Source organism: Varroa jacobsoni, unplaced genomic scaffold (genome assembly GCF_002532875.2).
Source record: "Varroa jacobsoni isolate VJ856 unplaced genomic scaffold, vjacob_1.0 scaffold_753, whole genome shotgun sequence".
NCBI lineage: Eukaryota > Metazoa > Arthropoda > Arachnida > Mesostigmata > Varroidae > Varroa > Varroa jacobsoni.
In genome coordinates this window covers 122,253-194,341 of record NW_019213655.1, presented here as the reverse complement: position 1 = coordinate 194,341, position 72,089 = coordinate 122,253, and the positions used below count along the sequence as shown (strand labels likewise).

At 38.1% G+C, this 72,089-nt stretch overlaps 3 protein-coding genes and 2 long non-coding RNA genes across 6 annotated transcripts in view; 3 read left to right on the top strand and 2 right to left on the bottom strand.

The window, feature by feature from the left end:
- Window positions 1-1,816: 1,816 nt before the first annotated feature.
- On the top strand, window positions 1,817-7,257 carry LOC111263295 (REST corepressor 2). 2 transcript variants are annotated; one of them, XM_022838243.2, is made up of 8 exons: window positions 1,817-2,119; window positions 3,396-3,570; window positions 3,930-4,047; window positions 4,217-4,400; window positions 4,810-4,895; window positions 5,154-5,438; window positions 5,696-5,928; window positions 6,308-7,257. In XM_022838243.2, exons 1-8 carry the CDS (start codon window positions 2,062-2,064, stop codon window positions 6,546-6,548), a joined length of 1,380 nt encoding a protein of 459 aa, XP_022693978.1. In that variant the 5' UTR covers window positions 1,817-2,061; the 3' UTR covers window positions 6,549-7,257. The 2 variants fall into 2 exon arrangements, with proteins under 2 accessions (XP_022693978.1, XP_022693979.1); XM_022838244.2 differs by lacking the exon at window positions 1,817-2,119 and having other exon boundaries at window positions 3,410-3,496.
- Window positions 7,258-23,140: 15,883 nt separating this feature from the next.
- On the bottom strand, window positions 23,141-26,686 carry LOC111263291 (uncharacterized). The gene is made up of 3 exons (XR_002682147.2): window positions 26,237-26,686; window positions 25,614-25,717; window positions 23,141-23,896 (listed from the first exon to the last, which is right to left on the bottom strand). It is a non-coding gene; the product is annotated as an uncharacterized LOC111263291 (long non-coding RNA).
- Window positions 26,687-35,209: 8,523 nt separating this feature from the next.
- On the bottom strand, window positions 35,210-43,803 carry LOC111263296 (uncharacterized). Its single transcript, XR_002682149.2, has 3 exons — window positions 43,228-43,803; window positions 38,096-38,228; window positions 35,210-37,780 (listed from the first exon to the last, which is right to left on the bottom strand). It is a non-coding gene; the product is annotated as an uncharacterized LOC111263296 (long non-coding RNA).
- Window positions 43,804-49,103: 5,300 nt separating this feature from the next.
- LOC111263292 (L-asparaginase) lies at window positions 49,104-55,072 on the top strand. Its single transcript, XM_022838241.2, has 5 exons — window positions 49,104-50,568; window positions 50,999-51,274; window positions 51,391-51,518; window positions 52,512-53,015; window positions 53,172-55,072. The coding sequence occupies exons 1-5, from the start codon at window positions 50,049-50,051 to the stop codon at window positions 54,060-54,062; spliced, it is 2,319 nt and encodes a 772-aa protein (XP_022693976.1). The 5' UTR covers window positions 49,104-50,048; the 3' UTR covers window positions 54,063-55,072.
- Window positions 55,073-70,316: 15,244 nt separating this feature from the next.
- LOC111263293 (uncharacterized) overlaps window positions 70,317-72,089 on the top strand; it is a 5,149-nt gene continuing 3,376 nt past the window's right edge. Inside the window, exons 1-2 of the mRNA XM_022838242.2 lie at window positions 70,317-70,738; window positions 71,763-71,884. Of these exons, the coding sequence (XP_022693977.2) occupies window positions 70,376-70,738; window positions 71,763-71,884 (485 nt within the window). The 5' untranslated portion in view covers window positions 70,317-70,375. The remainder of the gene's footprint in view (window positions 70,739-71,762; window positions 71,885-72,089) is intronic.

The following is a 72,089-nucleotide window of genomic DNA, read 5'->3' as shown; positions in this document are numbered from 1 at the left end:
AGGTTGTTGCATCACAGCAATGAACGAAAACCAAAAATCGACCCAGATATTTTTGCTTTTCTTTTTCCTTCCAAAATGATGTGTGCCGGCTTAATCGTAGTTAGGTTAATTGAACTACAAAACTTTTTTCTGTTTGTATGATATCGTAGTGGGAATTATCCAATTATGTCCGATATTTAGGTCGACTGAGAATACGAGTTCATTTTTCCAGCAGATATATTGCATGTGCTTGCCAAAATCAAGCGAAGATACATATTTATCATTACCTTCTGTTTAAATTTCGTATGACACGAAAAGTGGCATACGTTAACTTTTTGAAGAATTCGGACTCCTATCCATAAGGAAAATCAGAAGTAGTCTTGAGATCAGAAATTAACCACTCGAACAGATTTGGAACCACCGGCAGACAAAATTATGTGCCTTCTTACCCTTCCTACAAAGAAGTTGAAAATTGATTATTTAACCATCTTGCATAATTGCCTATAAATTTTATATGTATGGAGCGACAGACACTGCGATTATTACAGCATTAGTCAGTACTACAGATACGTAAACTAGCGTTTTGAAATCAACAAGATGATCTAAAAAAAGATAACAATTACCAACAACTGTATTCAAAGTTCAAGTATAAGAAGCTTCTGTTAGTGCTTACATTTTTTATAATTTTATACTTTTATATATAAAGATTCCCTCCATCGCGTGCTCGAATGAGCTTGCGCTTAACTAAACACAAGAGCTCTAGTATTAGCTTGATGACCACCATTCTGAGGAATTTCGGCCAGTCTATACCTTGTAATCTACAGCAGGACGGTACAAAATTGAACGAATTCATAAACGTAGAGCTAAGAAAGTTTACGTAGATTTTATCTGTTTTATTATGTAGGCCATAAACTTTATACCTACAAATATATGTATGTTTATTAATGTCAGTTAGCAGATATCCCACACGTTTTAATTACCCTGTTTAGGTCTACTTCTACTACATTCGTTCTGGAGCTAAATATAAAACTTCTTGCCCAGCTTCATTAGCAACGATGTGACAATTAGATAAACAGGAAAAGTTTTCTCAGCAGATGTGTAGCAAAATCTGTAGATTATATTTAACAATTTTAATTCTTTTATGCATTACTGTGACCTCGCTGTAGTCGTATCAACTTTTATAGAAGGTATTGCTCAAAAGAAACTAGGACATTTGCATATATTTTTGTCGAGAACAGTTCGGCTCCAATCGCTCGCAAAAAAATTTGGAGTCTTTTCAAGTTAAAGATGAATCGCATTCAAATCTCTGAAGGTAAATGTCACTCGTGTATAACGGTAGAAAAAATAGTAACTGGAACTTGGAGAACGTACACAGTTTAAGCTTTTACAATAGCCTGTACACTCATTCAATATGGCCTTTCCAACGGATAAATCTTTCTTTAGTTTAACTATGCTACTTTGCCAAGGATAATGTTTATTGTCCTTTGTGTATACAAGTTTTTTGTTTCAAATATTGTAGCGTGTATATTTAACGGTATGTCATTATCAGTGTATAGATGAAAACGGAGCGAAAATAACAGGAAAACGGTGCTCCGTAATCTAGGAGAACCTTGATATCGCTCCGCCACTTAAAGCCTTGTTGTTGAAATAGCAACCTGCGCTTCATTACGTTTAACTGCAATTAATTGTTACTCTTCCCGCATCACTGTAAAAGCCAAACTAGCTGCCTTAGATAAACCATTGCAATAGCATGCTACGCCTGTGTCATAATTAAGAATTAATGAGGATCTAGATGATAGCCGCAATAATCGAGCTATTTCGCACTCTACTCCACAGACTACTTGCTTGGCATAGTAGTCGTCGGCTATCTCTTCGTGGTGGTCTATGAGCGAAGACAGTTACGTCAATTAGGTAAAGTCTTTGCAAAAAACTTATTCTGTATTCGTGTAATTGTTCAACTAAGATTTCGGAGAAGTTTACCATTTGAATTTCGCGAAATATTTCACAACTGGAGTGGCAAAGAACTGCCACGGCTTGCTCGCCATCACGGCCACTGGTAATACGGCAGTTATTGGCCGCAGGATGGTGCTCGCTGCAAATGGGCATCATGGTGATTCATCTGATGATGAACAGGAAAGAGGTAGGTTCCAATATATACATGTATATATGTGTACATATATGACAGTCTCTATAATTTCCAACAAATGTGCATGAATATTAATTATTTATTTTTTGTGCCAGCACTAAATGTAAAGTTAACTTAAAGGCATGTCACAAACGTTTACCAACTGCGCATTGTTGCATTAAGTTATGAAATATGCGCGGGTGCATTTATTTCACTGAAATACTTGAAGAGGAGCATATACATATGTGAGTATTTGGTACATTACACGTCTAAGGGTAAGATCTTAAGCTTCTTGATTTTTTAATGATAACCACTGTAGTACTATAGTTCTATAAACTTAGGCTAACAAATACACATATATAATGTTCAATAATGGTGATGTATTAAAATAACATGAACAATACTTGCGGGGCTGTAAGTCCAAAACCATTATATGACACCATCGGAATACTGAGCGAAATGTAGAAACCGAAATAAAGTTAAAGATTACTTTAAAGCCTTTTAATATTTTTACTTTTCTGAACATTTATGTTCGGAAAAATAGATATATTATAGAAGTACCTAAAGTAATATTTCACTCTTGCGGTCTCTACATTGCATTCAATGCTCCGATGATGTCGTATGATGCTTTTGCGCCATGGAATGTATGGCCCTCTGAGCTCGTTATATTAACATTATTGAATAAGTATGTAATTCCGAGAATATTCAAATGGCTAATTGTATCCAAAAATCATTTAAGATACATCATCGTTCAGCTAATATTTAATGCAATACCAATAACAAACAACAACATATATATTATAAATATTATATTTTGCTCGTTGCGACTTTCGCGTACTTGTTCACGAAAAGACAGATAGCTAAACATATTTATATGGTTAGTTTATTTAAATCATTTATTACTTTAATATATGTATATTTTTCTTAAGAACAAGAATTTTGTAATATTAGTTTTCTAACTACACTGAAAGATTTATTTGAATTTTCTTTTATATAGCCGTCTACATTTGTCGACACTACTTACCACAAAAGATTAATAAGCGCAATAATACTCTTAATATTGATACTATAATATTGCCCCAATCTACGTGCATTCCCTTCGTCCAGTAAAGATATGCTTAATTGTGCTTGACTTGACAAATTAATCTTGAAGCTGCTTTCTCTTTTAATCGCTATTAAGACAGGTACAGAATTAGTTTCGGTTATTATGAAAATTAAACATTTTTTTTGTGGTTTTGCTAGCGCATAACTATAAGCTTTTTTTCTAATTATATCATTTCTGTGGTCTTAGGGAACGTAATTCATATTGGCAGCGCATATCAAGCGACTTGCCCGGAGCTGATATCGTCTTGCACCCCCTGTCCCGCAAGCGTACCTGAAAAAGCTTTGTTGGTATGGAAACCCGAGCCACATATTTCAGACGTTTCTCTCGAGAACTACATTACCCTAGCTAAGGAGAAATATGGGTATGTCTATTATGTCCTTGATTCCAACTAAATATCACCAAAATAATCTTGACAGCCATGAACAAAAGTTTTGCTGACGGGTGCTCTAAATGCTCATTGATTACTTTATCTGTGTCATAATTATTTCAAACACCCTTCTCTCATATAAGTGCTGCTTTCACAATTCGGCACCCAAATAGTGAAAATGGCTGTATTCTTGTAGGCTTTGTTTAATACGATTCATTTGAGAATATCGTCTTCAGTCATTGGGGTCGTACTATACATGTACTTAGGTCATACGCACATTTAATCTTTTAGCCAGTCAGTCATCCAGAAAATGAGGCAGATTAAGAAATACTAGTCGACGGCATTGTTTGCAGGTATAACGGAGAACAGGCCCTGGGTATGCTGTACTGGCATGGCTATGATGTGGAAAAGGCAATCCACGATTTGCCAAACTTTACGCCCCTTCCCGATGAATGGACTGTTGAGGACAAGGTTTGTGAAGGGTTCAATCAGTAATTATCCTACTAAAAAGACTAAAATGAGCAACATATATTGATGGTGTGCTAAAAGCATCGATTTTATATGAAATTACAAATAATCATAATTAACCGAAGCATACGCAGAATAATGTGAGGGCTAAATCGACGTATCAACTTTATAGGTGCTGTTCGAACAAGCCTTTCAATTCCATGGAAAAAACTTTACAAAAATTCGACAGATGCTGCCGGATAAAACAATCCCATCACTGGTAAAGTATTATTATTCATGGAAAAAAGCCAAGAACCGCGTGTCGCTCATGGACCGCCAAGCTAGAAGACTTCGCCACGACGAACCTAATGACGCAGGTGAATTACATTTCGTAACTGACTGCTACCTTCAATAAAATGAATGTGCACTTTGATTAAATGGAAAGCTGGGTTAAACTGCGTAGTAGTAAGTAGTATCTATTATACCAATAGCGGCCGACGGTAATACCTAGATAACTTGGGTAATGAAGCTCAGATAAACGAACCGAGTCTCGCGTTCATATATTATGTTGTAAATAGAAAGTCTTAATGTTTAAATTTTGTAATCATGCAATTGCATTTGTCTGCTCTTTTACCTGTTTAATCCGTTGAGTAAAGAGTTTTCAAATACGTTGTCCGTCAAGACCGACGAACTCAGTACTTTTTGATATGTACCGTATATGTCAGTTGGGTTAATGGGTGTTAGAATTCTTTATTGGTATAGCCTGTCGTGTCTCGTTTGTTCTAGGAAGCGGAAACGCTACGGAGAACGAATCTGACTTGGATGAAAAGGATGCAGCGTGCAGCCATTGTGGACAAAGCGGTGGAGCGCAGGTAAAAAGAAGTATTTAAACCTGTAAATCAATAGGACTTTCTTACGGTATCATCATATACAGGGCGTTCTTTTTGTACTAAAACTAAGGGGCCCCTTGTGAAAACGACTCTATTCACATATTATGCATTACAAGGTCTCAAATGGCCGCCATAGAAGATGCGAATTTTCGTGGGTAAAAAATCCAGATCGAATATAAAGACAGTGCGAACTGACTATAGCCAACAAGTATTGATATAGATTTATTCTTTTCTTTATAGAGCGGTCTTGTGTCTTCTCCAAAGGGAAGCTTGTGTACAGACTGCAATCAAAATTGGAAGACGACTGGCATGCTGCCAAAAACTGGTAGCTTGTCGAAGCACATCGTGGGACAAGGAGGCGCCGCCAACGGTTTGACCGGAGTCGATCTTAAGAAACAGAAAAAACCGCCCAAAGGAATGTACCTTAATTGTCAAGACCTAATGGCTATTGCCACAGGCCCCATCGGACAAGGCGATTCCATTTTGAAGGCACTCGATTCTGAGCTTTGCTCGTTAAAGCGGCAGGTGTGTAATAAATACAGATATTTGCAAACAATTTATCTACTTTAAGGCATGAGGCGTAAAGTATATCAGCTGTGTTCCTCTCTCTGCTGCCCAGATCGAAAATAACATTAGTTGCTACAATAACTATAGAATATTTTTTTTTAGTCGATTTAGTTGTGCCATGCAGTTTACGTTCGCTTTGCCTATTTTGCCTATCTCTAACTACTACGGTCAGAAAAAATAGTTGAATAATCTTTAAAGACAAAACGTATACTTAGGTTCAATTAAACAAAGCGGACATCTCAAAGTTACGCGAAGAAGCAGCTAAAGGAATAGATGACCTGCGGCCGCCGGAAACTGGGATAGTAAAAGCAAATCCTCGTTGGACAAACGAAGAACTTGCGCTTGCCGTTCAGGGAGTGCGCAAGTATGGTACTGACTTTAAAGCGATAGCTGAGGTCGTTGGGAACAAAACCGAGGCCCACGTGAAGAATTTCTATGCCATTCACAGGTAAAAAGAGATACATTGAATTCCAGGAGTGAGAAAGTTCAAAAAGTAAAAACAAAAATGAGACTATGTTTCGAGTGTTAAATTAGTAAAACCTATCGTTGATAAATCTTTAATAAATAGCGTAAGTATAAAAACGTATAAATTGTTTTGATGAGATGCATTGACAAATACAATTACATACCTAAAATACGATTCTGAGGCAGCATCAGTTGCTATAGTTTCACGTGACGAACGGTACAATTTTTCTTGTATTTCGTTATGACCACAGCTTTAACTTAAATGTAACTAATTTCAGCGGATATAGTTTTCTTCTACTTGACTTAGTAAGGAATAGTAATTTAGGTGCATGGGATTTACAGTAATTTCCTTAATATTCTAGGGAGCGCTACAAACTGGACGATATTCTTTCCGAGTGGGAAGCGGAACGAGGTATTTCTCCTCGCACAAATGAGAAGCCTGAAACCGAACGGAATGTTCCCAAAGTTCACGAGGTAGCCATTAGCAGCGCTCTCTCTAGAAGTGCATCTCCCAGCATTAGAAACAGCAATACGACCAATTCTGCAAACGTAGCTACTGCGCCGGGCTCACCGTTAGCCTCTAAGGCTTCTAAACTTTCATAAAGCGCAAACGAGACCCGATGACATATTATTCATTTGGTCATTAAACTAAGGTTAAATTTACGTGTACGCTATAAAGAGATTACATTGACGCTCTGGTTTGGCAAGTTTATTGCGCCGACAATGTGTTGCGTCTCATCAACAAGATATCGGCGATCTTTAACACTATAAGCAGATCAAGAAAGATATATAGGAAATGTCCAACAGCACTTAGGTGAATTGTGACTAACGTGTTAACCTTTCCTTTTGAATGGAGCTTAGCTCTTAGTTGATAGCTCAACTACATTTAAGCTGACGCAATTACTGCACATAAGAAAACATTGGCATAATCATCATTTATTTCACTATTATTATAGTGCGTTGCGTTTCCGCTCAGTGTCTGATTTAATCAAATGAGTCAAAGCTTTTTTGCGAACGATAAAGCGATGTTATGTTTCATGCCACAAATTAAACTCTATAAAAATCGCAATTTATACAACAGAGTCATAGGTTTTACCACAGAATCGTTATTGAATATGTCAGGTGGCGGTGACTTTTGTTTCAGAAAGGCTAAAATATATTACTTATCAGAAGCAAAGGTAGTAATTGTTATTGTCATTTTTCTCACACTTAATCCGAGTAACTTAGCAATTTTATTCGTACTTTTTATTAAATCTGATTTGTTTGCAAACGTCGTTTTACTTTTTAAATCAAAATAAAAAAAACAACCTGATTTTTCGCCTATTTCTTTGGCTAATCACATCCAAACAGTATGCAATCTAAAGTACAGAGGGTAGAATGCTTGCAGCTATCCTCAATTAGCAAAAAATACACTCTTAGAAAAATTCATCGTAAGTAGAGCCAAGCAACATATAAATGCAACACCTATGTGTCAAATAGCTCTTTTTTGTAAAAAATATTAGGCATGCATAAATGAGTCGTTCATCTATGTTGATTTATCTTAGATATATACTGTATATAGGTTTCCTTCAGTTGACTAATTTTCCTAAAAACAATAGTTCTAACGCATGTTCACGTGCAGCTTTTATTATTAGGATTCAATTTTTTATTATTCAATTTAATATTAGGATTAAATTAGGATTCTTTTTTTACAACTTTTGTAAACTGAGATGAAGCTTAAAAACATTATCTTGTACAACATAAAATAGCCGTTAAATGCTGTAGACTTTTACCTGAAATTCTACGTCAAAACGTTATTCAGTACATTCGAATATCCTTCATTAGTGTTATTGTTCGGAGACAATTATCGTACCAAAATTATTCCACTGAAGTGGAACTAGATGGAAGGTTCATATCTAATGCACTGGAAAACAAACAAGTGTCTCTTATTATAAGGTAGGCAAATTTGCAAAATATTTATCAGGTGAATACTTTTTATTGGCTCGAGGGGCATTAAGACGCAGTCGGAGTATATCTTTAAGTACTGGCCTTTAAATCGTGGTACCATTGTTATATAATCCGACTTTCTTTACCGCGTGCTACCAGGAAAGAATAAGAGAATTACATAGCTATAAACTTAGAATTAAATTTTTTAAAAAATTATCGATACTATCGAAATAGAAAATCGACTACATTTAAAGATGATAGTATTTTATTAATATATTGCATCACTACTGCATAGTGCGCAAAGTTAACCGGTAACATTTGTGCATGGATTTTTTTGAGTTCTGCTTTTTTTTTGTTCTTGTCGGAATCTTAACACATTAAGATTGAAGACCCAAAATCGGCATTTTTAGTAAGATACGCTTCAGGTATCATTTAAGTTGTACGTAAAATTTATAATATTATTTCGCATGCATCATAATCATACTTTATTTTTTGAGAAATAGTATCAGATTTTCATCTGTTTATTTTATAATTTTGATTGAACCAAGTGACTGTGATGTCCAACGATTGCAAAATGTTATCCTAATTTTTTTGGGTACTTACAAGAAATGCGTTTCTATAATAAACAGTAAAGTCAGTCACTTTAAACCGTATTAATAAAGCATTTCCATTCAGTGTAACTAGCGCGAAGAAAATTAGGTCACAGAGCATTCGATTACAGGTGATCAAAATTATAGTATTACAGTTTTTGAAAGCGAAAAAGAGCTCTCATTTATATTCCTCATTACTAAAGAATCCAAGAGAAAACCTAGAGCAATAAAATTAGTACTTTTAATCAAATTACGACTTCTTTGTACCTGGTTAAATAATGTGGTAAGACTGAATAATATCTAATATATACAAAAATAGTCCTACACAGACAGCCACTATCGATAGTACATTTTTAACAAGTAGGATGCCCTCGTCATATAATCGTTAGGTTTTGGTCTAGACATTTGTTAAAATCATTCATTCTAAGGTCAAGGGCTCTAAACTAACCCCTTGACCTTGAACGGTTAGGCTATATAACACTTTCTAACAGATATACATGGTTAGAGGCCATTTCAGCCAGACAATCCGTAGGCTAGCGTGTGTGTATTATTATGAGCAGATTTCCGCTGTTACATTGCGTGTAAATCTGTGATTCGTTCTCACACACTTGTTCTCGCACAATTTTATGGGTTATTAGCAACTATGCGTTTCAATGATGCGGCGCATCGGATTATTACTGCCAGTAACAAGTTATGGAAAATTCTGTCGTGTGACGATAAATGTATATAACAACCACATAAATTAGATGCTACCTCTTTCTCTAAGGCTTTCAAATGGGGATGTCGTCTTGCTAGTAGTATTGTACTCAACTATATCAACTAGCTATTATACCGATACAGCTGAAACATACGCATATATGCAATTATGGTTAAACGCGTCCAATAGTTACGCCTTTACCTTTTTTTTAATGTTTTAATGCTGGAATTAAGCAAGTAGAAAAGCCGCAAATTGACTGTTACTGCCACTGTGAACACTTTTTTACTAAAAATATGAATGAGGCATTAATGTCCAGTTTTCTGTGGCGTCTTAAGTAAGGTATAAATACCGATAAGAACCTAAATACACTTCTTTTTTATGCTTGTTTTTTTCCGTCTTTAAAGGAGCAGAATCCTAAAGTAGCAACTTCCTGAATTTTTCTTGTTTTGCTTATGAATAAATAATGCATTTTGTAGTTATAATTATTTATAAGGTTTACGGGAGCCATTTGTTTATCGCGTATATAATATTACGACTTGGGAAATTTGGGTTTTTGTGGCTATTCATTTTTCTTCAGTTATATGGTGGGAGCAATAGGGCATATAATGTGTCTGCGTATGGTCTGTTTTCGCCAATATATCTCATCAATGTCTGTACGCATAATTCCTTTATTTTACTGTGTATATAATCGTTAAACAGCTTGCGTTTGCTTGCAAGACATTGTGTTGGAAAACGTGATGTAGGAGCAGAAGTCAGCGAAGGGACAAATCTCTATTGTGAAATTTTAAAATTTTACTAAATTTCCTTTGTAACATTTTATTAAACTAATTAAAACAGGACTATTTAAAATAAATTAAATAATGTTTATCTGCACTTCTCTCAAAATGTTTTTTCAAATCTTTTGTGCGTTGGCCAGCTGTGACGAAAAATGGTGTACCGGTAATAGGAGCCTTGCCTTCTATTCTGATATGCAGCACGCACTCTTATGCTTTACAAAGGTGATTATGTAAAAGCTACTGGAGTGGAGGAGCAACGCGTGTGAAGATTCCAGAAAAAATAACATTAGCTCTTCCATCATTTTCGCGTGCGATATCGGTACGCTTCAATTGGAGCCTTAGATTCTCTAGTGAAGTGTTTTTCCTATCGAAAGCACGAGACATATTTATTGACTCCTAGAATCTCGTACATTAGAAAAAAGATAACTTGTCTAAGGAATCACGAAGGCGAACGGCATAGCAACAACAAGGTTTAAGTGTAAGCATGTATATGTGTGGACGGATTACGTGCTTGCAGACTCTTATTCGACTTGACAATTTACCCGTCCTGGACATTATCACGCAAGTGTGTTGCTCGAAGTCGGTGTTTCTGAAAGGAGCTGGATATGTCTATTTTCATCGTCGTCTCTCTCGTGCTTTCAATCGATTACGTTTCAGTTAGGGGTTTTAAATGCTAAAATAATATATGAGCATATGGATCTAATTAAGCTTTCTTCCGACACTGTAGTGAACCGTTAAGATTATCCCAAATTGTATAAATGGATTATTAAACTTATTACAAAACTTCAACTTGCAGAAATTTGCTGTTGGTAACTATTTTAAAAGGACGTAGTAGATAACCTATAAAATAGAATTTAGTTTATAGCATCGATTTGGACAGCGAAGCAGAGTGCAATGAAGCACCGCTAGCTACGTTTCAAGCTTATTTCACCTTTTGTCTATGGCTTCAACTATGTCAATAGCTACCATATTCCATAGGTTTGTTCCTGAGAGATGCCATATGTATCCTTGTACTTATCATATCTGTTTCCACTTGATTGATTTCTATATCTTCAACCCTGAGCTATTGGACGCACTTAAAATCTCTGTCTGTATTTGACACATTATTGCATCAGAATCGTGCCACCTCTTTAAGTCAGCGATTTATGTGGAGAAGATATAATAAGTATTGTCACAGGAGAAGTGATTCGAGCTAACCGTTTAAAAAAACAGATGGCCTAAACTTTAGATCAGCATTTTGGAGAAGCAGAGACATATAAGAGGGTCCTTTGGGTTTCTCTTGATCATACTAATAAAGCACTAAACATTTTCGCAATCAATACTCTTCTCGCTGCCTTGTTTCACCGTAAGAAATTACTAGCTAGCGCTGCTGGCATCGACTAATTTTTAACAACCCGTTTTTCATAAAGCGTAGTTTGGGATAGAAATTTGTGAACACCAAAAAATTTTGATGACAGTAAAATACATCGACAGCCCATAGACAAGCAGGATCCAGACCACATTAACGAGCTGAAAATGAATTTATTTGCCATACGAAGACAGCAAATTGTCAGCTTCAGCAGTTAAAGTCAATGCATTTTTACAGAAAAACATTGTTAATAACAGCAATGTTCCAACTGACAGATTTCGCCACATATATTATTTTTTTTAATTAGTGATATGTTTGACGTGTGTCCCTTGGACTGAGACGGTAGAGTGGCACGACGTTGTGAAAATATAAAAGAAATAGTAAAAACGAGTTCCTGGAAATCGGAAAGGATATTTTCCTGTCTCGTTCGCCCATTTCAACACAGAAGATATGTTGGAGTAAGAGAAACCGTTTGGTTTTCATGGTAAATCTCCAAGAAGATGTAACATGTGGGCAAAAATTCCTTATTAATACTGAAACCTCATGGCACCAATTCTTCTATGATAGAGTACTACCGTGGAACTGTGGAAACCAGTTTAAAGAACGAGATGAAAGTGGTTTTGTCTGTTTTTTGGATTCAGGAAAAGAAAAGCTAGTGACATGTATTGGGAAAGGCGTGTAAAAATTTTATTGAAATAAGCATTACTCTAATGAACAGTAACGATGAAGTATAAAGAAGTAACGAATCTTTAAAAGCGAATTATAGTTCTTTAAAAGCCTTTGCATTTTGCAAACAAAGTTCATACGCAATACTTTAAAACAGTTCTTTTCATGAACTAATTAATTGCATCAAACAATTATAGAATCGCAGTTTATTGAGAGGGTGAATTTACTGCTAAGCCCATTTGCTTTGAATAAAGAAAATATCAAAAGTTCAAGTGAAAGCATAGTATAATAAATGTGTAAGCGTTTTGAGAATAGAGGTTGAAATGTTGAACACCAGCGAGGATTGACCAGATGTTGGTGGCTGAAACACGAGAGCGTATCGTCACAATCGGGAAAAATGTTCATGAAAACAGAGCTTGGAGTCTAACGGCTTTGTCAGCCGTAACTAGCATTGCACATATATCGTGTTACAAAATTATAACACGAAAACTGAAGCAACAAAAATGGGTTCCTCCTGAGTTGACTCCAGGCCTTTTGAAATTGTCAAGTTTGTGGAACTTTAATTAAGAAAAATTTGCCTGAAACATATAGGTTTCATAGACAAAGCATAGTTCAATTTTGACCGCCACTCGAACAGAGATCAGGCGAGAGAATAGCGCCGCCTTAAAGTCGAATTTAATGCGTAGAGCAGGCTGAAATGTAAAGTAATGGTAATACCAGCAACGAATGTCAGGAGCATCTATGACTGACTCACCAAAAATGAAATCAATAATGCAACCCGCTATTTCGAGCTCCTCAAATGATTCATAAGTCGTTGGCATGGCAATAGGGATATGCAGTCTAGTTACTTATCATTTCATTGCTACGCTTTAATTACATCCTGGATTGAATAAAGGAATATCTGACGTTGGTTCCGGCCTACCGATTTTGTCGATCTAAGCCCAGATGATTACGAGGCATTCCATTCCCTAACAAGTGCAACTGATGAGCAAGAGTATCCTACTATCAATATGATTTGCGAAGGCATAAATAGAGAAATTATGTGGGAATACAAATGGTAGATACATGGCCCTTCAGAAGCTGCCAAAGTACTGGAACAAGTACATGAAGAATAAGGGAGAGTACTTCTAATTTATATAGAAAAATCACGACTATGGCCCAGCTAATTCAAAGGTTACTGAATTTCAAAATTCGCCAGATTCGCTTGTATTTTGAAAAATGAATTTTTTGCTTGAGGTATTTGTTAGGTAGACTTCGAAAAAGGGTGGAAACCTTTATGTTTTGAAATTCAAACTGTTATCAAGAAAAGCCACTATTCAGTTGGACGGATGTTATATAACTAAATAAATCAGCCGGCATCATTCCACGCCTGTTCTGCCTTTGGGTTGGATGTTACCTCCAGCTTAGCGTAAACGACAATCTACTTCAACAGTACTAACAGCGCGCTATACCACCTAACGCTTTGTTAAATAAACGTGTAATAAACGGATTCAGTTCTTTCTACTTGCCTAAAAATCTACCATGGCTTTTTTGAGATCCTGCAGCTATAATTCCGTCCGCAGTTAAACTGTCACAGTAATTCTTTTCTCCTGATTCAGCCCAGCTATTGTCTGCCTTCAGTGACCCTGCTTTATTGGTGCAGTTGTCGTATTATTCTGTTCGAGTGATTAGTTAGAACCAACATAATCTGCAGCTGCATTGCTGGTGTTGTCATCAACAGTTATTCTTCATCTCTTGTGGAACCGTCCTTGATAAAGTTATCGCATTCCGCCATTATGATTGACCTGTTGTCTAGCTCTCGTACTTATATCACCCATTAATATCTAAGAACTTTGTCGGCAATCACAGTCACACGCGCTAGCATGTGAAAAGCTAAAATATTTTCCCAAGTCAGTTTCATGGGCTTAAACTGTGTTTCGTTGCACTCAGGGAGGATTTCTTCGTATTGGACAACTGAAACTAAATCGGAATAATTACGGATACTATCTTGACCCAGTGACCTTGTTTCTCTGTTGCAACACGTCTATCATAATGATCCCAGTTACTACAGTCATCTTGTTTCTCCTATTGCATTTGTTTTGTGGAGCTTAAAACACAATTTTTTGAAGCTTAAAAAACAGCAACAACTTTTTGATACTGATCTTTGACAAATTCTAAAAGATTTTCCAGTAAAAAAGATCAATTGCTCAATAGAAGAGAGAGATTTTTCCAATCCGGAAAAACATACGAATCGAATCTGAACCATATACCGAGATATTTTACCAATTATTTTGTGGGTTAAGCAAATAGCCAAGAAAAAAAAATTTGAAAGATAACTTTCCAATAAGGACGTGGGACATCTAACGGAAGTGAAGTACTTGCCTAAAAAGTAACAATTTGTTTTAATTACAATTATGCTTTTTAAGAAAAGAAATTCCACCCCGAAAGACTTATTCACCCACCCGGCTTTATCTCAGAAGATTCATAGAAAATCAACCCAATACGACCAGTCTTCATTTTGGTCGGACAGACATAATCGATGCAAACTATTAGTTAGCATAGCTAAGCCAATAAATGATTAGCTAGATAGTATAGATGCGCTCTTCAGAATCTGAACAGAACCGATGTAAAAGAAGATCACTTGATTGATTAACATTTAAGAGTCTAAAATGTGAATTATTTTATTTTTCCAAATGTGTACTCGTAAAAACTGTAGATCGTCAAAATTATAAATGGATAAACCTTGTTTGTGATGTTGCGTAAGTGCCTATAAAAATGCGTATACTGCGATAGCAAAGGAGTCGTTGGTAGTCCGTACTCTATGGCGCGTAGCGATTTCTCTATGGAAAGTGTCGTGCCTAAAGCGGTTGAAATGAAAGTCACTGGATTATATGCCTGCAAAACTGTTAACCTTTTTCTTTGGATTTGTTTATGTATTGTTACTTTTTCTCATTTTACCTTGCTTGGTTTCTTCAGTAAATCACAGAAATATCACATCAGCTAATAATTTAGATAATCAAACGCTCAATGCTACCGTATCGGCGTTATGGCGGGATGGAAGAAATGTCCAGGAGGTGCAATACTCAATTGGTACGAAATATACAATAATGTAAAAAAACGATTATATTTTATTACTATTCTTCCATTTTCAAGAGCTATAACTAAAAGAGCTCAAATGCCATTATCTTATTCACTTCCAGCTGCCATTGCAGCCCCTACTCCCACTCTTCTACTTTAATTACAGCTGGTGTTTACATTCCTATTCGCTTTAATTTATACTTCAGTAATAATTTTATACGTGAATTACTTATAATTATAGCTTCTCCTTAGCCTTAAAGACAACAACGATAACTATTTTTTGCATGTGTAGGCGGTCGTTCATACAAACAAATAGAAACTAAAAACAGGCTGAGCATCTGTAAAAAGATGCCACTGCAAAATTTAAAAAACTTGTTAGTCAAAGAAGCTCACTGACTTGTAAGTCAGTAGATATAAAACGAGCATGTTCCGAACTTCTCATTTACAAAGAACATCTCGGAACACTGTAAAAACTCATACTGAAACCACACGTGCTCGCAGCGACGCCATAAACTGCTTACTGAGTTAATAGTTTTAAAAGATTCAGAAAAAAAAAGATACATATATATATCCATATGATATTTGACCCGATTACATGCCTCTTTCAAGATCGTTCAGCTAAAGAAGTTCGGACAATAAGAAACTAAATTAAAATGAAATATGTTGTATACCCATATACCTATGTTCTGCTGTTCTGACTATTGCCAATGACGGGTTACCACCATCCAAAGCTGACATGTATTTTCGCTTTTACAGCTTTTAAGTAGAATATGTATGCATCCCTTAAGAGGCCCTACAGTATTTAATAATTTGTTACATGTTTGTCAAAGATATGTTTTGTCTTTTTCCATTTACATTTAGACAGTAACATTTACATTTGACAGTAACTTGGCCGACCAGTGTCGGTTCTTTTAAAATTAAAACAAACAAAAAAAACTTCCTTAGATTATTCCGTTTGCATATGTAATGTAATGATTATATCAAAGCAAGCGCTACCTCGAAGCTAAAACGGTATATGCCTAAATGTTTCTACGACTCATATCTTGTTGAGTTATGTCTGTTGTGTGTTATACAATCCGATGTAAGTTACTTTTTAAAAAAACCGGCAACAAAGAAAAAAGGTCAATACGCGCTCTGATTAGTCCGTTTGACTTGGATCCGCCTTCCTGCCTTGGGAGTCCACGATCAAACTGATGCTGATTTTCATCGCATCTCTAAATGTTGGTCAGGGATGAAGGGTAGACTTTTATGTCATATACCACAACTGTTTTTCTTTCTATTATTGTGTATGTAAGAGCTTTTATTGAGCTCTCAAGTGAGATTGATTAAGCTGATCTTTGTTGAACAAAACATCATCTTCAATTTGTCTATCATTTTAGCGATAAGGTAGCCGTTTTCTAAGAGACTCCCGATTGATTTGGTAGTGTTATACATTAGGGGGTTCGATTTTTAACCGGTGACAAGGCTTGTTACTTTCATATTGAAAACTAGTAGCTAGGTTTATATTCACACTTGGTATACTTCTAGCGGAGGGCATACGATTACATGAGCAAGTGATTGAAATTTGCGAAAACATCCAGTCTATATTGAATCACACTAATATAGTCAGAGGTCATACTATGAGCAACGCATTTAACACGGCTGGATAAGTGAATGTGTTTCTGGTGAGACGGAATTCCATGTCCTAGACATACGTCAATGATATTAAAAGACTCCAAGAACTTAAGTAGAATAGTTTAGCACAAAGCACACTTTTTCCTTCTATTAATTCGTTACTGTTACCTGCAATTTTCTCCTGGAACGAGAATGGGCTGGTGACGTCCATGCGTACAAGATCGTATGGACGCATTGTATGACAAATGAAAACAGGCACAATTAAAACCAAATCAAATACTTTAAGCTCAGACATATACTTCTGACATAAGATATTTAAGACAAATCAGACATTTTCAAACCATAACGATCTTTACTTGAATAAGACCAGCTGCTAACTGAAGTGCCGACTACGTTTCGAAGGTTAGTTTGAGAAATTATCACAAGATAAACTGTCATGTATTACATTTGTTTATTTCTCAGTGCAAAGTAGATAAAATGTATTTGCTTTCGCCATCTTAGAAACAACGGTAATGATGCCTTCTATCTCGTAATGTTTAAGCAGAGCTTGACAAGAAAACAGATTTCTACCGACGACTATCTAGGAAATATCAAAACCATACTAAATATACCTAGAGATTGAAACGCTCTATTGTCATAATATTATCTATGTCTATTATTAAGTCTAATATTAATAACCTGTAGGTTCCAGCTTTTAAATGCAGTGGTACAGAACAGTGTTTAAAATTAAAAAAAAACATTTCGATGCTCTGCGTATCGTTGACGTGATAAAGAGCACCTTTTGCTTCTAGTGGTTTGTCACTTGGAGATTTTAACGATGTTTTGTCTTTGACAACGGATATTACATACGAGGATCCAGTAAGATGATTAGCTCTACCGCAATGGATACGAAGTTTGTATTTTACATTTTGGGCAATGTTTGATTTACAACTTGTTCCTTATGAAGTGAAAAAAAAAACTACATAGATACATGAATATTTTAAAACAAACGCGATTTTTACGGCAATTACGGTTTGAGTAGAAATACATGTAAGCGATGAAATTGATAGTCCTAATTATTATTACTGTGACATTAATTACCTGCAAATTTTGTAGGCAAATGCTTTAAATGCCCATTGTTTATCCGTGTTATGTTGCCTGTTTCTCCATCCTCTGTTAGATGTCTCCCAGCCCTATAAACTCTGTATGCGTCATAGTGGAACGATAACGCATTTACTTTCTAAACTTTGAGACACGTCGGGCTTAAACTGTGAATCCATGAGGAGCTAGCCGTACAAATCAGTGCTTAACAGCAGTATCAGATTGAAAACTCCGGATATCGCTTACCCTCCTCTGGGGAATATGAGCGGGATGTGATTGTTCTACATTTTCGGGTTCTTGATTTTTAAAACCATTGTTTATTGTTATCATTATACCGCCTATATATATATACTATTATAACCGCCTGGTAAACTAAAGTAGTAACTTTTATTACAAATTATTTTTGCTATTATCAGACAGTTCCGATAATCATGATAAAAAAAAATTAATTGTCAGTCCAACATTAACGGAACGGATCTTACAACTAATTGCTCCGCTTCTTGTAGACGAGATAGTGTCAACAACAGGGTCCTAACTTTTCCAGTAGGACATCGCTGCGTATGACTATACCCTTACGTAAGCTTACGTAAGTTCAATATAGGACTAAACAACTTAATATGCTGCTTCCGTAAGACACGTTTCTCGTACTACTGTCGTGAATGCTAGACGTCGCTGTTAGTAGATACTTAAAATACTGAAAAAGGAGCACTGACTACTCCTGAAATGCCCTTTTCAGCCTCAGTGCATTTAATAAGCTGCCCCTATGGGGAATACATCGAGCACAACCGACGGTAAACACAGAGTTATAAGCTAAAATTATTTAACTGAGATATTGCAAATGCCGTTCTGGTTGGAGTTCCTCTGCTAGCATATTGAGATAAATCTATTTTTAGTTGCTGAACATAGCCATTTCAGTGATTAGCAACACATTATCAATCTCAATTTTTGAAGGGATAGTGATACCTAAGAGATATGGCAAACAAGGCTTGTTTTTTTACACGCTTTTTTATTTTCACCTTTGTCAGGTACCTTGTAAATAAACAATAAAAAAACATTTTCAAATCGAGTAGGAATATTACAAATAGAATAAATAAATAAAATACTTAGCACACAATCCTACGACTGTGCTGTTCTTTTTTGCGGTACGCTGTTCAAGAAAGGAATCTTTAGGCATGAGCCACGCAGTATCGTCTAGAAGGGCTTCGCATTAAACGCAGGTGCAACTTTTGTTTGGATTGCAGTGCAGCTTTACTAATACATACACGGTGGTGCTAATGAACCACGCATTGCTTAGCGGACTACCACGTGTGGATTCCTTCTGTATAATTCCCTCCATGTTCCCTCCATTTTAGCACCAGTGGCAAGGAATTCGAAGTCAGTCTTAGCCATCTGTTCTTCCCGTAGTCAGATAAATTCTAGATAAATTGACGTTGTAGATTCCCAACAAATAGCGGCATATTATCGCTAGCCTAGATACACAGCGGTTATATCCAGATCTGTGCACACCAAGTGCTTCCTTGAAAAAGTAGGTATTACTTAATCCAGCCTATGCAACTGGACCGTCCTGGGCTTGCCCCAGATGAGTTGGATGCCATATAAGGTCATTGGTGCGATACTGCTGTCAAGGAGATTCGGGAAAAGAAACGATGGCTTTTTTGGTGCAACGCTTACTACCATTGTTTTTCTGAGCTGTTCTGCTACGTGTCAAGTAGAATAAATTACCGGGCAGAATAAAATCAGCCCTAAATAATAAGAATGCTCCATGTATTCGAAAGGCGATAAATGCAAGCGAGTGGTGTTATTTGCTGATGGCAGCCCCAATTTTTGGAACTTCTAAGCTGGCATACGTTACTTATCGTGGAAGACAAGCTAGTGTCTGCTAAACCTCAAAGCTTGTATCGTAGACTGTGGAACTATAGGTTTGCAGTGGAATACCTGCCTTTATACATTTACGCATCCCAATTATTCTGCTTAGGAGGTGGTTCAGGAAAACTGAGGAAAGTAAGGGACTGAGGTTCTCCCCTGAACCACTTCTGTCACCTGTGTGAAAAGGCTACGTTTCGTTAGTTATTTTTTATCGTAATAAAATTGTTCTGTAGAATCGAAGCGGTGAACTGGATGAGCTTATATAGAACTTTTGCTTCGACAAGCTTGTTTATATATATATATATATATATATATATAGTTTTTTTCATTGACAATGTCGCTATGGCTAGAGTTTTTTGGTTTTCGAAAGGTATAATTAACTATTAAATTAGAAATTAACTATTAAAAATTTATTGATTGCGTTTATTGAGTTATTTCTAACAAATTCAAAGGGTGGAACACGTAAATAACAAAATAATTGATGCAAGTATAATGACGACACAAATGAAAAGTGTTTCGCTAATGTATAAAATAATAAATGAAAACTATTATTTTTACCATAATCATATACTGAGGTTGTTTTCTTTACGTAATATCAATGGTTGTGTGTTAGGATAGTACAGTGGATTTACCTGATCAATTTCAGGCTTTACCTTTAAACTTTGCTTCGAGTTCCTCTGTTTAGAAATTGCATAGCACCAGACGTGCGATTTTATCAACCTCCGCGTGGCTTCGATGACAAGTGGGAAATGTAAAAGCCTTGGTTAGCTCTGGTTGGGCTGGTCGTGGTGATTTCAAACTGGTCCTATGTAGCATGCCCTGACTGAAGGCAAGCCCATTGACTTCCCATTCTTCCTGCATCGTGCCTGTGATTGGTGTTCACTGAAAACTGGCTACTTGATGCGCTTTATCCGGTGCATGAGGAATATGCTTTTAATGGAGGACAAGCGGATTGACGGATCTGCGTTAAATGTCGCAGCATCGCCTTCACAGTCTTATGGGGCTATCACAACTGGAGAGCTTGCCACCTTGGTTTGCCTATTCTTAACAACTGCATTCGCGACCGGTGAACGCTAAGAATATGGCCTCTCGGGACAACAGTAACTACTAGCATTCCGTCTTTGCAGGGTGTTCCTTTAGAAGCGGGTGTTAGCACTCTCCGGCGTATCATCTTAGACCACTCAAACTTATTAGGGATTAACCTATGCTATTGTGATCAAGCTAGCAAAAGTAGTCGATGTCGCAGATTTTTGGACGATAGAAAAGGCCATGGTGAAATCAAGTTTGTCCGCCAGCCCATCCAGCAGTGCTCGTTTAGCACACATAGCTTGTTTGAATGTCATCCGTTCCTTCTATTGCAAAAAACCACTGAAACAACCCGGCTTCTTTTGTTGGCAAAAGGGTCGTGTACTTTCTCTTTTGAGCCGTCCCATTTAGTTGTGCCAGTTAAACCGTACCTTAGACATACTTCGCAGTAACGATCGTGCGCTTCTTTTGGTCAGCCGATCGCCCGCGACCTTCATTCGGGTACTCTAAATCTCGACCCTTGTTTTATTCGTGCCTTTTCGAACGCCAATTCCGACGACTTCGCGGAATCGCCCGGATAGTCTGCTCGTTGGCTGACAACCGCGGGCCTTTAATCAGCGATATATATATATATTTTTTTTCTTTGCTATCAAATTCGCAATCGGGCCCATGCTTTTATTCAACAGTTATGAGTTAACTATATTACAGATTTAGTAAGACTAACTTAATAGAATAATGGCTGAACAGGAAAGATAAAAGCGTGCACCAATACAGAAGTAGTGTCCAGCAACTTTTAGCACGGTTGCTTTAAAATAATTACTGAATTGATAGGTTTTTTAATCAGCAATGTTGTTATCAGTGCAAGAAAGATGCTTTTAAATGCAAATAGAGGCCGCCAGGGGTTCTCTTAAAATTGAGGAAAATGACCACTTTGAAATTCGACTTTATCGAAGAATCAAAGCGTAAAAAAGGGTATCCTAGCCGAGACTCCTCTTGTCCTTTTCCACTTTGCATTATTATGGACTACAGTAAGGATATTTGCAGGTTCTAACATAGGTGAAGGCCAACCTTCTCTCCTTAAGAACTACAGTAAAGTGAAATAGAATATACGTCGCATGCGCCTTTTTTGGGAACAGCTTTTTGTTGCCTAACGGTAGCTGACTGGCTAGATGCCGGACTTCTAGTGGTTCATGTCGAGACATTTTGTAAACATCTATCAGGTATTTGGCATTGTTCCCATACAGTTTCCTGGTTCTTCAGTGCCACAATAGATAATGCTCGATTTGGCAAAGTGCACATTTACTGCTTTTACTGCGAACCGATAGTGCAGGAGGGCGCCAGCTAATAGACAGAAGGTTTACTGTACCCAATACATGACGAACTAGCTTGTTAAAGATTATTTTATAGCTAGTTGTTACTGCATCTTGACGCTTAAGCCACGTTTTCATTAGGATTAAAGTCGTAGGAACGGCACATCTTGGCAACTCTCAAGCGAAAGGAAATAAATCTTGCACATAGGAACATATATCAAAGGCCCGATGCCAATGAAGAAACGCCTGACGCAATTTAATTTAATCGAAGTGAACTCGGAAAGCTGGAAGCCATCGACTGTATCTTGCTCGCCAAACTTCGCGCATCATAATATAATCATATACCTAACCCACATGGTAGCATAATAAGCAATAATATTACTTTATATGGAATTACCAGAACTTAATATTTTTTCATAAACATACAGACACAGTTAAGCTTCCTGTCGTTTTCAAAATGCTACAGAATAATTGCTTTTGTCATGTTATTTAATAACGGACAAAATTGTACTACAAGATATTCATTGTTTTATTCACTTTACTCACAACTGCTAATACGTGTGCATGAGCTACTTTACCCGTGTAGGCTCGGGAACTACATTCGAAGTGATGTTCTTAATCTGTCAAATTAGCACAGTCTCATCTGAGAGATAAAACGTATTTACGTCTTCGCTTGTTCTATTAGGAGTACGGAATTCTCTAAAAAGGCGACAATGGACAGAACGGTCTTTTACACCAACAAAGGGATAGTGAAGGTCAGTTAATAATCACCTTTACGAGTCGCGGAGAGAGAAGTTAAACATAACAGGTTTCTCATAACTTGTAACCACTGTCACTATACGTACCTCTGTAGCACCAATTGATACCAGTTACAAATAAATCACTAAAACGATTAACCAAATGTAATTGTAGTCTTTTAAAACAATTTAGGTTTTTTGATAGATGAATTGTCTGTGTGAATTCGCTGAGCACCTAAGTCAATAAAATTAAATTATTTTTTTGTGAGTGTTCTGTTGAGGTGCCTTAAAATGAAAAAATTCGTGAGCAGCTGGAAAGTGGCCTCTCAGAGTATCTCTTATTCCAAAATAAATGAGTCGTTAGTTTCAGACTGATATTTATTGTTCTAATTAACGTTCTACCCTTCAAAGGAATCCATGTCGGACTCATGCCGTCGGGTTTCCAGTGATTAAATCGTTCGTCAAATTCGACTGTCGGCATAGCCCTGAGCTCGTTAAGCGATTGTTCTTTTCTTCTATCATGTTAAAGAGTAAGCAAGCAGTCGTTGGGGCTAGGTCCGCTGAATCCGGGGGGTTAAGACAACATATTCTTCTTTTACAAAAATTGTTCTACGAATAGTGCACTGTAAATCGGTGCATTGTGTGATCAAAGGCCCAGGACTGTGCAAACAATCCTGGCCCCTTGCCTCGTAGAGACTTCCCCAATACTTTGCAAGCTTGATAGTACCCCTTAATGACTGAGAGGCGGCCGACATGTACCCATGAGAAATGATTCTTCTTCGACTGTCAAAGAAAACCATGAGGGTCACCTTGGTTTTGGACCTGGATCGTGCGACTTTCTTCGATCGGGGCTCGATTTGGAAACCATATTGGGAAGATTGGCCTTATATCTATGTTTAATCATGGACGTAAGGACGAATTCAAGCAAGCATAAATGCTAAGACGTTTTTCTGGCGTTGTTCTTCATAGATGTTCATATGCTGGATATTCTCGTCGTAGTCATGTCGTAAGCCTTCTGAAGCTTAAACGATCGGTCAAAATGGCCTCTCCTAAGCTCTATCTCTTCCGTTAGTTCTTTCGCGACGATTCAATGGTCGGCAAGCATAAGTTGTTTTACCCTTTCTACGTTCTCTTTCGTGATCGTTATCACATGTCTTCCAGAAAAGGATCGTCCTCCATTATTTGTTGTCCGTCTTCGAAACGCTTGAACCACTTATTTACTTGAGCTTTACCCAGCGCCTGGTTTCCGCATGGCGTTCTGCATCATCGGCAGGATGGCTGTGAGATTTATTTTGCTTTTCACACAACACCTGCTGTACGTTCGTTGTTCCATTCGTGAATGCTCAGAGCATTGACTTACCCAATTTGACCGAAAAACTTCAGATTGTATTGAATTGTTATATAATTTTACCTATATACCAGAAGCCCTGCCCTGCCAAAATCAGTCTGGACGACAAGCGTTCACCAAGTGACACGAAAATACAAACGATTCACTTATTTTTAACCGAAGGATTGGTAAAAGAGGTGTTTCAAGAATTATTATTTAATAGCTGAAATTCGTTCTTCCTGCCTAAAAGTAGTTCTGATCGGATATGCTCATACTTGTTATTTAATAATCAATGACATTTCTTTAAATTGAATGCATTTCAAATTTTTAACGGTTCTCCCTTGATCTCGTGTAACGTCCTCTGAGTAAGTTCATCATTTTCTTTAAAAGGCTACTTTGAATCTTAAAAACAGAAAAAAAATACACCATATATTGGGCCTAAACAGTTGTCGTTTTAGAATTATTTAAGAATGCTTTCTTGTAGGATAATATATAATAAGAAGGAGCATATTACTGGCAATCGCTCGATTTGTTGCCATGCTTAAATTAACTATTAAACAGGAAAGACTAGGTTTTCAATTGTAATAGACGCTGCCTCAACTGTCAACTGAGGATATCATTTTTTGTAATTGTATTAAGTCTTTTTGCGCTGTAAGCTTAGTTTTAATAAAATTTAAAAAAAAAAATAGATAATATAACTATATTGTGTATAGTTTCCGATAAGAAGAATTAGTATTGTCTCAGTTACCTTCGGCACAACTGATCGACATTATCGTTGAGTGTTGGTGATATACAGAAGTATGTAAAGCTCTTACCGGGACAGTGGTAAGTTTGGGACATAAGATGCAAAATATATATTTAAATAATTTTATTACAAATTAAGATTGGGGAGACAGATTTGAGTAATGTGGATAGCATCACGATTTCGAAAAGAACACTATATGTTAAAGTACATTATTAATGGACTAATAAGCTAAATAAACGCTACGCTTTAGTATGCGTCAGTAATCGCTACGATGAAACTGTAGATAAAATATTGAAAAGGAAAAATCTACCTCTCAAGTTGACCTAACCGATGTCCAATCAACAAATATATCTACTACAACATCATAAAGTTCTTAATGATTGGGATCGAATTGTAAGAGCAGTGTCTTCAAGGCCGGTCAACATGTTTATTTCTCCTAATGCATTATTATAAACTAATGTGGGTGAAGTAAAGTAATTAAGGTAAAAAAAAAAGCAGTTTTTGAACAACCTACATCAGGTCAAGGATGGAGTGGTTTTCATCCTCGAACAGAGCTATTCTTCGGCTACTTAGTACAGAGTCTAAAGGATCAATTATTTTAGGTAAGAACAAAGTTCTTATAACGATAGTACTATCTATACCACTGTCCCCTTTATTAATAACCATTTTAATTTCAAACTATATTTTCGATTCTACAGTACTGGCCCACATCTAAGTCTTAGAAAATTATTTCTCTTTAACCATAGATTTACACCGTATACGGCCTTCACAATTGAGAAATGAACACGGTTATCCACCATATCAGTGCATATGAAGCTACTTTAAATTAGAATTTAATGGCTGTCTTATCTAAAAGCCAGTTACCCTGAAGTTAAGAAGAAGTAATTCAATTAAATGTCTTACCATGCTTGCTTTTATTGGCGTGGCGTATACGCATCGTTTATTACATTGGGTGAGATTTTTGCTAAAGTCAAATCGTCATAGGCAGACTACAATCTCGAGCGACACTGGAATTGTAATCTTGTTTTAGCGATATGCTGAATATATTGCATCGCAGAAAAATCAGGAAGCGCAAGTGGAGGAGCTATTTTACGGACTAACGCACATCGTTTCATTACAATATTTGTAAAATGCACATCTACTATATAAGTGAACTGTTGCTGATAAAGCACATGCAGCTTTCATCGAAAAAAGCTACATCTAGCACAATTTTTTTTTAACTAGAGGATACGTGGCAAATGGCCTATAAACTTTGGTGCACGAACAGGACACGTGCAACCACTCTCCTAAATGGTGGTTTCACTGACCTTTATTTTCTGGCACCCTGCATGAGAATGAATAGTGTGTTAGCTGATTTTGATTAGACGAACGATCTAGGCAGTGGATGACAGATGCAAGCACGTCTAAGAACATAGTGTGACTTTAGCCTCGCATAAATCTAACCCTTACGGCTTATAATATATACAGAATGAGGCGAAACCCTAATAGTTAGTATATTGAACATAATCCGAGGCGTTGCGTCTTACCGAATGAAATGCTGAGGGTCTCAATGATGAACAAGGAAGTACAAACCGGGGCGAGGGTGATTCGGGGATAACATTTGTGTATGTTACAAGTGACGACTACAAGTCCAGGTCAAGTAACGCTCAGTCGGCCTTCCTTTACTACTGCCGCATTTACCCAAACTACTGCTACTATCGCTACTGCTCGGCAGTTGAAGACAGGATACAACAGAGAATATGCTAAGAACATATATACTATTGTATTCACATGTTTACCTTAGCTGACACAGCTAACCCTTGGCTTTTTAGCTTTTAGTAGAGTTTTACGTCCTTTACCTCCGTTCAATATTGCCTCAGAGAGAATGAAATAGCAATCTAATTAACCAATCCATGCCTACTCAGGCTTGCCAACATGAGTCAATTCTACGAACGTTTTTTACTATCGTACAGTTAGAGTGATACGTAATTAACGAGTATTGGTTGGATAATTAACGAACAGTTGCGCTTCCGCTAAAGACTATTGGTTACAGGACCTTCTGATTGTATAAACACATATTTATGTTTTATAAACTTGAAAACATTTTTTATGACTCGCCATCTTATCAGCAAGCATTGGCGTTATTCGACACCTCAGTAGAACGCAAAGACGAAGTCAAAGGCGCATTTCAATTCATGCACTGTCTGTTTTGATCCATCCGTTTATACCTACCACACGATCTGCTCATAGGTCCTATATGAACGCCTTGAGTAATAGATTAACTTAGTATAACAAGAAAGCGTACACCCACGTGGTGAACCCGAAACCGGCCTGTTTCTTTCTCAATACTTGTTCAACAGTTCACTAAGATTGCTTCAGCAATTGATTGTCTCGGATATTCCACCGTCGTGTCCTCTGATCCGCTAGCAAATTTCTCGTTCTCCCGTGCGTGTTTATACCGCCAGTAAAGGACATAACGTGCTATTGGTCGCCCGATACCCCTTTGTGCTTATTTCCTCTATCAAGGTCACGAAAGTGACCTTAATTTAATATTATTTGCACAAGTACGGAAATATTAAACTGCTGAAGAAACCAAGCAGTCTAGCAACGTTAAAACATTCGTATTTCTCATAAATAATTAAAAATGAAATGCATGAATTTTTTTTTCGAAAATCAGTAGAGTTAAAAACTAAACAATTTAATTGTGTAACTGTTACTGAAAGAATTGCTCTTTACATTACATAGGGCAAGTTTAATATTTTTAGTATAAAGAAATTTTTCATCGCAATTCCTTTTTTGTCAAGACAGTTGTTTACACAAAAACCACTAATATCGTTAAGACTATTTCTATGCACGTTTCTATACCTCTATATATATATATGTATACATACATGTAGAAGTATAGAAATACGTGATCAAATGCAACCAATTGCACAACAAGTGAACCCATTTAGATGTGTACCTAGAAAGGTTATTAGGTTTGTTACATATCTAACTGGCAGAAGGAGTCTGAATAACGAGATATCATCGTACTTTTCTGAATCACCTATTAGACTAAGATGATTTTGGTTCTCCAGATTGTGCAGCTATACATTTCAATCGTTGTAGTACACTTATTTCTATGGGCAATTTATGAGATAAACACAGTGAGGATAGCTTGTACAGTGTTTACGATGTAATGTGCCGTATCCACTTATAAGCTGCCTGTAAAAACAAGGCCATTTGTCATTATCAGTTTTTTATCATCTGCTTAGGTCTTCCTAAATCGCTACAGGTCCTGGACCACATCGGGCTCCGGCGTGATATTGTCTTCCAATATCTACTGCTTGAGATTAACTTTACAGGTAACAATCAATAAACATCCTTGGACCACTTACTGTCGAATAGGCTTAAACCACCTGAAGTGCTTATCAATTTCAAGCGTCTAACAACGCTGATTCATAGCAACACGACGACATCCGGACAACGACACGACCAGCTCGATCATCTTCTCAAGGTGATATTTACAGCTGCAGTCGCATCATCTTAGGCCAATAACAAATTCCCTTGTTTGCTATCAGGGAAAATATCTTTATATATTGCTCAACATTAGCACTGTTTCAAATCATTGAGCGCGTTTAGTCTTCAGCTAGGACTTTCGAATGTACAAGCTTGGGTAGCAGTTTAAACATATGTTTTACACTAAGATAGATGAGCTTCTAATTCTCTATGTGCGAAAAAGGCACTTCCTCGCGATAACACAAAAGAACATGAAGTACCCATGTTGGAGAATATTATGTAAATAGAAGATTACCTTCTGATTCCACACATCTAATCCCATATAATGGTCCTATTTTACATAAACTATGATTTACTATATGCTGATAAAACAGCAAGGAGAATATTTGCTATATTATGTATTTTTTTTTCATGAATGAATGAATGCATTGCTGTCTAGCCAGAGGAATTAGTACTCTATTGTCCCATACAAAATTAATATTATGTGATCTAATTTTTCTTTTGTAGCCAGCATCAACCATGTTGTTTAACCAGCTCCACAAATTCATCTAAGCTAATTCGAATTTCGGTTGCCAAGCAAACATAAGAAGAAGAAACACACTGTATCTTCGTTTCGATATAATTCGAAGGTGTTGGAGAATGGTATTTTGTGTATAGCCTACAACAATGTGCTGTCTACACCTATGAGATATAAAACTGCATGGAGCTTCCTTACTTCCTCGTGGCTAAGATCGAGGATTAAAGGTCGACTTGATTTCAGCAAAAACGCTTCCGCCGGCGCTCTCCTATTCCCACTAGAGAGGGCGGCAGTTTTAGAGATTCTTCCGACCGGATTTTCTGAAGTCCCGGTGAAAAAACGTCTTCGTACGGCCACTGGACAGTATTTAATAAATTTCATTGGTCATGGTGAATATGTGCTGAAAAAACGAAGCTATCAATTTACGACTTTATTTATTGAGCCCCATCAGAATCATGCTTTCGATTGGTCTGGACAGCATGAGCATTTCAAATAAATTTTATCCTTAATCTGGGCTGGGTAACAAATCGGAATTTCTCTGGAGCGGTGAACCTCGTTCCGGCGGGACTCTCAATACATTGTACGAGCGATAGCGATTTTTTCTGGCGAGCTTTTTGTATATGTTAAAGGATGAGCATAGAATCGGGGAAGCGTAGCTGTCTCCTACAGTGTTTTTTTACTGTTGACTCTTATGCGGGACCGAACATTGAATTTTATTTCCATTTATATGATGTTTATTTTAAAAATGTCTTACACACACACACATATAGATATATTGCAACTTGAATTTTTCCTACGTTAGACTGGTGAAACTGCTCTGTTATATAATAGCAAATGTACGACTCTCGAGTGAATCCGAAGTGGATTTTGAGCTCAAAACGGGAGTCTTAAACTGTTATGATATTTGTATACTATGTCTATACGATACTATGAAGTATCGTACCAGAGTAAAAGTTAGAGCATTGTGCCTGCCTTATATTGTAAGTATATTACAGTATAGTAAAGTAGATAGTTAATTCGTTAATTTAATTTTGAGACATCACTGTCAAAAAACGTATCCCGTCAAGCTTATAGACAGATCTATGACGTGTTATCATCGTTGTTCTTTAGCAAGTCACAGCCTCTTAGCAAACTATGGCAGATTATTCAAATCACAATCTTAGGTACTTATAAGTTTTGAAAACAAAAAGATTGAAAAAGCCAAGGATGGGCATAAAATACTCGATGCCGTGGCCTTAATAATGCGGTATCAAAATGATGTGTTGGTCGCCAAGGAACGAAATTGAAAACAAGCTTCTCGTCATAGTTCGATGAGTATGCGGACCATTTGGCCTCTTTTGATTCGTCCCTTTTGTTTGAAGAAAGTTTCCATAAAGACGTATTGAAGACATTTGCTTCATGGCATGTTTTCTCCTCATTAAGACGGAAATCCAAGCATAGTTTTGATACAATTATCGTGGTAAATTATAAGATACTAGTTGGCAAGATACAATGCGCCAACATTGGCTTGAACCCAAGTCTTTTACTGCGAAATGCATTTATCTTAGGGTATCTAGAAATATAGTCAATAAAAACGTCATCATACTTTCAATCTCGTCGGTTGGGTTACAGCTGTTGTTTACGAGAGATTGTATTCTGCGTCGCATAACATTAGAAAATACGTTTTCAAGAAAATTGCAAAACTATCAAAAAATGCGCAGCTATCGAGCTGCAGTCTTCTTTCTACTTGCCAAAAAATTAATCTAATCGCTAGAGCGACACTCGTTAACACTGATTTTTTCGGAATGTGAAGAGCTACGAGATTATTTACGACACCTATCTTTGACACCCATCTCAAATAACAGAATAGAAAACTAAGCATAATGGCTCGTGCTCCCTAGCTATAATTGCTAGCTACCCATGCACTTTAGTTTCGACGTGATCTAAAGAAGCATTTTTGAGTTCTATGTAAAACACGTGCGATTCGCGGTAAACAACTAAATCAGCCCAACAAAATACTAGGTATTGCATTGAAATTTGTTAAGAATAAGCTTAACAAAAGTTTCCTGCTTCAAGCAGCCGCTGAAGCAGTTCCTGAAGGTGTGAATAAAAACCGGGAAAAAAAAACTCCGAAAAAAGAGGGAAGTTTTCAGCTCATGGTCAGAGCTATTTCAAATAGGGATGGACTCATTTCATGCGTCCGGATAGGTTTTGAGCTTTTTTTTTTTACATCACCGTATTAAGTTTGGAGCAGCATTAGCTCTTCATTTAATTTACTCGCGCAAAGTCTACCAGAAGAATTCGAATACCTTGATTTCAGTAGTGCTAATTAGAGCTACCGCCGTCTGTATTTCTTACTCTTTTGCTAACATTATTACGTGCATTCTCGCACTTGATTTTTTCAGCTCAGCTTAAAAGGTACATTTTTGCAAACTAGATATGGGCAGAAAATTTTTCTTTGACGTGAGCACGAACAATATTTTGTGAACGGAGACCTTTATAAAGCGGTAACATTCTGGCTTTTTATCGCATTTGTCTATAAGTAAGAATGGAAGATTGCTCAAGTGGAATATCGGATTTGAATAAATCGAGTCGATTCTAAGGATTTCCTAGATGATACATTGTGATGCTACAAACGAATTGAAATTGAAGAAGTTTTTAACTAGTTGGGCCGGAATTATTACATTTTAATATGTGCTAGACGTACTTCCTATTTTTTGCACATTTGCCATAGCGTTGTCATGAGCCTGTTCAGAAACTATTAGTATTTCTATCTCTGGCTTCTCGAAATGTATTGACAGAGTTGCCTTTTTTAGGACATGGAAGACCTCGTAACAACATTGACTTAAATCGGGAGAATTAGTGGACTGAAACCAACTTTAGATATTCTTGCGCCTAATCTAGATATGGCGATAAAATCTAAAATTGTTATCAAGTACCCAAACTGCGTGTCTTGGGTTGGCCAAAAATCCTTAAGTCTTTTGGGGAACTCGAGATAGCGGGTTGCTTTTACTGTTTCAGCGATTTTCGGCGAAGCCGATAGAAGCAAATACCCCTGATGTCTATTACAAGTACCACCATCACTTTAGGTTCGAGTCCATAGTGCCAGCGAACTCAAATTCTTTCCAGAATAATGCCATTTTCGAGCCTAATTTCTCTTTAGTTGGCAGTAGAAATTGAACCATGCTTTATCTTTGGCAACCGTATGCTCTAGGATGTTCACTGTTAATGGAAGTGCTGCGAATTGCATGTGGAATGCACCCCACGCATTTCCACGCGGCCTGCAGGAGACCAATTATTAAATCAATTTTGCATTCTGAGTATTTAGATTATAATTCTGTAACACACTGCATATAAAATCACAGTTTGAGCAGACTCCAAGCTTGACTTTCGTAAAAAGCTTCCTTGATTGCGGCAATGCGTTCTTGTTTATGGTTTCGATATTTGGTTATCCTTTAGCTTGTCTTCAACCTTCCAATGTCTGTTCAGGAAACGCTTGCAAAATTTACATAGTGTATTGTCGCTTAAGGCCTCCTTGCTCAATTTCTTCACTACTCTTCGATAAATTTACGCGGTGCGGTGGCCTTCGAGGAAAGAAAACTTGACCACTGAGCGTTGACCTTAACGACTAAAATATGTTTTTGTTTTAAAATTATTTTTCCGGAAGTAAACACAAACGGCCTTTACATACAAGTTTTTGGAATAGCGTAGTATTTATGAGCCAAATTTCGTCTGCTAGTGGCGCGCAATTTGAAGGTTACTCGATATTAAATTTCTTACGATTCACTTAAAACAGCGTAAACTTTTTATATACTTGGATGAGCGGCTTGCAGCGTACATTAACTTGCTTGGATTTTACATGTTTTAATCATAACCGTTAACACATTTGTAAAAATATGGCTTATATGTGGTCGATAATTGAATGTTAAAGTGGTTTAGAGTGTAGCTCATAAAAATAGCACATCGTTGTCAATACAATAATCAGTAGTCTTCAGTGCCAATGACTGAAAATGAAAGTAGTCAAGTGCGAGAACTGAGCGTTCTTAGGCAGTTTAATCCAGTCAACATGACATCGTCTAAGATACCAGTTATCAAATTAGTCAAGCTGTCTCAAGCCTCAATCGGTTATAAAAATGTCTGCAGCGGTCTACAGTATTAAGAGTATTGGCACGGCAAAAATAGTGCTTGTGTATTTAGAAATATAATATTCGTATTAACAATACAAAGCATATCCGAGTGAAATTAATTACTGCATGACTCTGGACATTCCATGACGTACGCAACTATTTTTAATATTGTGTTTACTTAGTAATCATAAAAGGCCTAGAGTGCAGGATTGAAGTTTTCTGGTTGACAGAATTTCGATCAAAAACAAATCACTTGCATATTGCTTATGATTAATAATCTCTACCGCATAAATCCTGGAAGCTTCAAGCAGTAACTAACCATTCATGTAATTAGTTTTTACTGGTTGATAGTGGCCTTGGCGGTTCCACTTTGGCCAGTTTGGAACGTGACACAAATCCACTATTTAATTACCTTATATTAATCCTCTAGGAAAGCACAGCTTTAGACTCATTTACTGTGAACTGTCATATAATCATGCTAGCCGGTGTTGTAAAACTCGGCGTGACTGTCTGCACCAGTACCGATCAAACCTAGTTTTCAAGCTAGCCTAGAAGGCGAGAAAAGGGTTTTTAGGGCTTTGGTTCCCTTGTATGCTCTCTTTAGTGGACTTTTAACGCGGTCGAAGATGGCTGTTTGCTATATATGATTAGTTTAGTTAACCTATATCAACGCAGACACTTGTCAAATCTATATGAAAGCATAGAATATAACATCAGTTTTTATAAGAACGCGTATGTGCCGAAGCTCCTTGAAAGAAGCCTTGACTTATATTTAAACACTATAAAGATTAAGATTGCCTGGTCCGTGGTATGCTATTGTATTGTCTATAAATATAGGTGTGCTTATTACAGTACGGTTGCAAATCAGCTGGAGTAATTATCCACTACACATATAGTGATTAATGTAAGCTGGAAACGTGCCCGCGTTGTATTTGGCGAGTGTTCTGGATGCCTTACTATATCCCTTTGTCCTTTGAAAACATATTTAAGCGAGTTACGTGCACGTCAACACTATGATACACCGGTTGCTTTAACACTGACCACCTTTTAATATTGTATGCTTATATTACATAATTTGAGTGCGACTGAGCTGTGTGTCTGTTGGAAGCCTGACGATGTAAGTTAATTTTCACATACGGCGCGTGTCCATATATTGTCGTATGTATAATAATGCAATTGTAAGTCTTCTACCGGCCTTTATAAGGTCAAATTAGGTAAAGAACAGTCTGCCAACCTCACTGCGACAGTTGTCCGAAACAACTATGAATGAGGCGTTATCGATTAGATGAAGCCAAGTGTGTGCCCTTCTCAGATAATAAACGCATACGATCTCTTGGATTGCATACTATGGCACGTTAGGCGTAGAAGGTAGGAATATATATTGAGCTCTAGCCATTATTCTACATCCTTCTATCGCCCTAAAATTTATTTCGTCTTTTGTTGATTAAAGCTTCAAAAAAATTACATTGGTCAGTAAACTTAGACGCCGCCATTACGGAGCTGTAGGTCCACACCAAGTTTGAATTTAAAATTAGGAGGAAATGCAAAAACAAATCGAGTAACGAGTTATAGTAACAAACGATGATTAGGGCCCATCTGTTAAGAGTCATGTCTGCGGTCCAGAGTAGGGCCCTTCCCTTGTGTTCAGAAGACATCGAAGTAGTGAAACCCCCGCTCAGAAGCGTATTTTAGAACGTCGGAGAACAAAAAGGTCAGAGAAATAAACAAATTGAGCAGACCAACATCACGAATGTTTCTGATGTGGTCATATAGTAACTCGAAAGTATCCTCAAAAAATGTTAAGTCTATGAGGAGCTAACTAGATCCGTTTTTATGCAACTTCCTTTTTGTTTTAATATGGACTTGAGATGCAAGCTATCTAATACGTTGGAAAGGCTAAAACATCCTTGAGAAGGCTGAAGTTTTCGCTAGTACTTCGTGTGTGAAAAAGAACTAAAATAGATGGTAGGAAAGCTACCTTAAAATCGACAAGGTTAACCCCGTTATAAAGCCACAATTATTTTCTAAACAATGCAGAACACGGTGATATTATTGTCGCGCATATTAATGCATAGATGCTCAGTAATGCTTCGTAATATCCACCCGAACCCTCACCATAACATGTTTGATTATAGTCATGGTGCCTTTCAGATGTGAAACGTAAATAACATTGGTCCTGAGATCTTTAAGGCTGTCATCATAAAGGCTAAAAACAACAGTAGGCGATTCAGGAACAATTTTAAACTCCTAAATATTTGTGTTGTGTCTAATTGTTGTACAAATTATATATATAATTTATTCTCATTGGTTCTCAATATTTGAAATTATATATATATATATAAAATTTCAAATATTGGGAGCTTATGATATGCGTTTTGATAAATAATAGCTAGAACATGTAAAATATTCTAACATTTTATTTGCCTTTAATAGTCCGTGTCTCATAATGTCAGGCTGATCATCCTTGTGACTTAATAACGAAAACTTAATTGCATTTATTTATCACAAGTGGTGAACACTAACGTTTCGTCAGCATATTTGTCCCATGTGCAATATACAGTTTCAACACAGAGAACCAAAGCGGGCAATGCACCGACTCTCCGGTCTTTCTACATCGCGTAACAGTAGCCTGGACGACGCCAAGATCACTGTTATTTACGTTTGATGCATACAATTCTACGACAAATCCATCAACCAGGTTATGCTGATTAAGGTTAAGGGTATCATAATTATGCGAGAAATGAATTAATTTCGCACGAGAAGTGGTGGAAGAAGATTAGAGGCCGCACTAGAAGTATTTTTTTTTCAATTTTCGCGCGCATCCCGGTGCGCATGAATACATATGGGTTACGCAAGCAGACGATAAAATCGTGATTCTTCAAGGTCAAACCAGTTTATTTTTTAAGTGAGTAACACGATCCCACAAAAAGAAAAGCTGTAGCATCGTGTTCCTGCTAAATCGCCTGTATAACCTTTCTTTGACGTTTCAGCTTAACTTCCAGAAATGAATTCAGATTGGATTTCACACTTTGACAGTGTGATTATTTCTACTATGTCTTACTCGCGAAATCAGTAACATTAGTGTTAACCTTCCTCATCGTAACCGAGTCACATCAGAGTTTTTTTTTCTGGTTTAAAAGTCATTTTGAGCTATCTAGAATTCGATAGAATGTTGATGTTTAGTTTTAGATTCCGTAACTAGGCAAACTAACACGAAACCTTCTCCAGCTATTCAATGATCGTCTCACAAAATGCTCCGCAATACAATCGTTCGCCTCGAGAATATACCAACGGAGTTACTATCTATTCAACTATATCGACTAAATTTTATTCGCATTTCGATTAACTACTAATGGGCAGCGCCTGAAACTGCCCCATTTTATGTTGAAGGTAATCCTAGCACGCGCACAGCATATATGCACTTGCTAAGTGGCCTACACTTGGACAACTACAGACAATCACAATCCTCCTTCAACTTAGATACCCCATCCCATAAATGTTCTTGCCTTGCGGCACTTATCAGATGCACCTTGTTTTAATTATTGCTACTTACTGTGAAGCATCTGAGAGCTCCGGTTGCTCACTCGTACGTGTTGCGCACTCGTTTTCATTGGAAGCATTTTATTTAGTTCTACTTGTAGTTTATTTTCTAAAGCCCTTGTGTAGTATGAGCTGTAAATGCACAGTGATGTCTACGTTTCACAATAACAGAGAAGATATGTGGCACTGACTTGCATAGCCATAGATCAACTTATGCCTACGTATATGGCGGGAAGGAATTTAAGCCTGTAGTGTATGTGTGCTTATAAGAATTGTCGAAATGGTTAGAAACATCTTTGAAACCTATGAAACATCAATAAACAAATCTTGCTTATCGTTCAAAAAGCCGTGTATCACATATCTGAGCGAAATAAATCATGTTTATATTTATTCAAGTCTTCCTAGGGATGAATCAAGGCCTAGTTATTTATTTAAATGAGAGGAATAATTTATTATTGTGACCTGCTTCTTTCTGTCAGAACGCTCATCATATCGTAAGTGTTAAATGGGTTGGCACCTTAAGCGTTTGTGTTCGATTGCCATATTTTGCGGGTTTAGATAGCTTGCCTCCTTTTAAACAGCTTAACAGTTCTTTTTTGCCTTCTTTTAACAGCTTACACTTGTAAGAAATTGTTTTTTCACTTTTTTTTTTCTTGCTATATTATATAAGAGATAAAAAGAGAGAAGCATTATATATATATACATATATATGTTGGCATTAGAGAAGCAAACATTTGCTGTCAAAAGGTACTATAGTGCAGGCATGCAGAGTCAACTTTCTCAGTTTCTCACTAATAATTAATTATATGCTACGTAACGATTATCATCCTGTAGTAACACTGCCATGTTTATTCAGAAGTGAATATGACACTTGTGCGCATACTGAATATCATCCAATGATCACTGACTAACTAAGCTGCTCGCTATACTGATAAAATATATCGATTGTAAAACAACTGCGCGCGCAGACTCCATGTCTCTCGAGATACTCTTAATTTATCAATTAAACCGAACTAATATCTACAGATTCGTCATTGTGGCTTGAGTACCGCTGTTGAGATAACTATTAGCCGTGTAGGGCATCGCCAGCGCCACTGCGGCAACTGTTACAATTTCGGCTATGTTTAAACTTCCATAATGTTTGGTCGGCGGATACCGCGCTTCATTGTTTTTCCTCTCGGTTAGGTAGTTATGTAAAATTTTAAACGTTTTATCCATCATTCACACGCAACACGCTATCGCTTTTGCTTCTCTTACACTATGGGGTTATGCGAAACACTGAACTGGTGCCGGTCGCTACTTTGGACCGATGAACGCGGCCAATGGTTGGCCGTACGATCTGTCATTTTAGTTCACGAAAATGTGGGCTGACGATTCAACAATGGCGTAGGCGATGGCATTATATTAGCCCATGGGTGAGGTGTCCACAGCTTCAGAGTGAGCAATAGAAAAAAAAAAACTATTCATTGTGACATTTGTTTGTTAGCGTTGCTCATCTACTACGTAATGCTCTACCGCTGCTACACTGATTTATTTGTTGTGTAGCAGCGGTAGTGTGTGTAAGTAAATACTGTTTTTGTTAGAGATTTCCATTGGAACCTTAGGTGTCTAGAAGTATTTGAACTATTTGAGTACTGTTAATGAAAGCATCGATAAATGTAAGCTATGCTAGTGCCTTCTAGTCTATGATAATTAATAACCACTTAATGGAATTCAATTAGTAAGAAGAACGTATAGTGACCTACCTGAGTTACTTTACCACTGTCAACTAGGAAAAACACGGGAGGGTTTGATCTGCGCTAGACGTGAAAGCAAATGCCCAAAAGTGTAGCCATTCAAATCACGTCAACCCACCTCGGAGAGTGCAGTCGTCTATCACTAAAAGAAAAAGACGTACAATCCACCCTCAGATATAGTTCGAAGCGCCTAGTCCATATTTTTTATAAGAACAACGAACACAGCTTAATATGTACTTAAGTAGGTGCAGGTGTAAGTATAATGAATACTTTACTTCGCAAACCTTGGGTGTTTTATTTTCAGAGCTTTAAAAAATGCAAATGCTATTTTCTAAATTCGGGTTTTCCACCCACTATCCAAGATAGTGTTCGAGATAAAGATCACTTCATGATAAAAACTACGTAATTGATTTTCGTACGTAAGAGGATCCAACACAATCGAGGTAGAGTGCTTTTACTTTGCAGCCTTTGCTATGTAAGTACTGCGCATATTAGAGGAAGAGAATAGGTATCAGAGGCTTTTTGAACACGCGATCATTCTTATGCGTTTTCCCTTTTTGTTTGTATTATTAGAGCTTATATAACTACTCGTTATAGAGTGCGTCTGTCAAAAGAACAGATATGTCTGTCGTTGTGTTTGTAGGTTGTGTTGCCATCTCTATGTAATATAAGGACAAGAAAGAACTATGGGCTATGCTCATTGTAGGAAAACGACAGACTAGGTATAATAGGCTAGTTTCTCAACCGTACATTTTAAACAGTCGCTAAGTTTATATTTATCAGGTAGCTGATTCGGTATTGAGGACAGTGTAAATGCTGCACATTTGCCAAAAACAAGTCACTCCAATAGTTGCCTGAGCTGGTTAATAATAACTATGTGAACGTCAGGTCGATTAAGCGTTAAACATTTGACGTTTATATTAAAAAAAAAAAGACAACTTAAATTTCGTAAATTGTAGATTTTCCACCATTACAAACACAATGAATGCAGTATCTGTAGCAGTGTTTGCGTAAATATCGAGAACTCATATCGGAACGAGAGCTGATTGAACCATGAAAAGCGGATTCAGAGTGAAACGTCGAATTTATTTCTTTAGTTAACAGAGGCTATTCAACGAGCAGCCTTGGTGACTTGGATGCTTAAGCCTCTGCAAAAAGGAACGCTCGTCGCCCTCTCAAGTGTCGCCGATGACGCATGATGATGACACAACTTGTGTGAGTGGCCGTAGTTACTACATTACCCAAAAAGTCAGGAAATACTCTAATTACTCTGTTCCCGGGCATAAAAAAGGCGTATGATGCAAAATAATGAAAAAGGCTATGACCGATTACCAAGGAAGGTCTACATAAAGCGTCCATTGAATCTTTCGAAAGAATAAGATGAATGTAGCTATGTGTACGCGAACCTAAAAATATTAATCCAGCACCTTTCATTTGGACAGGGCTAAGACAAGAAGTATCAATGCTTTCTGTGTATGCTCTAACTAGGCAGAACGTTTGTTTATGCTACTAATAAAAAGAAAGAGATTTGAATTAAGGCCAAGTGTCCTTTGCCGATTACATCGTGATTTTAGCAAGAGAAAGAAAATAAGTTGGGGAAATTTTCAATATTTTCAGTGAGGCTGCCGAAAAAATTGGACAGTATTTTCCAAAATGAAGTAACCTGTGGAAATGTGATCTGTGTAGGTAATCGAGCAGAACTGATGAAAGATGTAACCATTTATCCAGAAATATGTATAAGTGTTGGGCAATGCAAATTGTGGGCAAAAGTGATTTTTTTGCATAAATAGAGATTCATAAAAAACGACAAGCTCCATACTGTGAAATGTAGCACTTTGGACGCGGCGATTAAAAGTGGGTCGGAGTTTCTAGCCTCTAGGCAGAAAACACGCGGGCGAATATGTCACTCCACAGCATTGTGCAACGAGAATAGATTACTGAACCTCAAAAATATATCACCTCATACAATCTGACTAATAAATAAAAATCATGTACAGTATATGAATTTCTTTATTCATACAAAGCTATGTGTATGGGGCAATACCTACCGAATAAATCAGTCAACAATTGATGATGCAGAAGGGCCGAAAATCGAGCTTATTGGTATGAAAATCTAGAGAATGGGTAAAGATGTAGCGTGACAGACGCACTGTATCTTAACTTGAAGGTATCTGGTCATCTGGTATCTGGACAACGCAAGAACTGGAATTTTATAACCAAAAACTATATAAGAAAGCACACGAACCGTGCGGTAACAAAAAAGAGGCAATGTAACAGAGAATGAGTGAATGTCAAAGATTAGGAAAGGGCACAACGTACATTAGGAAAGCTTCAGGTTTTTGGTAAAACGGACGAAAGGGTTGAAATGGACGAGAACAGCGCTCAATATGGTATCTATTTTTTTTTGCATATAATTTACTTATATGTGTTTGTTCTATTCAAACATATCGGCTAGTGTCTACTTAAATAATAACGTACTATCGTTTTCGCAAACTCTTTCGAGTTGTGTGTTTCAACCTCTCTCACTCTTTCGAGTTCGATCAAAAATGTTGAAAACACATGAAAAGAATAACTAAAATCCTATAGGGCAACATTTCGCCTGCCATGAATAGTCAAAAGCTTATCGGTCGATTGTATAGATATCTCCTGTCAGCTAACAGAAACCCCTGCTTTATGTATGTTTTTAAGTTTGTTTGAACCGTCATTTCAGAATGCGCTTTTTCCTATTTTTGCAAGACTATTGTTTATTTTCAGGGGATGACATTGTTCGTGCAGTTCATACCCTAATGTTTTAATGTGTCGTTAAACCCTCTCTAGACCTGTTAACCTGACTTAATTTTTTTTATCAACTACACGTGCAATACTTACGTACAACTACACGTAGCATGTACGACAATGCAATTTATTATACAGCGACACTGCACTTAGCAATTGACAATTATCTGTCTATCAGGGATAAAAGGCTGAATAGTCTGCTGGGGTGTTAAGGTTTCGTCGAATAGAGTATTACTACTTTTTTTTTCTACATGCAGCTTTTACTCCTTCTTTAAACGATTTTTTTCTGTTTTCTGTGACCATTTAGAAACACGGTCTGACATGCTTGCAGAGTAAGGCTAACAGAAGCAGCAGACTGAGTCTACCAAACAAAATGCTCAAATATCAACGCGTTGGATTCACCATCTGCAATGTCTGGAGCTATAGATGAAAAATCGAATAAGAAAATACCGAGTGATGAATTCGGTGTGTGTACACATGCGTCGTCTCTGACCGCAACGAATTCATCGAATCACAACAATCTACACAGATACTTATCAGTCGGCAGTCTTGCGATGATAAGAAGATAAACAGAGATTCATCTTTTGTGCCTGGCCCTTTTCTCACTATCCCTGTTCGCGTTGTTCTTTTACTTTATCAACTAAACAAAAAGTAAAGAAAGAACCGGAAAGGAGTCGAATATCTTGTCACTACGATTTTCCTGTGGCCAGCTTCTGGCTCTCTGATGGTCCACTCTTACACGAATGATGCAATCTCAAAGTGGAAGGTTCTGTTTTCAGTACGCTAGTAGAAGTGGAGAGCGAAACCTGATGCAAAACACTGACTTGTACTACGGTTAGAGATAATATGGAAAAAAGACCTTTATTAGAACATGGAAGGAAGTTGATTGCCGGATGGGATAGACTCCAACAGTGCAGGTAAATATGAACAGTACGTGCCGCTGCTCTAACGGACCACTGTCGTTATCCTTTCTACTGACGCAATATGTAGAAAAACCTCGATGCTCTTTCGATGGTATAAGCACAGTGGTTCTGTTATGAATATATGATTCGACAAAAAGTAGCGATCTTGAAGCGCAACTACATCTGTAATGGCAACCTAAAAATTCTTGCTTTGGCTCAGTCGTTAACAGGATTCTCGGAATGTAAATGGCATACAAAATATCACTAACCCGTAAATAGTGTGTATCTTGATGGAGTAGTGGTAACGTGAGGACCAGTCACAAAATTAGACACTGCTAGTATTTATGCTGTACACTTATTTTACAGGTAAGCGTAGCTTATTTACTTAGCTAGAGGAAAAATGTTACAATAACAATTACAAGAAATGTTATCGGAAAAACTGGGCCTGTTTGGGCAGGGCCTGTGTGGAACAAACGAACTTTTCTAGCGATGGAGTGCAGGTTTTACAAGTGAATGCAATGAAACTTTCACCATTTTTGGGATACACAAAAAATGTGTGTAAAACGCGATTTGTATACCTCGGCCTTTTCCGTCATACATTTAATTCTAGGCTCAATGAACCTCTAATGAAAAATATTTTACTTCAATTTCATATACGTACGAGCTAACTACGATTGTTTTTCAGGTTCAACTTTAAGCTATCGTTTGGTATTTGAGGCATAAATTAAACAAACCGAAAAAACAAATCTGGTTCTGGGTTCTAATGTTATGTCCATAGATCGACTTTGTCGCCTTCGCAAGATCTACCTCACATATATCGACTTGTTAAAGTAGTATCATTTCTGTAAAACTTCGTTCTTGTAAAACAAACTATTGTATTTCGTTCAATTTTTTTTCAAAGGTATTACATCTGTACCTGGTAGAGACCGCCTTAAACGCACCTAGTGAATTAAAGATTCACAAAACTCCGTATTTATTTAAAGTACCGTCCAAATATTAGAAATTGTTATTTAGGCGGCTTAGTTTAGCATAATAAAACACTATCAAATCAGCAATCCACGATCAAATATGAGACTGTAACAATATCGTGGTTAGTGTAATGTTAATACGAGTGGCACGTCAGTCATGAAACACACAAATGCTGACTTACTACAGTGACTAATTTGGGGTTATTTTCTAGCGAGCGGACTGAGATAATCTGACAGATAATCCGTGTAAAGCATAAGGACGCTCATTCATCAGATAATACCAACTTTCATCATTATTAGGTTTGCATACATTTTATTACGAGAAACTACAAACTACTGAGGGTTATTTTAGTTCAACGCGACTTCACGACTGACATAATGCCTCACAGACTGTTGCAAGTTTCGGATCTCGCGTGACATCTACCGAAATAGATTAATCATGTTGTGTAATCGCTTCTTCAGTGGCCTTCTTACGCAAAATACGCATTTAACTCACGTGACAAGAGAATCTGGGTGAGAACTGACGACACCAAAACAATGCCCACTGTGTTGTTTTTGTTATGTCGCTCGTAGGCTTTCACCGTTTGTGGCTTTTGCATGAAGGGCCGCCAGTCGCTACTGCATTCGACTCGCTCGAATCGACCATCTGTGCTTGTTAATGGCCGCCTGTGTGTATATGTCTTATTATTGACGTCACTGCGGCTTTCCCGACCGCGTTTTTTCTCCTTTGTGCTCTTCTCCGCCAGTGGCGCCATTGTGGACGACACCGTTAGAAGGCTTGGTTTCATTGGGTAGTGGTTTTTCGTCGTTTCCTCTCACTGTTTTATCATCGTATTTTTTCTTTGTTCTTTGTAGTGAATGACCTATCTAGTTGAAGGCGCGTATGTGTTTATCTGTTTAATAGATGATTGGCAGCAAACTATTGAGCCTCGTCGCTACGATGCCACGCTGTTTGTATAAAGGTCACATTGCCGTTCGTTTGTCCGTTCATTCGCGTTACCCCTTTACCCCTCTGTTCCTTCTTATTCTGAGGGTGACGCGGATGAGCGCAATCAAAATCGACACGAGGAGCACAGCCGCAGCTGTGATGATGCTAATCGGCAGCGGCCGATAGGTGAGCGGTCAGTCGAGCAAGACACGCTAGCTTGACTACGTCATGTCAGTGCTACGCTGAATGAAAGTGTGCGTTGATTGTGGTCTTGCGATGCAGCGAAGGCGTATTATATTTATTAGTTAGACACACGCACAGGCCAAAAAAAGGCATAGAGCTTTACCACAATGCAGACTGGCTCGTTGTCAGCCGGATTCAGATATTGTTTGTTGAATTTTATTCAGTGTTGGCTATCGTCCGTAGTTATGTAGGAAACAGGAAGGAAAACTGACGTTGATAGATATTTTTTCTTCTTTAGAAAATTACTAACGGAGTCTACTAGGCAAATGATTAGGGATAATGGCCGATTTGGCGCCGCAAGTGAGCACAGAATTTTGACAGTTTATCAAAACCTGTCACATCGTAGTGCTGAGCGTTGCGGACAAACCACTAGCCGTAATAGAAGCTGTAATAATGTGGTACACTGACAGTAACAATACGCAGTTAATCGTCCATCTTTTCCATGCAAAAGCCACGTTACTGACGCCCGTTGGACAGATCCATCTTCCACTGTACGTGCGTGCCGACACGTGGAGCATTGGTAGAACGTGAGATCTTAGTTTTTGGTTTACCATCGGATTCCTAGGTGTATGTATTTGTTGAGTTTAACTTACTGACTAAAACCGTTGTTTTTATGTCGTTCCTTAACATTAACGAACAGCAGACACTATACATAATTAATATGAGAGTTTGCATGACACGGTTTATAGAGTCTGTACAAACTCAGAGAATCATGGAAAGTATGCGACTGGCCAAATCAGCGTACCCAAAGACGATGGGACATTGTTTTTAAAATAGCTAATCTGAGGCTATCCTTATTGTTTAGTGAATCTATAGCTTTTAATGAGCGAGTTCGCAAACGCTTATGCGACCTCAAGTGTCCCTTAACACATTTGCGAGAGACGGGTTCTACTATTTTGATAGCAATGCAACTGATACGCGTATCAATTAGATTTGTGACATGTTTTCAGATTGATTTTTATCGGCATGCAAAAGAGCCTATTTACTTTTAAAGGGCCCGCAACTTATACTGAGAATAGGTACCAAATGTTCCGGTGCTCTAAGTCCAGCGCAGTGCTCTCGACTGTTGGAGACAACTTGGCTGTTGTTAAGTTCAATAACCTTATCTGTACGGGCTATGGCTAATACTGTTACGTACTAACCACAATAGTTTCTTACGCATTAAGATCTAGTTATGGATGGTTTATAATTATAGAAAATGCCGAAGGTTGGTGCTAAAGACCCTCAGATCGATATCGCACATCGTAAGATTCTTAATTCCAAAACGAACAGCCATCCCGTTCGTATGATTGACATTAAAACGGCTGTCGGAGGACGTTACAGAAAGTCAAGGATTAATTACGAAGCCTCAAAGTGGTACATACGACAAGCGTTCAACTTTTTTTTTACCGAATCTCAAAACCTTCTTATGCTGTACTAGGAAGTACCGTATTGACGCAAACTGTATCAATGTCTATTATAATCGCGTTTGCGTATTTCTCGGAAGAATGCGTATCGGTAACTACAAACGGTGTTGAAAAAGGCCGCTGTCCCTACGACCTGCATAAAAAATTGGATCGGATATTAAGAAATTCAAGGTTTCATGAGCTTCAGACACTCGGCTGGGGATATAGTTCTCCGGCTTGTTTTTGACAATGCAATTTCTATTTGAATGCTCTAAATTTATTTACGTTTCAGATAGAGTGCTGTGGAGCTTTTATTATTATTATTATTATTATTATTTTTTAAATGCAAGACAGTTCCTTAGAAGCCAATTATGTAGTGAAGTTCAATATATATATATATATATATATATATGGCCTGCAGCGTGATTTAGTGGCAATTGAATGCGTTGCTTATAGAGAAGTAAGCGTTACTACAGAATAAATCAAGTTGGCCATTGCAGGGCATAGACTAGAAACAACGTAAATCGGTAATTTTAGCTAACACTATTCTGCTGCGGTGTTTTTTTCGTCTTCTCGCTCATTTCTTGGTTAGAGCGGTAGCTTATCTGGTCTGATGTATAACAGGTACCGCTGCCGCTGTTATAGCATCAGCAGGGCTGTTGTACTTGCTAGCGGTGATCGCATGGCCGCGTTCAGATGGCAGACAGTTGCATCAGCCGGTTAGTGATTGTCTGAATTCGGGGCCCAATGAATTTGTCTTTCGCTATGTTGCATCAGTTATTTAGTGACATCCGTTATTACTTGAGTATTCGGGGGGTCGAAACGGTTGGCCACACACAAATGCCTTGTAGAATATATTCGGAGACGTGAAGAAGGGCTATGGTTTTTATATAGGAAATTTACCGTCGAAGGAAGCATCACAACACGTAGAACGAGTTCTTAATTGTATCAACGCGTTAGATCATGCGCTTCTATGGAGATGCCGCTGTTCAGCTCTCCTGTGCCGATGACAAATTTTTTGCGTCGAGTTAGCCAAAGACATAATTTGGGCTTTCCTATTCGATGCTGATAGCTATAGGTGACCGTTTTATAGGCCATCGAGAAAATGTCCGCTGGCTTCCTTTTTCATGCACTATGCATTGTACGCTCGTTCACCAATAGTGGAATCTTCACTATACGTCTTCGATCGTGACGCTTCTCGCAAGGTTCCCCAACATTCTGTTCTTCTATTTCTATCAGGAGCGTCGATCAACATTGTAAATTTCTTTCACAACGGTCCACTTAAGCTTCAATTGTGCTATAAGCCGAGTGGATTTTTTGGTATTGCATCAGCAGGCAAGATTCGGCTATTAAATGACAGTCGGCTGAGAATTCTACTCCCACTGGTGTGGCATTATCGCGCTTATGTTAGGTTGACTAAAGGTCTATATGCTACTATACATTTTCATCATATCTTGTGTCAATCTAATCAATCATTGGACGAAATCTTACAGAGGGTATCATTTGCCTGAGGAGTGCTTTCTCTTCACTTGTTGTTCTTATTACATTCGCGAGATGATTCTCGAGCTCTTACCATTAAGATACTCAAGCCAACTTCAGGCTCTTACACGTATTTACTGTGAGATGTGTCATATTCATGGTGTCATTATTATAGGTCAATTCCACAACAAACTTTAGACAAACGAAAAGCCTATAGAGTAGGACCCGATCTAGGACATAAACGAATAGCGATTAGTGCACGCACATCCACCGATCGAGTCGCTATGATCACCAAAGTTTTTCCATTCACTTTGATAGGCTCGGCAGCGAAGTGATTCAGATGGGCGCAACCGCCTTATAAGTGTCCATCTGTCTATTCTATAAGAGGGCGATCAACGAGAAGCGACACAAATAGAGGTTAACGAAACCAGAAAATATTGGAATGATAATGAATTTTACTAACAAACGTTCATTGGGCAAAGATGGCCAGCAGGGAGAGGGCATTTTATGTCATTCGTCTTAGAGAAGAAAATTTCCAGGTTCTATCATAAACTATTGCCAACGAGTAATTTGTCTCAACTTCGATTTGGCGACAACAAAGCTTTCGGCAGATAATGAATTTGCATAGTATATTCCTATTAGCACATCTGACTCCTAAACGAACGATGAAAATTTACCATGTACGAAAGAAGACTGGAACCTAATTGTGCGTCTTCTTCTACATGTGAAATACTGGAATATGCAACTTTGCATCGTAGCCAGCGCCAACGTTTATCACGTCGTTCCCAAAAATATGACTGCAGCGTCCATGTGTTACGTACCTAATTGACTTTACGTGCTTTGCTGAAATAATTTACTTGACAGAAATCTGCAGATAAACCGTCTAGCACAACTGGGTTGATACAGGCCAATAGAAAAAGACGGCATACAAAAGGCTGATACGGAGAAGGACATGTTTTATTTTCCTTTCATTACATGCTCGATAGATGTGGGACGACGTTTCTTTTAACAGCTGCATTTCTATAACAAGGGAAAATTGTCTTGAGAACCGACCAGTAGTTCTATGGTAGAGGCATAATTTAGTTAAATACTTTTGCTTTAATTTAGCACACGCTTTCAACTCTGTTGATTTTGTTGAAAATATGTAGAAAAACCCGTCGGTGCAAACTACAGGTTTTTTTTGAAGGACGGCTTTCCGGCTCTGTTATTCGCATAGAACTAAGGTAACGCTGTCAGATAAAGTGCTGCTATTAACTAAGCTCTTTAGTTTTTATAGCTACTTTTAAACGCCGTAGGCCTAAATAACGGCATATAATAGCTTTGACCCTCTCCACAAACTGACCGTAAACGTTTAGGTACTTAATATAATTAGAACAGATTTAGATATAGAATGATATAATATTCGATATCGAACCAATAAATTCATATTCGTTCTAAAAAACGGGTTAGTCTCGTGGAGAGCGTGGCGCTTAAAACTCGAATTTGTTCGAAATAAACACGAATTGGCGGGAGCCAGCCGTCTGATGGAATACCTAACGACTTAAATCTCGAAATAAATACATCGTGTGGCCGCGTTCAAAATAAAGCCCTGAGATATATCTGGAAACAAATTGAAAAGGATTGGGCTTCCGCTTACAAGACACTTAAGGCGCAAAGCCCATTGAAATGTTCTACTAAAAAGGACGTATACGGCTTTAACTTCGGCATTATATTACGACTGAATTTAACGGTTCTGAACCGTGGGTTTACCAGGTGGATGCTATTACCTTATGTGAATACGGTATTCTAAGCTTAACTATTTTACTAGTTACAGAGTTAACCTGCTGTACATCGCTAGTAGTTCATCTCCGCTCGTACCTTACAGATGAATCAATCTTTCTATTATCAGTCGCATTGCCCATGCTGGTTTTACTGCAGAGAGAATAAATGGCGCTGCCAAAGCACTATTAATATCGAGTTCAAAATGACCGCTGACTATAGGCATTGGGAAACTCTTAGTGTCAATATCGTCAGAAGGTCGAAACGACAACGAGGGTGACCATACGAAACCCCCAGTGTAAAGCAATAGTTGCGGATGCAGTTTTTTTTTGCACCGTCTATAAGCAAGTGTTCTTTGTCGGCGCGAAGCAACTAGACCACACATTGCACCAGCCTTCAGAAAAACACCGTGCGCAAACCGACAACATCATCATTGGCCCGCGTCATCTGGCCACCATCAACAGCAACGATATGTCTGCTGCTGCTGGTGTATAGCCCTCTCCACTTGGCCGTTATCCGCACGCATTCCCTTTCTCTCGACGACGGGCCCGCCTCACCCGAGTTACGGCGAACCCTTTGGCTGAAGAAGAATACAAAAGCCCTGTTTCGACCCATCGCTGGCAGGCCTAACGCCAAACAGCTTGCGATTAACATCGTTTAAGCGAACCCTCCTGACCAGAATCTCAGAAAAAAGCTTTGGGCGCCATAGTTCTACTACATCCTAATTAGCTATTTCATTCTCGTACTCAGCAACGTTTTCGTTTCAATTTCACTTATCAGTAGCTTTCTTCCGTCTGACTGATTAACTGTCGTTTGATCTTATTGCTAGAGTCACCGGCGAGTGAAAAACCCATTCGTCTTTCTCAGCCATATTGAAAAAATCCGAGTGAGTTCAAATTCATGCTTCGAGTTTTACGTCTAGTACTGCCTTGAAGCACGACGCGAAGTTTGTCTACGCAGCATTAGACAGAGTGAGTGTAATCCCGACGCTGCCACTAGTGAAGCATCACTTCGTTCGTTCTAAACGAACGCACAAAACGGTGGTAGCTCCTATCGACAAGCATTAACGTTGTCTACTTGTGTTGCACTTGTCCGGTTGTGATTATGCCCATGAGTGTTGGAATCGCTAATTTTACCCCTATTAACGTTTTTTTTGCGAGCTCGTCCAACCTCGATAATAATAACAACAACAACAGTTTGAACAGCGTGAACAGTGAATTATCTAAGAACAATCTGTGCTCGAAAAATTCGAAAGAACTAAAGAGTGAGAACTGACAACGCTTTCATAGTTAGCGGTGTATAAATGCAGCTATCTAATTGTGCACAGCATCAACGAAAATTACAAAATCATCACTACTACCAGCGCCAACGATAGTAACAACAGAGACTTCGTGCGTACGTGACGAGTATTTCGCCTCGCTTCTGCTCCTCGGCGGCCATAGAAAGTCCATTCAAACATAACAGCTGTTTTTAGCAGTAATTATTTTCGTATTTTGCTTTATTTTTTTCTAAAAACGAAGCGCAATGGCTGGAAATTCCAATAATCTATCGCCATCTAATTTGAGCTCGTCACCTTCGAGCGGGAGCCTGTGTGGATCAAGCCACCAACAGCATCGGATATCACTTGACACGTCCTATATTCGTAAAAAGCTTATTCTCAACGACGATTGTATGGTTAGCCCACGTAATCCAGGCGATGCCAAAGAGTCAAAAGTGTTGGTTCTGTACTCCGGAGGTACCATCGGAATGATCAAAAACAAAAATGGTGTCCTTGCACCAGAGCCTGCCATGATGGAGAAGAAACTTCGAACGTATCCTCAGCTTCATGATAGCGAGTACGCTGAGAAGATGTTTCCCAACGTCGACTGTCCACCGCTCGTGCTGCCTGATACCGGTGACAATTTCCGTGTCGTGTACACGGTCTACGAGTATCAACCCCTGCTTGATTCGTCGAACATGACTATGGATGACTGGATCCGAATTTCGTTAGATGTACAGCACTTTTACATGAGCTTCGATGGCTTCGTAATTCTTCACGGAACTGGTACGTTTAATGCAATGCTCATACAGTCACAATATTCTAATCTCCCTACTGATCCTGGTGATCTTTTTTTCTCTTTTCGTGTTCACTGATCCGTTGCTGTCAATATATTCGACTTAGTTCGTTCTTTAGTTACATTTTAGACTTGATCACCGCGATTTTTGGCCCAATGCCAACAGATATGCGACGAAGTTTTTCTTTTTTATGTTGGCTCGACAATCATTGCGTCTCTTTCACTGCAATCTTTCACGTACCGAACCGTTAGCGGCAAATAGGATATGGTCTATTAGAAACTATCAGATGCTAGTGACAAGAACTTTTAATTCTTTAAATCCGTTTTACCTAAATCTACTCAAAAACGGAAAAATCAAACGTGACACGCCTCAAATATAATATTTTTACGTATATTTTGTCGTGGTCTCTTCAAATACAGACACTATGTCGTATACTGCATCAGCCCTAAGCTTTATGTTAGAGAACCTCGGAAAGAGTGTGATCATCACGGGATCGCAGATTCCTCTGTTCGAGCCAAGAAGTGATGGTCGGGAGAACCTTCTAAATGCGTTGATCATCGCCGGAAATTACATCATACCCGAAGTGACACTACTCTTCAACAACAAGCTCTTCAGGGGTAATCGAACTACCAAACATTCTGCATCCAACATGGACGCTTTCGGCAGTCCCAATCTGCCGCCTCTGGCGACAATAGGTATGCATTGGACATCGCTCGTATTTAAGTTAATAGCTTGGAGACAAACGAATCGGACCACACGCACAATATCAGACGTTTTTATGATAATCTTTATTTCATGGTTCATTGTTAAGGTATCAAGATTAACGTCGACTGGAAGGCCGTGGTGGTACCTGCATCGATCGATAAATTCCGAGTGCACTCGACATTAAGCCGAAATGTCGGACTTCTTCGTCTCTTCCCATCCATCACCGTTGAAGTGGTAAATTTATGATTCTTATGCATTTGTTTATTTAATTAGCTTGATCTTTCTAAGGCTATTGATTTAGCAGTCAATCGGTTACCTTGAAAATGAACAAAAGCTTTTCCTCTACTATATACCCTTCCTATTTTCATTTGACCGCCAACAGGATGTGGGCACATAAAGCTATTGTGGGTGGATCATTTCTATCTTGAAACCGGCAATAGCCAAGGGTTTCGGATTTCCAAGATGATTCGCAATGGCTTTTTACTTGTAATGATATTCGGCACTACCGAACCAATGAAAATTATTTCCACTATGTAACACAGGGTCGAATACGACTTGATTGTTCAATATAGATTGGGTAACGCAACCAAGGGAAGGGAATAAAAGCAGCGGTTAAATCCAGTGGTACGTACCATTAATGTCTGCTGAATTTGCATAAGTTTCGGTAGGAATACAATTTACCAATATCACATATGTATCCGCCGTTTAATAGTATTTTGACAATGAGTACAGTTGTCAGGCGCCTACGTGTCCATATCCCTTCTACATTTCCATTGTATGTGGCATATCCTTATTGAGGGAGCGTGTTTCATCGTCAGGTCCACGTTGGCTTTGATCGAAAGGTCGGGTTGGGCGTAAAACAGGGTGTAGGAAACAGCTCGGATATGAACTCTTTGCGCACGATTATAGGAACAGCGTTCGGTGTTGTAAAACGGGGTCAAAGCGTACTGCGTAGTTATAGCTTGTGTGTAAATTGGCTTTTTGAGCGAAGTTGCACGAAGTAGGCGGTACTATAGACTAATGAACAGCAAAGCGGATAATTGTGCTTTTATGAAAGCAAAGCTGGTCGTAGGGGTGATATGCCGCTCGATCGTTGTGCGGATTATGGTGGAACTGTTTTTTGTAGTTAATCAGTAGCAAGAGAATCATCCATTTAGCAACATGTGTGATCTGGGCGGAATATGCGTGGTACAAGGTTTAACGATAGTCTTGTTTCCTGCGTGTCAGGTGCGAGCGTTTTTGACACCGCCAATTGAGGGTGTTATCCTGCAGACCTATGGAGCGGGAAACGGACCGACAGCGCGCAAAGATCTCCTAGACGAAATTCGCCGAGCGACTATGCGCGGTGTGATCATCGTCAACTGCTCACAATGTCCAAACGGGCGTGTCGAGGGTGTGTATGAGACGGGTAATGCTCTGGTGGAAGCGGGAGTTGTTCCAGGCTCTGACATGACTCCTGAAGCTGCCCTATCTAAGCTCGGTTACATTCTCAGCAAAAAAGAATGGTCCCTTGCCACCAAAAAGGAGATGATGCAAACAAATCTGAGAGGGGAGCTGACGGTCGTCAAAGAGACCCAAGGAGACTTGGACCTAATTACGGCAATTGCCAAAACTATGAACATCTCGTCATCAGAGGAGCTTGAAGCGCTCAAGACAACCTTATTGCCTTCAATCCTCTGCAACGTCGCTGCTAAGGGTGACTGTGAACGTCTTGAAGTGATGAGACAGTTTGTAAGTACTACTTAATGTGTTTACATAATAAATACATATATTATTATTGTGTACGTATCTTTGCGTAGATGGACACGATGTATGCAATATATCACATAGGTATGCTCTATTATCGTTCCCATTCAGCGATCGATATTTTTCATTCTATTATTCCAGGGAGCATACCTTTCGGCATGTGACTACGATTACCGGACACCGCTCCATATTGCTGCTTCAGAAGGGAATGCCCCTGTGGTGGAATACCTTTTAAAACAGGGCGCTTCTGTCCATATGCGCGATCGGGACCGCAGAACGCCTCTGCTCGTAGCGATAGATTGGGATCACCACGACGTTATTGACCTTCTCGTTCGTGGAGGATCGCACCTCTCGTTACCCCCAGAGACCCTTGCTGAATCCATGAATTCGGCAGCACGCAAAGGGGATATTCGACGGCTGGAGAGCTATCGTCGTGCTGGAGCCAATCTTGCTGACAAGGATACAGCAGGTAGGACAGCAGCACACGCAGCTGCCGAATGCCGCCAGATTGAGGTTATGGCTTACCTTCTCGAATATGGCTTCTACACTGAAGCAACAGACGTGTACGGTCATACCGCTAAGGACATTGCTAGTATTCTTGGACATCAAGACCTTGTGACGCTGATCGAAGAAAACCGCCGACCCTCCAATGATGATGATGAACGTAGTAGTTTACAGGGAAGCGACGCAGGGAGTGACCGACTGTCAACGAGTGCGACCGTGGAAACGTGTCGTCTCAGCGATTCAACTACATTGCACTTGCCGAGGCAGTCGCCTAGTCCAAGACCCCACTCGCCGCTTCGATCTTCGCGAGAAAGTCTTCCTGGGTCAACGGCGGACAGCCTGACAGGGTACTTCTCTGCATCACCTCCAATGCGTTCTGACACCATCTCCAACGTACTATCGTCCAGCACAATGCGTCGGCAGCAGCTTGGGTTCGCTACAGATAATACCTCTTCTTTTTCAAGTTTGATGATGCAATCGCCCGCACGACGGAACGGTCATATTCTGCTTAATGGATTCGCCGTATGAAATCACTTATTGGTATTCATAATTGTATTGTAGAGGTTCGTCGTGAGTAATGAGATGGTTTAATAACGTGTCAGGAAAATGTAACGCTTTTGTTGAGCCACCGTATATTGCATATACTTAATACAGTGTTGGATTTGCTCAGTTTTCATTATCTACGTGAAGGACGTAAACGAGCACTATATGGAACTTATTATTATAATAAAGACATTTTTACGTTTCAATTAATTTGTGGAAGGTCTGACAGCTATCTGTTGTGAAATATTAAGTAGCTTCTTGAAAAGCATAAAATGAAATGGCCAATGAATGTACTGTAACAGTGTGATCAGTATATGGCCAGATAGAGCAGCCGAAACTTCAGTTGTGGCCATGCCTGTTTCTATGCAGATAGGAGGAATGGCGTATCTGCGCTAGTCAATCCCAAGCCCAGATTCAACTTGAAGCTTGTAACATTACGATCATGGTGAAGTCAAGCATCCGGGAGATGAGGAAAAGTTAACTGCGCCATATATATATATCGAGTGTTCCATGCTACGCAAGTACGCATAACAAGTAACCATGTTCCATATGTTCGCGTTCGTAACATACACACATGTGGTACACGCCCAATTAAGTACAGCGAAATCAATCCTCCCACGCAACTTCATGAGTAATACTGCATGTAAAAAGTGCAATTGTGTTCGAGACTATGATACTCTCTCTTATAACAGTTGATTAGGGTATCCGCCATAAAAATACTTGTAATACTCAGTTTTAATTGCTATTTAAACGCAATTTAGTAGTAGTAATTTATCGTCTTTAGTTTCCTAAAATCAGGATATTAGCACAAAGTGTTCCGAGACGTTTTACCGAAGTTCTAATAGGAACATGTGTATATATGATACATAACGAGTACTTATATATATGGAGAAACTTATATTATTATAATATAAGTTTCTCCATATATATATATATATATGGAGAAAATTTTTAAACTGATATATGAGAATAAAAAACGATTGAATTGGAAAGCAGTTTGCTATCGTTATTGTGGTGACCAAACATTCGCTTAATTTCGTCTCTTTCGAAATTTATTCATATTATGTACCCTCAGTTCAGCAATATATGTAAAAATATAATAATAAGACTTCGAAAATGAATATTAAACTAAAATAAGTAAATTAAAGTTAAAAAACATAATTAATGGGCGGGAATACCATGGTTTAATGATAGATGGCGCTTGGCAATTCCATAGACGGAAGTGGTTGTAAAATTTGAACGTTGCTTTAACAAAAATATCGACTATTATGCCTTGTCTTATCTTTCACCTTTTTTTGTTAACCTAGAAAATTTAGCGAAAAACCTATTTTGTTTATATATAATAAATTATAAATAATAAAAAATAAATAAAAAAATAAAAATAAATAAAAAAAATAAATAAATAAATATATATATATATATATATATATATAAAAAAAAAGATGAAAGATAAGACAAGTTACTGGAAATTTTTCATTTAAGAAGTATACAAAATATAAAGAAGGGATGGGAGTACATGGGCTATGTACTATAGGTCTACTAATACTTGGTATAATGTTATTTTTAGTCGAACAGAAAATGGTTTTGTTTTCGCGGCTCACTACTGACGAACAGCCTACCACCGGCGAAAACTTTTTGTAACTAATCTTTTTAATTAATAAAAATAAATGACCTACCTCCCATAATACTTGGACAATCAGTGGATTCATCCGATTCAAAGGAACCAATGTTCGGACTTCTGCTTTTTGTTTTGAACCGGTAATTTTTCAACCCCAACGGCGTAATTGATTTAAACAGGTGTAGCTGACAATCCCATTGGCGTTATACGTAGCGAAAAATTTTTTGTTACTGGTTTGTAGAGTTCTCCAAGTTACCGAAGCAATATAAAGTCTAGCATTGTCATGCCGTAAGATAATTATGCGCTATGTACCTGCCCAAACCACTGACCCAATGAGCTATGCAAAATAGCAATCTGCGTTCACTGTTTCACCGCGTTTTAAAAGCCTGAAATATACAGTTGCCCTTCTATGTACCACCAAGGCGATGTTGGCAGCAGTACTTTCACCAGTTTTTTTTTATTATCGTGCACAATAGCCATTATCCTAATTATAGCAACAGAAAAGGTCATTAAAAATTCGGACACATCACCGTTCAGTTTTTTAGTCGTATGGAAATCCGCTACCCAAATAAAATATAAATATTGCAGAAGTTGCAGAGGAATGGAGCAGAGAAGAAACGATCTAAGACTAAAATAAAAACTTAGAAAAATTAACATGAGACCATAACATTTTACTTTAAAATCTATTTCCTATTAATCACACACGCTGATGAACTTTAAAATTTTATAGTAGTTTAAACACTGAGTTCAAATTTTTCATAAAATCTATTTTTATAATATATAATATGCAATTATGCCAGCTTTATCGTTTCAAAGATCTATACAACTTTAGCGTGAGAATGTTTCTCATATTTTCAATAGTGGCAAAAAAGTTTCGCCCAATTTGCATTAAATTCTATGGAACAAAAATTACAATGGCCTTTTTTTAGAACGTATCCAGCCCATATGCCGAAATCACAGTGCGATCACAAACGAAAACACGCGCAATATGCAAAAAAGAAGCTCAACATTGAATCACTTTCACCTGCTAAATTGGTTATCTGTGGTACTACTTGTGTTTGATAGCCGCTATATGCCGTAAGTCTATTACGTCGAACTGTAAACACTAGGGTGTATAATAAGAACAAATAATACTTTCTTTGGAACTCGTACAATTTAAAACGGTTTTTTAAAGAAAAAAAAAAGTTAAGATCGACATTAAGGTACTAGAAAGGTTAGTACTTTCGACAGACGCATACCTCTGCTATTTTTTATGCATTTATATGCATTTTTTAGCATCATCCGTATTTTCTCATTTTAATGACTATAAGATTAGCCAGAGTTCGTTCAGTTTTTTTATATAGTACCTATATAGTGGTAAATTGCATTATAAGACAGAAGAAAAGATAGTACTTTATTTACATTCTTGCAATTTTTGAAACTATGTTTTTATTTCTCAAATTGGCTATAACGATGAATTTTAAAGGCCTTTTCACTAAAATATGTTGGACAAATGGGATTAATAAGATCGACCCTTGGGTATTGCGTGTATAGTCATCTTGTACATTATACTTAGATGTGAAGATTTATTTATTTTCCAACTTCAACATATATTTGCTAATGACGTTGCCTTTTCGTTTCAATCACTGCAAGTATTGTATACCACGTGAAAGCCTCTGAAATGACGGCTCTAATAATATGCCACCGTTTTCGTATTCTTTTCTATATAAGCTTGACTGATTATTTTGTACTAGTTTTGATGCCTTTTCTGAGACAAAAATTGTTTTGTCAGTATGATTTCGGTTGGGTCGCTGCATTTTTAATTTGTAGGGAACCCAGTCGTGAGCGCAAAAATACTGCAACTGATTAGTGGATCGTGGCGATTAAGAAATTATATAAGTTTCTGGGAATTGGCTATAACTTCCCAAGTTTCAACTTCACAAGAACTAGACCACTAGCCATAGAAGCTGGGATATCCTTTGGCGGCCTACCGCAACAATAAATAGGATCAAGCATCTTCCAGTTCGGTATGTGCACCACATGGTATAAGTGCATCTCGAACAAAAAAACCTACTACGGTGATGCAGTTTTAGTGCGATTGTCTAAGAAGATGAACCAAATTAATATTCTTAATGTCATGTTTGCATAAAATTATGACCCAAACAATCGAGCAAAGCAAATATAAAGATGACTCCATAGATCCAGGGCTCTCTCTCAGGTGAGTGCTTCTGAAAGCCATGAGTCACTAAAGTGAAAGAACTTCAGCAAGATTTCGCCAGGAAAAAGCTTTTCGCTTGTATTTAGCCATGGGTGGAATGTGCTTTTAGTATTGTTGAATCAGTTAGTGAAGCCGAGCTATTTAACAAATTCAAGGACTTGATTTATTCCTAAATGGAATAAGGTAGAACAAGGTTATTTTGGTGTTGGATATGTTACATACGTTGCTTATTTTTATTACTTAAGTATTGGAGTCAACGTTTCCGAGGCCAATGCACTTGTAGTAATTGTACTACCGTATCCGATTTTATATAATCGATGCTTTATTTGAAGGCATCGACGATGCGTTCCGTTACGTTACCTGTCGCCGCTTAAAGCATGGAAACGAATGAAATTAAGAATACGACAGCGTTCTCTTTGATTTGCCAATACCTAGTCTGATCTCTCCTTGAAAAGCGGCACAGAATGGCACATGCTCCACGTATGGCGATTTTATCCTTCAGGCAGGTTTCCTTTAAGGTGGTGGTAAGATTTAGTTCCGTAAGTCGCCTCTGAAATACACTATAGGTGTATCCATTTGTTTTGTGTTCCGTTTGTCAGAAACCTATTTTTCATTCATTTTTTTCGTCTTTTGAAATTTTCCATACCATTTCATGTTGTGCTTAAAGAAAGCCTTTATAGGGCCGAGAGGAACCGCATCGCCCATGCTTTGTTGTACTCAAAAGTTTCGATGATAACTACCTATAGATTTTTCGTTTAAGGTACTAAGACGTAGTTGACTATTCCGTCCCATTTCAACCCCCTAAAATGCATCCTTGGAATGATTGCATTAGTATGATCTACTGTTTTGCTGAAGGCTTCCTTGCCAACGAAATTGTACCTTAACTCAAGAACCACATCAAAGTATGCCAACGTGTTTATTTAGTTACTATAAAACATTACGACACGGGATTCAGTTATTTGAATGAAGATAGCCTTTTGCACCTTGTTGCTTCGGGAATATTTTCCCTTTTAAAATTTTATAAAGGTGGAAGTAAGTAGTACTAGATCAGGGCAAAAATGCACTTTGAACGCGTACTCTTGTTTTATTTTTGACGGTGTGATTCTTTCAAAACATGAACTTCGTTAGGTAGCTTTATTTTTTCTTTCTGTTTGCGTGTTTTTGTTGTATCCGACTTTTCAGGATTATGGATGTGGATATTCTAGGGGTGTCGGTACTAGCTCATGTGCACTCTGAGAAAAGTCGTTTTCCCCTGAAACTCTAAACTGACCATTTGCATGTTTTCTGTGAAAGCCAATTTGAAAATTTAAAATTTTGCTTTAAATTTTTTTTACAATAGCACTTGCAATGAATGCTTTAAACATTCGGAATTATATGTTCATACCTTGCGCTGAAATTTACTGAATATAGTTCAAGCCTTAACATTTTTGTTGAATTGAAAATGCTGTAAAATGCCTATTTCAAGAACGAATTTTATATCACAATGAGATCAACTTTAATAAAAACACACAGTTCTGCTTATTTTCAACATCAACGACTTTGTCATAATTATTATCGGTTTTTTTTTACCGGCATGCCACACATACCATACTGAACACCTGGGAGTTCTCTAAAAGAAACTAATACACGTGTCGTACATAGTTCTACTCAAAGTGTAGGTGTCTGTGGCTCTACCTAGTTTGAATTTTGGAGTTCCGTGCTGGAACGTTGTCTCATCATCGACAGCTTTTTCACTTCCTAGATTTTCTGAGTTACTAACAGCACATTGCCAGTAGTATTTTCACTAGTTTCCTTAGTCCCTAAGGCCAAAATATTCAGCAGATGCACTAATCCATCGAGCACCTAAAGTTGTTTGAATAAAATCAGATTTCAGCTCCGGAAACGCACCATCAGGTCACGTTTGGGCTAAGTTTTAACTTACTACCTTCCTGTTGTCAAACGATACGGTTAGATTTATTCCCAAAACCGTTATTACTAATATTCAATACATTACGTACAAGATACTTGAAAAGTCACTCGATGGGCACTGCTAAGTTAGCAAACACTATATTGCTCCTGTACCATCTGAAATCCTATACATATCTGTTAACCTGCATGTGTCTGATCGATCGCAGTAGCGATACTCTACGACGCATGAGACACGAGGCTGGGCCCGCTAGCCACAATGTCTCTTGAACCCTTCTGTGTCTTCGACACAAGAAAATGTCAGCGCAAGTGGAAGCGTCGGTAACAGGACAATCGAGAGGTGTGCATTACGGCCAAAATCAACGAAGCGTAAAGCGACTTGAAAGGTGTAAAAGCGGGTCGAAGAACGAAGAGCTAGATGTCAGCGCGAATAAAAGCGTGAAGGGAAAGAATGGGAATTGGGAAAGGGGCAACCTCCAGTTCCTGTCCCGACGCTGCTACGCCTCATGCCCGATACAGGGAACAAACATGCATGGCATACTAGACCATGATTTGAAGACGTATATTTTTCGTTCAAGATACCAGTTCCTAATAATGGTTAAAAGCAACTGATGAAAACCAGATATATGGAGTTTTTTGTCTTTTTTAATTCGACTTGCCAGATGTCGGCGCTTTTTTACGCCATAAATTACGCACACTGATCAGTGTTGTCCACGAATATTGTGGGACAGGCTTGAAAATGTAATTCCGAAGGGAAAGTGTAGAATGTAAATAGGTACCTACCCAAGTCGAGAACGATTGGTAAGAAAAATCAAGTTTGCTCTCACCATGAGTTGATTTCAAAAATAATAATAGCGTTTATAGATGAACGACTTGCTGTTTTGAAGAAAGGTATGCGAATAACTGTCGTTATTTAGGAGACGCGCAAAGAAGGTATTAATATTTGACTTTGTTTGTAATATTAGAGGCATAGGGGCTCATATGTACATGCGTTGACATCTATATTTAAGCAACTCCCAAAGCTTAAAAAAGATCATATTCGAAAAATTTGTTCCTCTTTACTGATATTTTCTGTAACATGCATTGTGTGTTCCATAGAATTTCTAGCCTATTATTCACTACTATTGGAATATGTTCGTACAATCAAATCAAGCTATTTGTAAGTACGTTGCCGTTTATTTGCAGCCTATCGTTAGGCAATATAGGAGGTCGTATATCGTATTCCCGTAAAACCCAAAGTTGGTACGTAATAGTTTGACTATAAAACGTTTGTTTTATTGCAGATCGCTACCGGCACGTTCACCGTAAATTAAAGCTGTTATTAATATATTGTCTAGCGCAGGCAAAAATGTTTTCCATTTACTTTTAAGCTAAATTGAAGGTTATTTACCAATGCGTCCTCGCATATTGCAATTCACTCTGGCTGGATTGAGCATTCCATTCCTGAAGCAAGGGGCCTCAGTGCAGTGAGCGTGTACTCATTTGCGTTTCGAAGTTACGCTTAACGGCACGACGAAGAGTGAAGCCATTTCCTTAAAGTGGACGTGCGCATCTCCGCTAACGCGATCGTCTTTTGCTAAGGGAATGAGAAGGGAACGTGTTGCGCCGTCGAAAAGTGTTGCATATACTTCACTTGAAACGATTTTGCAACAGCGTAGAAGGTTGTCGATGCATGACGAACCGAAACGAGGCAACGACGAAGCATCTAGTTCGAAAATTGCAAACTGAGGAAGCTGCCTAACTTTTTTCTTTCTAAGAAAATACTCAGTCATTGGATTGCTTTGTCTTTGAAATGATCTGAGATTCTATGGGTTTTTTTGACACGATTTACAATTGCATTTACTACATAAAGAGACACTGAACTTTTCACTAATATACACTTGTTAATTAACTTCGGTTTAAAATACTGATGAGTATCCCGAATTCCAATTTTTTTTAGTCACATAGAGCTGCGATGCAATTCAATATGTAATCAGATATAGCAACTCATAATATATATATCTAAATTTTCAATATTTATCTTAAAAACGCAGGATATTTATGTGCAACTACTACAGTGGATAGGTAATATTAGTACTGCTTTTATTGTAGGAAGTCGTATGTAAGGCTCTTACAAGCGAATATGGCGGACGAAATTTGGCTAGTAAATACTTCAGTCTCTTGGGAACATATGAGCAAAACCGGTTGAGTTAACTTCACACAAAGGAAAGGCATTTTGTAATATCGAAGATTAACGCCCCATGGTCCTTTTTTTCTCGAAGACCACAGCGCTGTGGAACTTCACCAGCAATTAATGAGGGCAGTAAGCAAGAAAGCCTTAAACGGAAGCACACCACGCAAATGATGAAAACGTTCGAAGAATGAAGATTTAGGTGTTGAAGACCAGCAAGAAAGAGATCAGATGTCGAGACCCGAAAGACAGGAACGCATTGACGCAATCGAAAAGGCTTTTCATGAAAGCATATATTGGAATCTGTTGACCAAAATTAGCATTTAACATGTAACGTAGTGCAGAATTATAAGACAAAGACCTAAATGCAGACACTGAGTAAAATTGATCCCGGGCCAGTCAGAAATGCGTGTGGTGTATTCCACATGCAATTTGTGGAACTTCAATGAACAAAAAACCTATCTGAAACGTACGGCCACCATAGACGAGGCATAATCTTTACCGTCAGCCAGAGACGCACCAAGCGAGACCACGGCTTCGCTCTGGACGAAAAACGAGTTGGATGGCAGTGTCAAGTAGATTCGGATCTACGGCAAACGTAATACTTGCAATGGACATCAGAGACATCTGATACTCGCCGAAATAATCTATGCAGTCCGCTATCTGAAGTTCCTTGAAAGACTCATAAGCCGTTCGCAAGGCAATCGAAAGCACAGTCTGGCTACTTGACGAAAAAATATCCAACGTTGGCGCCGTCAACCTGTTTATTTTGCCGATTTCCGTGTGATTACAGAACTTTCCATGCCCTAAAACGGGCAGCTAACCAACAAGTGTATCTCACTGTTTCGAGAAGCTATAAACATAAGCATATGGCTACCTAGAAACTATCAGAGCGCTGGAACATGTGTATACCTCTAACACATATTAAAAATTTACTAGTTACTTACTTTTAAAGTCCGCCGGATTCGCTTGTAATAGCCTAGTGTACACGTTGTAGGCATCAGACATGGGCTAAGTCCTCCAAGAAGTAGTTATGTCAGTGAGTGAGATACGTTTTCATTGTGCTAAAGTGAGGCACAATATGTTTGTATCAATCTCTGTTTTTAATAGCAGCTGCATGAATATGAGAGCGGCAACGATCACTGATCTTCAAAGCGATGCTGTAAAAATGAGCTGACACCCGGTGCTTAAGCACAACATCTATTTATTGTCAAATACAGAAATATCATTGAGCTTTATTATATAGTAATGTTACTGTTACAAAGTATATCTCATAATAAACAAACGCAAATTACTACATATTTGTTGTATACGCCTTTCTCTGTTAGATATTTAAATCCACCGCTTCTGTTTTTTGGCCAATTGAATCTTTCTATTCCTGATAACATATTTGTGACCATGGCAAGGAGACTAAATGTTTCAACCTGGTGAATAATTGGCGTAAAATATATAGTATCACACTGTTGAATGTGCAGAAGCAAGGTACTTATTTTGTTACATTCAGGAAAAAAAATTGCTGATTTATAGAGCTAGACATATATCGTGCCCCCGTAGTGGTATCAATTCAAGCATCGGACGTTCCGAAAAACGTCAGGCCGAGCACGAAAAGGTTCAAATTCGGGACACGCCTAAGAGAAACAGCAAGCTATACATGTGCATAGAAAGATTAAATAAAGTAAACAACACTCTTGTGCGGAACGGATTTAACAAGGAACTGAAAATAATAAGGCCCATTGAATTACTAGTAAAAAAAATTTAGACTCAGCAGGCACTAGTTGGATAATATACCTTAAATAACTAACTCAAATGACTTTAGTATAGCAAATTGTTTATTTTCGATTTTTAAATAGAGATGCAAATCCAAATAGGATTACTCTTAAGACCTTCCGATGTAAAAGTGCTTTTAGTAATAAGTTTGTTAGGTTAATTTGAGATGTGCTACTAACGGATCACTAGGCAGTATTCAATGGTGCAACATTTTTTACATTATGAAACACACGAAATTGTTAATGGGAACAAACGTCTATGTGCGGTACGTGCGGGTAATGACACGGGCCGGCAAGTTTTATGATTTAAAGTTGACTTATATTCTACTTGGTTCTACTCTTTCACTGAAATTAATTAGTTAAAATAAGTATGATTGAACTTGTCTGATGCCGTCTCATAACTTATATATTGTGATACATTCATACTATTAGATTATATATATATATATTAATATAATATATATATATAATATATATAATATATCTATTAATTAGAGTGTACACAGTCGCTGTTTGGAAACCCCGTGACAAGTAACGACCAGGCCATGTTTTAAATCCTGAGTGAAAAGTTGCTCGATGATGATGCGGACGTGCGCTCGCGCTCGACCAGGGACAAACGTCGTCCCTTTTCTAGTCCTTCCTTATATATATGGAGCAATCCATTTGGTATCCGGGAGCTTGCTCTTAATCGTATTTTGCTCTCTGGGTATAAGTAAAGTAGCTACCAATGGGGAGAGAAAGCAGACAAGGTTTATTTTTTTTAATTTTTTTATTTTACAAGAAGTAAATTTAGTTTATTTATAACGTCTTCTGACGAATGTAATTGAAGTGAAGAATTAATACTATTATGTATATATTTATGGGTCAGGAGCGCTTGTAAAGCTGAAATGTGAGATTGTTATTGATGCAGCTTGTTTGAATATTAAAAAAACGCCACAGTGCCTCTGCCATTATCATGGTACGCTGAAGAATGGGTGTGTGAATTCCGATTGCTTTAGGTACGTCGAGTTCATACAGCATTGCTCAAGTGATATGTCCCTTTTCAGTAAGGTAAGTCAAAACATTTTTTTTTTAAAAAAGTATTTTAAACTCTAATGCTACTTTGTTGAAATTACTTTTTGAGGTAACAAGAATATTGTTTTATCTGAAAAATGACAGTATCTTATATTTGACCACAAAACAAAACCCTTATAAGCGCGAATTTTATGTGAAAACCGTGTCATCATTTTACAGACGATTTCTTTTATCAATCTGAATAAAGAAATGCTCTTTTATAGCCACTATTATGAAATTTGGTACCAACGAACACATAACGTCAGAGCCCTCTAACAATCGAGTTAAATGAAACCGTCGATGAGCGCTTCTGAGTTGCTAAAGTCAGGTTGCAAGGCAGCATTATTTCCTTTGACGTCAATTAAAGCTCTACTCAGACTGCCAGGATGTCAGATCAGTCTCCCCCGTTCTCATTTCAAAGTCTGCGGTTAGGGGTGCTGCGTGTCAAAACGAACATGCGACGCCTGACTTTAACTGAATGATATTTTCCATGAATAAATTATGAAGCGTCTTTTGTAATGATTTAAACCCCGCCAGTGACACATGACAGGTGTGACGCTAGGACATATGACAAACAACCTTTTTAATGGAATTTCTTATCGTGGTCTTGCATTGGAGCAGTGAAATCTTTTCGAAATTTGTGTAAGTCCAGTTGATCAAACGCTTGGAAGACATGTGGTTTCATACCGTTACGTAGAGTGTCAGTGATTTTATATAAGTATAGATGCCTCGACATAGGAAAAACACACTCTATTCTCCTCTTGAGTACAAGTGTCGTCTGTGATTTTATTCGGTTTTTGCCTTTGCATAAGGTCAATCAAGGGTCACTTGGATCACTCTGGCGATATCGAAGCACACAGCACATAGATGCATCATAGGTTAACAAATACTTACAAAAGTTACTCATCCAATAACCGCTAACGATCTCTGTTATTCTATTAATAATGTCTATTAATAGACGATTGTTGCAATTCTTTATAAGGGACAATAATCCCAAGCTGGCATACCTAAATTTCCCTGTGACTTTTGACGAATTTTTAACGGGTCTTTTCTTTCAGCCCGCATTAGGCACAATGAGGTAAATCTGATATTTGTTCTATGGGTTCACCAACTACGAAAACAACCGTAAATTACCGTGTTTCGCTCGGCTTTGTCTGGGTAATTTAAATAGTATCCCTCTATAACATTGGTTTGTGTATTAAGCATAATACATACAAATACAGCATACAAATCGTTCGTCCTGAATTTTTTAGTTCCGTGGGAAAAATATCTTACTACCCTATCCTACCGAAAGAAAATTACTCCATAGTCGACTACTTTTTCATCAACTGCATCACATGCGTACAAAGGATAGTTAGAGTTAAACAACATATGGAATTATATGTAACAGAAAAGATCAACCACGGCATTCTTTTAAATCATTTTAGCCCCGACGTTTCATATATGATAACCCACTGTGCCTACATTTCGGTGGATGTTTCTCTACTTACATATACCGGTAGCACTCATATGAATGAAGTAGGCGATGTCGACAGCATACCGTGCTCTGCTTCAACACTCACACCTGTTGTGAGGTTGGAAGCCAACCTGAAACGTCACCTAAAAGCCAGGAAGGCATGAAAGTTGCGCTCAGGCCGCACCTTAGGCTTTATACACTAGGTCATTAGAGGGTCGTACATGTGATACTGCTATCATTGGGATCAATAGGCGCGCTAACTATTTGCTTCGAAAGAGACCATTAATTTTTCTACGACACAGCCAATCATTTCTTTTGGCATTTGTTGCCTTAGACACATCTTGAAAAGGAGCACAAAGAATTGACCAACAGTTTTGATTCAAGATTATCCTTCTAATGATTAATCGTTTCTGCGATTTTCGCCTGAAGAACATAGGGCTTAAGTGATTAACAGTGATGACTGACACAAAGGCAAACAAATAATGATTTTTTCAACTCTATCTTGCCACTATGTATACTCAACGATCGTTTTAACAGGCATTTAATAATAGGGTTTTTTTAGGTCACGCGATGGATCTCCTTTGGCATATAGTGAGCTAATCCTGTGAGTTTTAATCGAGTGCCCATGCGCAAGTTAAGCTCGATTTCTTTTAATTTTTTTCGGTAATACAAGTTTTAGAATATATGGCTTGAAAGTTGTAAGCGACAGTGCTATCACTGAGCAATTATCGACCTATCTTTTTGCTGCGGTGCCGATAAAACTTTCGTGGGCAAGCTTCAGCTTGATTGCCAAACTTTGAGAAAAACACCCAGACATTTTCACTTCGCTTTAAAAAACTCGTCGTTGTTGAAAAAGTCTTGACATAAGCTCATAAGACGGGGACAGCTCACGCAGAGGTAACTGCAAGATTCTAGGAAGTGATGAAAAACAAGAACTATATAAACAAAAATATATCTAACATATGTTGTCAGTTACAACTTACGTTATATACATTATAGATGTGTTGTAATTGAAATGTATATGCATGTGCGGTTCCGTGAACTCGCATGACTAAATTTGGACGAGCAATAATTCATTAAAACGGGTCGCTGAACAATAAAGATGTTCCAACTTAAACGCTTAAAAATTCATTTTGTTCTTTATGTAATGGATATTGCAAGGATATGCTCGCTACTGTATAATGAACAGCAGGCCGACGACCTAAGTGGCCGTCAGGTCACGGAAAACCCTATGAGCTAGGCCAACAATTCGCTTAGCGGACAAAACTGTTTAGTGGCTTAAATATTCGACGGGAAAGATAGTGAACGAATAAATGGTCGCTGTATCCGGGCGAAGACAAAATCACTCAGCTATAATCCAGAAGTATGCGTAGTATTTCTTCACTATGGAGTAATTTTACTATTTATTACTATTGAGAGACTTTTCGCATGGGTCAGGCCAATATTAGCATATTTATTAGGATCTCACAAGATCAAGCAACGTCAGTATAATGGCATTCTGTACCAAACGCAACAGACGGCCGGGCGGATATTTGTGAAAGTCCGGTACGTTTAGCATGAAAATACTCTAGTAATCCAATTAATAGAGAAAGTATTAAGGAAAACTAGAGTACGCTCTAGTATTTTGTTGCAGTCAAAACTATGCAACATAAGAATTACGAAATCTGCCTATAAAATGTTGGTATAGAAAAGCATATATGCTCCATGTGGAACTGTCTCCTTAGCTGAGTGTTAACTACCTGAGACCTTTCGTACGGCTCAAATATTTTTTACAAGGTTCTACTAGTATTTACAGATATTTTCTGTCGAGAACTAGAAGTAAAAAGATACATTTTGCTTGACAGATGCTCTTTTCACCTTTTAGCCAAACTAGTAAAATAGCGTAGGGCAAGTATGATATCACTTAGCTATAATTCAAGTATATGCAGGAAATATCGAGTTGTAGAGAGATTATTTTTTAATTGCTACCCTTAGCAATGATTCATCAAGGAGTGTAAACTGTAGATAATAGCTAGTTATGTAAATCTGAATATAAAACCTTAAATTCAGACGAAGTCATGCTCCAGCCAATTGAACATCAAGATTAAAGCCATACAGCTGACCTAATAAACAACTTTGGTTTTGTGACGTTTATGCAAAGTAATTAAGAGACGATTACCTTTGTATGATTGCAAAAGATGTACTTTTTTAATGGTTTTCTAATGAATGCGTTCGCTGCAAAGTAACTATTGAAGACTTACCCAGTTGGTACAACAATCGTTTCGCTCGAGTCATCTATACGTAATCTAAATCCCCTTTTCGCCTTAAGTACGAACCCCCATTATTTATGGGATACATGTACGGAAAGCAAAAAGTTTCTTACGTCTTACAAGAGTTTGAATCTCGTCGTATTTGTCTATTACCTATCTATCAATTTCGCAAAATGATTGATATCTTTCATTACGCAAACATTTGCTTACTGACGTTGTAAAATAATGATGTATGGCTGCTTAACAAATCACCACATATTTGCTTATAATGTAACAATAGCTATAATAAGTTACTATGTAGTAACATCCCCAGAGTAGGTCTTTGGTTAACACGAGCAAAAATCGGTTACAAGCTATCTTCCTCCACGCGACTCGCTGTCGCGTAGTCTGGCTACAAAACATTTACCCACAGCCCTTTGAAGGCTGCAAGTAGTAAGTCACGGGGTCTAAACGAGTCTGCCCGTTGTATCGGTAACTCGTACTCAGCTATACAAGCCCATTAACGCTTGCACCGAATTGGCGTTTACCAGCTTCAGCAATCAATAGATGTATTCATATAGAACTATTTCGATATGAATTATACAATATATATGAATACTTCTATAGCTGGAAAATGGCATATCTGCAACTAGTCCCTCATTGTTTCCGTGCCATCTGCTGCCTACAGGTAAAAGGATTCTTTCGCAAAGGCCTTTCATAGCCATAAAATTTACTTCATTTTCGGTCAGATCACTGTGCCAATATGTACACGCATTGGGTAATTTCTTTGTCTATTATTACTTCGTTAGAATATTCTTATAGATTACTGCGTTGCAATACATGTATTCTATAAGCCTATTGGCCTGCGAAATTTGGTGGGTTTAAAAGTTCGTGGTTTAGGTTACGGTAAATCGCCTACTTCGAAGGATATACTGGAATTCTCACAGAATTTATCTCCGTGCTCGTAAATATCATAAGATTGAAGTATAGTAGACGAGAAAAGCTCATAATAATTCAAAGACCAAAAAAAAGGACGCAAAGATTATCTTTTAAAAGGAAAGGTGTGAAACTTCCATATGTCGAAACCGTGGTATAGCGTGTACGCATTGTACATAAAATAATTATAAAAATAGCTATAATTAAGCACTGGATAATAGCGAAGAAAAGCTTTGAAAAAAACCATCTGTTTGAAAATAGGGCCCCGAAAACGTCACGTATCAGAAACGTACCGCAATAATAGAAGTTAGTTTCAAGTGGATGTATATATCGTCCGATCTTTAGTAGGACTGATCAAAAGCAGATAAAAGTGCACTTTCCGAGTTCCATAGCCTGTTTAGGCGCATGCTTTACGTTGGCTGCCACATATTTGGCCTAAGCCCCGCCTGCTGCGGAAAGGGAAGATGATAGGGAGGGATCCGGACATCCGGCGAGCGAGGGCAGCCTGAAGACAACGAAATAGCGGAACGAGGTGAAACCGCGCGTAATCTATCCGGCGACGTGGTTCCTCAACTTCAATAACGAGATTCGGCTTTCAAAGTTCTCTGTTTAACATCTAATCCAGCCGGAAGTCTACGATTTCAGACTCGATGCCCTGCTGAGCTGCTTGAGATTTCAAAAATTGAAGTCTGCATCTAATGTATTGCTAGTTTACAACTAAATCTGCCTAAATGAACACAGGAACTCTGCTCAAGTGCACTGTAATATAATGGACCTTCAACCAAATCATACACTTATTCATTACTGGTAAATCGTAGATATCTGATACAAATTCTATCTCTGGCGATTCGGATCGAATTTGACTAATGCGAGAACACATTCGGTGTTTCGCAACGGAGTACATTTTCTCTCATCATACTCAGCTTAACACTAAGTTGAAAAGAAGGTGCAAGAAGAAATTCTTGCAGGATGCAAACCGAGAGCAATAGAGTGTACCAGTGCGACCGGTGCGAATACCGTTGCAATTTTCGTCAGAACTTAAGGCGACACCGGAAGACACACGAGGCCAAAAGTGTACATTGTGAACACTGCCCTTATATTTGTCGTTTACCTCAACACCTTCGTCGTCATCTGAAATTGGTGCATAGTTTCAATCCGGATCAGGCGACAGGCCCGCTCTTCGTATGCGCTAGTTGTCCATTTGCGACTGGTAGTGCTAAAGCAATGGGCATTCATTGCACGCGGCTTCATGATGATCCAAAGCCCTGGCGTTGTTCACGTTGCGAGTATCGAGCTCGTTCCCGCTGTATTGTGCGATACCACGAGGAGCAAGTAAGTACGGTGAGATCCGGATAAATGTCAAGGCGTTCTGTCTCAACACGACAATTCCATAGATTTGTTAGATAGCTGTGCTTTATAAATGAGCTTAGTACTTCCCGCACATGTTATTCTCGCCATAGTTTTTTTTCTCATTAATCTCACGCGTAGAAAATCATAAAAATGTTGGCGTTTTTTTCGAAACAGTTGGACTTTTCATACATATGTAAACTAGTATTCGCTGCAAGTTAAATAATACCGTGGATAGCAAAAATAGATTTACAGTAGGATAAGGCATAGGCATGAATAAAGTGGTTGGCGTTACAAATCCTTTCTTCCTCCTCCCTCTACAGGAGTGATTCGAACCATATAGCTCGCAGCACATAGTAATGAAATTGCAGTATCTCGAAAACTACTGTCTCACGATACAAATGGAGCACTTTGAACTTCCTAGAAAGCGAAGTATAAAACAAGCGCTTCTATTTTTAGAGAACGAAAGATAAGACGACTAATTATTCGTATTGCTTAAGACACTTTGGCAATATACGTGGGTATTTCACTATTTCGCTGGCTGTACATTCACGATTTTCTTATACTTCACGCTACTACTTCGTGCGTAAGGTGAGCCAAATGAAGACACGCATAATACCGAAATTCATTGAACAGCTAAACAACAGCGTATCAACATTGCTTCGAAGAAATCGACTCATGTTTCCAAGCGTATGGTAGAATGATTTAATCAAGTACGCATTTTTTAGTCATTGGATGAAATGAGGCAATGACAATAATTGTCACAAGTGTAGATCAATGCTGTCCAAAAGCTATCTGCGACCCGCTCATCGACAGAGTTTCTTTATGGCCTTGTCGGATTGCCTCTGCCATCATTAAATCTAAGATACTGTGTAACTGTCAAGCGCCGTAGTTTTGTAGTGTTGGTTGCTCAATGATGGAGTCTCCCGTTAATAGCTGCAGATTCGCACGACCGTTCAGGTTGCTGTCGTAGCCGTAACCGTTCAAGTAATTCGTATACCCGCTGCAGGTGCACGAACGGCGGAGACCTTTCCGCTGCGAAACGTGCGGATTGGCGGTCGTTAGCAGACGCGTCTTAGCCATACATCGGGTCGTACATTCGCCGGACCCCACTCCATACCGATGTGACCGGTAAGCGTATCGAACATTTGAATGGACACTTATATTTCGATGCTTTCCGTAAAGTGCATAAAACTCTAGGTGATTTCCTTTCGTATGGGGCGTATTTACTTTATCTGAACGAAAAAAAAAAAGTAGAGCAAAAATCTTTCTTAGAAGTTGGTAGCTGCGAATGATTTTTTTTAAATATCTTGTATTATTTAATATTTTTTTGATA

Excerpts from the sequence above, each read along its gene's own strand:
- LOC111263295 (XM_022838243.2), top strand. The coding sequence starts at position 2,062 with ATGGTGCTCGCTGCAAATGGGCATCATGGTGATTCATCTGATGATGAA. Across the intron at positions 3,571-3,929 it reads CTAGCTAAGGAGAAATATGG|GTATAACGGAGAACAGGCCC; the intron begins GTATGTCTATTA and ends CATTGTTTGCAG. Across the intron at positions 4,401-4,809 it reads CGACGAACCTAATGACGCAG|GAAGCGGAAACGCTACGGAG; the intron begins GTGAATTACATT and ends CGTTTGTTCTAG.
- LOC111263292 (XM_022838241.2), top strand. The coding sequence starts at position 50,049 with ATGGCTGGAAATTCCAATAATCTATCGCCATCTAATTTGAGCTCGTCA. Across the intron at positions 51,275-51,390 it reads GCCGCCTCTGGCGACAATAG|GTATCAAGATTAACGTCGAC; the intron begins GTATGCATTGGA and ends TTCATTGTTAAG. Across the intron at positions 53,016-53,171 it reads TTGAAGTGATGAGACAGTTT|GGAGCATACCTTTCGGCATG; the intron begins GTAAGTACTACT and ends CTATTATTCCAG.